Source organism: Lathyrus oleraceus, chromosome 7 (assembly GCF_024323335.1).
Source record: "Lathyrus oleraceus cultivar Zhongwan6 chromosome 7, CAAS_Psat_ZW6_1.0, whole genome shotgun sequence".
NCBI lineage: Eukaryota > Viridiplantae > Streptophyta > Magnoliopsida > Fabales > Fabaceae > Lathyrus > Lathyrus oleraceus.
Window position 1 is genome coordinate 454,450,066 of NC_066585.1, and position 72,089 is coordinate 454,522,154.

The 72,089-nt window shown below is 36.5% G+C and overlaps 1 protein-coding gene across 1 annotated transcript; it reads right to left on the reverse strand.

Annotated features, from left to right (window-relative positions):
* Positions 1-18,644: 18,644 nt before the first annotated feature.
* On the reverse strand, positions 18,645-20,544 carry LOC127101259 (allene oxide synthase 3). The gene has a single exon (XM_051038625.1). The coding sequence runs from the start codon at positions 20,309-20,311 to the stop codon at positions 18,866-18,868; it is 1,446 nt and encodes a 481-aa protein (XP_050894582.1). The 5' UTR covers positions 20,312-20,544; the 3' UTR covers positions 18,645-18,865.
* Between the last annotated feature and the right edge of the window lie 51,545 nt (positions 20,545-72,089).

Below are 72,089 nucleotides of genomic sequence, written 5' to 3' on the forward strand. Positions count from 1 at the left end.
GGTTTCAAACAACGCCCCAAGCCTGAAATATGTAGCTTGCACCAAAGCGGTTATTGGTAGGTTACGAATTCCTTTGAAGACAGAGTTCATTGATTCCACAAGATTTGTTGTCATGTGGCCCCAACGTTGTCCGCCGTCGTATGCCCTAGTCCACTTCTCCAACGGAATACTATCGATCCACCGAACCGCATCTTCGTTCGACAATCTTATTTCCTCGCGGTAGTGTTTGAAAGAAGGTTCTGTCAATGCGTAACCTGCATTGACAACCTTCTTACGCAACGTCTTATCTTTGATTTCTCGCATGAAATTCTGAGCAATATGTCTAATACAAAACACATGCGTCGAATGAGGATTTTGCCAGCCATTGTCAATGTTATTATATGCACTGATGATTGAGGGGTGTCTATCAGAGATCAAACACAAGTTAGGTTGAGGTGCTACGTGCAATCGGAGATTTCTTAGGAAAAAACTCCATCCCTCAGCTGTCTCCCCTTCAACTAAGGCAAAGGCGATCGGAAAAATATTGTTGTTCCCATCTTGTGCCACTGCCATCAGTAACGTTCCTTTGTATTTTCCATACAACCATGTACCATCAATTTGTATAATTGGTTTACAAAAAGAAAAACCTGTGATACACGGTTGATACGCCCAAAATAGACGGTGAAATATTCTATTTCCAACAGCACATGTACCATTTGGTGTATATGCGGGCAATGTTTCCATCTTGAAAATTGTACCGGGAGCATAGTGTTTTAGAGCGAACATGTATTTTGGAAGTTGTTTGTAAGATTCCTCCCAATTGCCAAACACTTTTTCAACAGCTTTTGTTCTAGCTATCCATGCCTTCCTATATGATGGTGTGTAGTTGTACTCTGCCCTAATATGCGAGATTATTGTACTCACCTTTAAAGACGGATTATCGGCAATGACAGACAATATTTCATCGCATATTAGTTGGGAGCTTAATTTACGATGATCCTGCATTGGGTTGGTCAGGATGCATGTGTGATCTGGACCCATTGATCCAATCTCCCAAGACTCCTTCCTCTTCCTGTACGAAGCTGACAACTTAAAAAGGCAGTGCTCATTCGGACAATAAACTTTATACCTCAATGCGTCAGTTCTGTCAACTCTGAAATCTGTTGATAGTTCCATGTGGAATTTTTTGATGGCTTTTACACATTCCTCTTTTGTGCGAAATGTGTCTCCTTGTTTCAGAGATCCTTGCATTTGCACGTAAGGATTGTACCATACATCTCCCGAAGGTTCATCCGAACCCAAATTTAACCTTGTCATGTGTTGGGGTGGGCAATATACATGACCTGCTGGTATTGGCTCCTCTTCCTTTTCAGCGTTCACCATCGAATCAACGATGATCTCAGGTTCCTCTTCTTCATCGTCTGGAACATTCACCTCAACTTGTTCGTCATCAGTCTCACAAAACACTTGTGACTAATTAATGTACTGGGACTCCTGTTGTTGATGTGGTAATATATACAACTCGATATCGTTGTAACGGATTGTTCGTGACTGCCAAACATATGTTGAACATCATCATCATCTCGAATCTTCTTCTGATAAAATTTTACCTGGTTTTCTGCAAAACAAACTGGATTTTTATAGATGATCTGACCGACATTATTGGACTGCAACTTCTTTTCTATTCTTTGTTTTAGGTGTGAAAAATTTGATCACCGATTTATTGTAAAACGAGTCACCCATGTGTCTCGAAAACAAAAACCGAACAACTGATGATCAAATATTTCACCGTCAACATGTGCACTGATCATATATTATTGTGTGGAAGACATTGTGTTGAATGGAATTGAACTAAATGATTTGTAAATCTTGTTCAACCGCACAACATAAATAGTTGGCCAATGCTTTAATAAATTCATAATAGTCTGTACAGACTTGACTATACTTGCACGCAGAGGAAAGAGTGAAAACAGACTTGACTATACTTGCACGCAGAGGGAAGAGTGAAAAGATTACACAGATGGAAGAGTGAAAAGAATACTCAATACAGAGGGAATCAAGAATCTCTGATTTCTCTGTGCCCTAATGTACCCTGCCCTAAGATTAAACATAGGCGCCCATTCCCTTGGCACCATAAAGTAACATAGGCGCCAAAGGGTTGGGCGCCTCTTCCTTAAATTTAACATAGGCGCCACTAGGAAGGGCGCCTCTTCCTAATGCCTTACACTAAGGCGCCAAAAGGAAGGGCGCCTTTTCCTTGCATGTGAAAAATCACATGTAGGCGCCAAAGGTAATGGCTCCTCTTCCTATTGCATGTGATTTCTTCACATGCGCCTACTAGATTCCCTTCCATGCTATGCTACTTTTGTTATTCACTTTGTGTCATTCATTTGTCTTTCAATTTTGTCATTCACTTGTTTTTTAACCTCATGTGCCTTTGGATGCAACCAATCATAATTCTTTATGGTTTCTAAACCTACTCACTTATTCATCTATAAATACCCTCCCATATCAACATTATCAAACCATCTTCATCACACTCTTTCCTTCTACCACATTTCTTTCATCTAACAAACTTAAGCTTTGCAAAATCGAATCATGTCTTTGTTAACTATGGGCGATGAACACAGAGGCACAATCGAGAATATCTCGGCATTTGTATGTTATCTCTATCTTTTAGTTACTATTTATGGATTACTTGTAATACATATGTTCTTTGTGTTATACCTTTCAAATCTCTTTCTTTTTAGTTTCTATTTCTGCATTACATCTAATACATATTTCTTGAGAATGTATTTCTTCTTCTAATTGTATTTTTGTTTTTTTGTTATTAGGATCCGAAGCGGTTTAGATGTCGTGTACATGAATATGTACCCCACGATCATTTAATAGAACCATATATTAGAGGATGTGGATTTGGAAATCTCCTAAACATTGTTTCGTACTCGGTGGACTACAAGTTCATCCTGGCTTTATTGGAGAGGTGGAGACCCGAGACCCACACATTTCACCTTCCGATTGGTGAGTGTACCGTCACACTTGAGGACGTGTACATGCTGTTGGGTCTTCGTATAGATGGAAAGGCAGTGAATGGGAAAGTTAACCAAGACAACAACATATGCAATGAATTACTGGGTGCCCCTTTGTTAGACGACGAAACTGAGGGAGACACATCCAGTCAAGCAAGGGGGCAAGGTATAAATTTAAACTATCTTAGACAATATTATAACAGTATAGTACTGTTTGAAGATTCAACCGAGTATGAGAAAATAATAAAAGCTCGGTGTTATATTATAATTTTATTTGGTAACTTTTTGTTTCTAGAAAGTACAGGTAATTCTGTGAATATAATGTATTTACCTTTATTATGCAACATCAATAAGGTAAACACTTATAGTTGGGGTTCAGCTGTGTTGGCCCATTTATATAGTGCATTGTGTAAAAATGCAAAAAAGAATACCTGTATTTTTTTTTCATGTGCTTATTTGCTTCAAGCTTGGGGATGGTCTAGGATGCCGTCGCTCGCCCCAGAAAATGAGCGTCCATTCGTGTTCCCCTTTGCAACCAAGTAAGTCTACCACTTTACCATTCACCATTTAGTTAATTATATCTATTATTTAAATTAACAGTAAATAATATTTTTCACTTCTTTTTATTATCTTAGGTGGTCAGTAAGGGGAATGAACTACAATAGGTGTCCGAAACACGCTATTGTAGTCTATCGAAATCTATTGGATCACATTGGACATGATGATGTAATACTCCTACCAAACTATAGTTAACCTTAAAATAATTCTCAAATTATTTTCCATCTAACGATTTGGTATTTTTTTCCAGTTTGTATGGAGGCCATATCTGGGTCTAGATCATGATGTGAACCATGACGATGCTGCGGTTTGGACAGCGAAGATGTAACACCCCAATTAAAATAAGATAATTATTTAATTTAAATTAATATTTTATTTATTAATTTAATTGAATAATTGGAAGTTGGATTATCATTATTATTTTGGAATAATCATTATTGGATTATTATTTTATTGGAATAAAATAAGTTGGAATAATAAAAAGTCTCATTTGTGGTAAAAAGGGTTTTCACGTGAAAAGGAACAGAGAAACGGCTGAAAGTGGAAAAGGCAAAGAGGCAGAGCAAAAGAAGAGGAAAAGCTTGAAGCTAACGGAAGTGCCGGATTAACTCAGGTAAGGGGGGTTTATCATCGATTAACGGGTATTATGGGATAGTATGTGATGGGTAGTGAGAAACCATTGAAATTGCCTCTGATTGAATGATATATGTGATGAACTTGTGACTTATTGATGATCGAATTTGGGTGATGATTGATGAGAAATTCGTAGGAATTAGAGGTAGAAAGGTTAACAATTTGTGAAATCGAGAATGTATGATTCGTGTTAGATGTTATGTGTAATATTGTGTGAAATTTGGACTGTGGAAGGGTAAATTGGATAGATCTCATAGCAGAGAAAGCCATTGCAGATCTGAGAGTTCTGGTTTCTGGTCATACGCGTATGGCACTAGGCAATACGCGTATGAGATGGCTGGTACGCGTATGGCACTAGGCAATACGCGTATGGATGAGGAAGATGATGTTTTGAACGTGTTTTGGTCTCTGTTGGTACGCGTATGGGAATGTGATACGCGTAGCATACGCGTATGGGCGTGGGCATTACGCGTATGGATTTGGTCAGGCGTGGGCAATACGCGTATGGGCATAGGCAATACGCGTATGGGCAGAATTGTGATTTTCTGTGCTGTTGTTGTGCAGTTTTTGGTTGTTTAGGCTGAGTGATGTACTTAGCTGATGTATGATGTAGCAGGGATCATTTCCCGTTGTTTTGAGTAGTATAGGTATTAGTAGAATGTGCTAATACTGTATTTGATTATGTGGCATGATGTGATATGCTTTTGTGATAAAATGTATTAATGATGTGTGATGATAAGCATGATGCTGTGAATGTATCAGTTATGTATGCATTTGTGAATAGACTGTTTTATGGCTTAGAGTGTGAGCTTATGTCTATTCTTGAATTGTTGCTGTTGTTGTTGCATTGCTAGGTGATTAGCATGCTTATTCTAGCCTTTGGGGCTGTAGCTAATTCCCATGGTGAGGAATTAGTGAGTGAACCATGGTGGGTTTGTTGTGATGTTTGCATGCTAGATGATTAGTGTGCATAGTCTAGCCTTCGGGGCTGTAGCTAATTCCCATGGTGAGGAATTGGTGAGTGAGTCATTAGATCTCAAATGAGTGGGACTAGTGAGCTTAGTAGCCGTATCTGGATTTGATCGGTGAGCTTGAACTGTATGTTCAAGAATAGTCGGTACCGCATGTGTGGAGTCTCATTTCATGATGAATGTATGGCATATAATATGAATGGATGTATTCCAGTATTATATGTGTGTTATGTGTTGTGTTGTTGATGTTGAGTATGGTTGAGATTATACATATGCTATATATTACTGTTGAATATGATGTTTGAACGGATATTGCCGTTGCTGAGTGCGTAGTCCGATTAGGGTGAATTGATGTGTTATTTACTTAGCATTACATGTTGTTCTATAATTCTTATTATATTGATTGAGGAACTCACCCTTACATCTATTTTTCAGGTAACGAGCAGTGAGTTGAGTAGAAGCTAGTGCTATGGAGTCTAGTGTCGTCCTTAGTGGGGCATGCTCTGGTAGATGTAACATCGGGAGGGAATGTTTGACTATGTTTTAATTTAGTTGTTGATTCAACTTTACATGTAATGTAGTACATGATTTGAATGTCGATGTTTTGTACCCGCTGCGAATTATGCAAAAGAGACTTATTTTGATTTAATAAATGAGCATGACAGGATATTTTGATAATTGTTGTGAAATGATTGTGTGACACCCTTCGGGGCATAATTACTCTGATTGATATGTTATTATTTTAATTAAATATTTTGGGGTATTTAGAAGGGTGTTACATTAGTGGTATCAGAGCATAGTCGGTCGAGTCGAGTCGTAATTATTCTGTTTCCCCTGTACGGTATAGGTGTTGTGTAACCTATCAGTACTCATTGTTTTAGTTTGTTTGGGTTTTCAGAATAGAGATGGCTGGAAGAGGTAGAGATGATGCTGCAATTGCTGAGGCTCTGGGTATGCTAGCTGGAGTACTTGGAGGAAATCCGAAGGTTGTGGGAATGGGAGCTGCTCGTCAACTGAGTGAGTTCCAGAAGAACAATCCTCCAATGGTTAAGGGAGCATACGATCCAGATGGCGCTCAGAAGTGGTTGAAGGAGATCGAGAGAATCTTCCGAGTAACTGAGTGTGCCGATAACCAGAAGGTCAGGTTCGGTACGCATATGCTGTCAGAGGAAGCTGATGATTGGTGGGTTGCTACCCGCACTGAGTTGGAATCTGCCGGAAATGCTGAGATCACTTGGGCTGTGTTCAGAGAGAGATTTCTGAGGAAGTACTTTCCAGAGGATGTCAGAGGAAAGAAAGAAATAGAATTCTTGGAATTGAAGCAGGGTAACCGGTCTGTTACTGAGTATGCTGCTAAGTTCACAGAGCTGTCAAAGTATTATACTCCCTATAGTGAGGCTACTGGGGAATTTTCCAAATGTGTGAAGTTTGAGAACGGGTTGCGTCCCGAGATCAAGCAGGCGATCGGATATCAGCGGATCAGAGTGTTTTCTGATTTGGTTGACTGTTGCAGGATTTTCGAACAGGATTCCAAGGCTAGAGCAGAGAGCTATCAGCAAAGGGTTGATAGGAAAGGTAAGAATCAGATTGATCGTGGAAAACCGTATGCAGCTGGCAAAGGTTTCCAGCGGCAGAGTGGGATGAAGAGGCCTAGTGGGGGAGACTCTAGTGCTCCTGTTAAGTGTTACAGATGTGGTCGGGATGGACATCGTGTTCATGAGTGTACCAGTGCTGAGATGAAGTGTTTCAAGTGTGGAAAAGGTGGTCATTTGGCTGCAGAGTGTCGGTTGAAGACTGTGACTTGTTTCAACTGTGGAGAGGTGGGTCATATCAGTCCACAGTGTCCTAAGCCGAAGAAAGAGAATCAGTCAGGAGGCAAGGTCTTTGCTTTATCGGGTTCTGAGACTTCTGCAGATGATCGTTTGATCAGAGGTACGTGTTATATTAATGGCTTTCCTCTTGTAGCTATTATTGACACCGGTGCTACTCATTCCTTTATATCTTTGGATTGTGCTGTGAAACTTAAGTTAGAGATATCTGAGATGTATGGTAGTATGGTGATTGATACTCCTGCGAAGGGTTCAGTGACTACTACTTCAGTTTGCTTGAGTTGTCCTTTGAGTATTTTTGGTAGAGACTTTGGGATAGACCTTGTGTGTCTTCCACTAGTGCAGATTGATGTTATCTTGGGAATGAACTGGTTGGTGTTTAACCGGGTTTCCATCAACTATTTTGATAAGACTGTAATATTTCCTGAGGTTGAGGCAGGAGAGAGTGTGGTTCTATCAGCGAGGCAGGTGAATGAGGAAGTAGCAGATGGGGCAGAGTTGTTTATGCTGTTAGCGACTTTAGAGGCTAAAGATAAACTAGCAATTTGTGATCTAGCCGTGGTGTGTGATTTTCCTGATGTGTTTCCTGAAGAAGTGAATGAATTGCCGCCAGAGCGTGAAGTTGAGTTCTCGATTGATTTGGTACCTGGTACTAGACCGATATCGATGGCTCCGTACCGTATGTCTGCTGTTGAGTTAGCTGAATTGAAGAGTCAGCTGGAAGATCTGTTGGATAAGAAATTTATTCGTCCGAGTGTGTCACCGTGGGGTGCACCAGTGTTGTTGGTTAAGAAGAAAGAAGGTACTATGAGGTTGTGTGTGGACTACAGGCAACTGAATAAAGTGACGATCAAGAATCGGTATCCTTTGCCGAGGATTGATGATTTGATGGATCAATTGGTTGGTGCGAGTGTGTTCAGCAAAATAGATTTGAGATCTGGGTATCATCAGATACGTGTGAAAACTGAAGATATTCAGAAGACCGCTTTCAGAACAAGGTATGGACATTATGAGTATTCTGTAATGCCTTTTGGTGTGACTAATGCGCCTGGAGTATTTATGGAGTATATGAATAGGATTTTCCATCCGTACCTAGACAAGTTTGTGGTAGTGTTTATTGATGACATTTTGGTGTATTCGAAATCTGAAGAAGAGCATGCTGAGCATTTGAGAGTGGTTTTGGGAATTCTACGAGAAAAGAAGTTATTTGCTAAACTGTCTAAATGTGAATTTTGGTTAGAAGAGGTTAGTTTTCTTGGTCATGTGATTTCAAGAGGTGGTGTTGCTGTTGATCCTTCTAAGATAGAAGCGGTGTCTAAGTGGGAAGCTCCGAAGTCAGTTTCTGAGATAAGAAGTTTTCTTGGACTTGCAGGTTATTATAGGAAGTTCATTGAGGGATTTTCTAAGTTGGCGTTACCGTTGACAATGTTGACTAGAAAGGGGCAAGCGTTTGTTTGGGATTCAAAATGTGAAGAAGGTTTCCAAGAGTTAAAGAAAAGGTTGACTACTGCTCCTATCCTGATATTACCGAGTTCGTCGGAACTATTCGAGGTTTATTGTGATGCTTCATTGTTGGGTTTAGGTGGTGTGTTGATGCAGAATAAGCAGGTTATAGCTTATGCTTCGAGACAGCTAAGGGTTCATGAGAGGAACTATCCGACGCACGATTTAGAGTTGGCAGCTGTGGTGTTTGTTCTGAAGTTGAGGAGGCACTATTTGTATGGGTCAAGATTTGAGGTTTTCAGTGACCATAAGAGTTTAAAGTATTTGTTTGATCAGAAAGAGCTGAATATGAGACAGAGGAGATGGTTAGAATTTCTGAAGGATTATGACTTTGGTTTGAATTACCATCCGGGTAAAGCAAATGTAGTGGCTGATGCATTGAGTAGGAAATCATTGCATATGTCTATGTTAATGGTTAGGGAATTGGATTTGATTGAGCAGTTTAGAGACTTGAGTTTGGTGTGTGAGAGTACTCACAATAGTGTTAAATTGGGGATGTTGAAGTTAACGAATGGTATTTTGGATGAGATCAGAGAGGGTCAGAAATCCGATATGCTTTTGGTTGATAAGCTGACTCTAGTGAATCAAGGTCAAGGTGGTGAATTCAGAGTTGATGAGAATGGTGTTTTGAGATTTGGTAATCGGGTGTGTATTCCGGATGTTACTGAGCTTAAGAAGAGCATTCTTGAAGAAGGACATCGTAGTGGTTTGAGTATTCATCCTGGAGCTACGAAGATGTATCATGATTTGAAAAAGTTATTTTGGTGGCCGGGAATGAAGAAAGAAATTGCGAGTTTTGTTTATTCCTGTTTGACTTGTCAGAAGTCAAAGATTGAGCATCAGAAGCCGTCTGGGATAATGCAACCGTTGGCTATTCCAGAGTGGAAGTGGGATAGTATCAGTATGGATTTTGTTTCTGGTTTGCCGAGGACAAGTAAGAATTTTGAGGCTATATGGATAATTGTTGATAGATTGACGAAGTCGGCTCATTTCATTCCGATCAGAACGGATTATCCGTTAGAGAGATTAGTCGAGTTGTATATTGAGAAGATTGTAAGTTTGCATGGTATTCCGTCGAGTATTGTTTCGGACAGAGATCCTAGATTTACATCGAAGTTTTGGGAAGGTTTGCAGAGAGCTTTGGGAACTAAGCTGAGATTGAGTTCTGCATATCATCCGCAGACTGATGGTCAGACTGAGAGGACGATTCAGTCATTAGAGGATCTTTTGAGAGCTTGTGTTTTGGAAAAGGGAGGTGCTTGGGATTGTTATTTACCTTTGATTGAGTTTACCTACAACAATAGTTTTCATTCGAGCATTGGTATGGCACCGTTTGAAGCTTTGTATGGTAGGAGATGTCGGACACCGTTATGTTGGTATGAGGCCGGTGAGAGTGTTGTGGTTGGACCGGAGATTGTTCAACAGACTACAGAAAAGATTAAGATGATTCAGGAGAAGATGAGAATTGCTCAGAGTCGTCAGAAGAGTTATCATGATAAGAGGAGGAAGTCACTTGAGTTCCAAGAGGGAGATCATGTGTTTCTTCATGTTACTCCGATAACTGGTGTTGGTCGAGCTTTGAAGTCGAAGAAGTTGACACCTCGATTTATTGGTCCTTATCAGATTTTGGAGAGGATAGGAGAGGTAGCCTATCGTATCGCTTTACCGCCATCGCTTGCGAATTTGCATGAGGTTTTTCATGTGTCTCAGTTGAGGAGGTACATTCATGATCCGTCGCATGTAGTCCAAGTAGATGATGTACAGGTGAGAGATAACCTGACTGTTGAAACATCACCTATGAAGATCGAGGATCGAGAGTTGAAGCAGTTGCGGGGTAAAGAGATTGCCTTGGTGAAGGTAGCTTGGGGAGGACCAGCAGGTGGCAATGTGACTTGGGAACTTGAGAGCCAGATGAAGGAGTCTTATCCGGAGTTGTTCGCTTGAGGTATGTTTTCGAGGACGAAAACTCTTTTAGTGGGGGAGAGTTGTAACACCCCAATTAAAATAAGATAATTATTTAATTTAAATTAATATTTTATTTATTAATTTAATTGAATAATTGGAAGTTGGATTATCATTATTATTTTGGAATAATCATTATTGGATTATTATTTTATTGGAATAAAATAAGTTGGAATAATAAAAAGTCCCATTTGTGGTAAAAAGGGTTTTCACGTGAAAAGGAACAGAGAAACGGCTGAAAGTGGAAAAGGCAAAGAGGCAGAGCAAAAGAAGAGGAAAAGCTTGAAGCTAACGGAAGTGCCGGATTAACTCAGGTAAGGGGGGTTTATCATCGATTAACGGGTATTATGGGATAGTATGTGATGGGTAGTGAGAAACCATTGAAATTGCCTCTGATTGAATGATATATGTGATGAACTTGTGACTTATTGATGAACGAATTTGGGTGATGATTGATGAGAAATTCGTAGGAATTAGAGGTAGAAAGGTTAACAATTTGTGAAATCGAGAATGTATGATTCGTGTTAGATGTTATGTGTAATATTGTGTGAAATTTGGACTGTGGAAGGGTAAATTGGATAGATCTCGTAGCAGAGAAAGCCATTGCAGATCTGAGAGTTCTGGTTTCTGGTCATACGCGTATGGCACTAGGCAATACGCGTATGAGATGGCTGGTACGCGTATGGCACTAGGCAATACGCGTATGGATGAGGAAGATGATGTTTTGAACGTGTTTTGGTCTCTGTTGGTACGCGTATGGGAATGTGATACGCGTAGCATACGCGTATGGGCGTGGGCATTACGCGTATGGATTTGGTCAGGCGTGGGCAATACGCGTATGGGCATAGGCAATACGCGTATGGGCAGAATTGTGATTTTCTGTGCTGTTGTTGTGCAGTTTTTGGTTGTTTAGGCTGAGTGATGTACTTAGCTGATGTATGATGTAGCAGGGATCATTTCCCGTTGTTTTGAGTAGTATAGGTATTAGTAGAATGTGCTAATACTGTATTTGATTATGTGGCATGATGTGATATGCTTTTGTGATAAAATGTATTAATGATGTGTGATGATAAGCATGATGCTGTGAATGTATCAGTTATGTATGCATTTGTGAATAGACTGTTTTATGGCTTAGAGTGTGAGCTTATGTCTATTCTTGAATTGTTGTTGTTGTTGTTGCATTGCTAGGTGATTAGCATGCTTATTCTAGCCTTTGGGGCTGTAGCTAATTCCCATGGTGAGGAATTAGTGAGTGAACCATGGTGGGTTTGTTGTGATGTTTGCATGCTAGATGATTAGTGTGCATAGTCTAGCCTTCGGGGCTGTAGCTAATTCCCATGGTGAGGAATTGGTGAGTGAGTCATTAGATCTCAAATGAGTGGGACTAGTGAGCTTAGTAGCCGTATCTGGATTTGATCGGTGAGCTTGAACTGTATGTTCAAGAATAGTCGGTACCGCATGTGTGGAGTCTCATTTCATGATGAATGTATGGCATATAATATCAATGGATGTATTCCAGTATTATATGTGTGTTATGTGTTGTGTTGTTGATGTTGAGTATGGTTGAGATTATACATATGTTATATATTACTGTTGAATATGATGTTTGAACGGATATTGCCGTTGCTGAGTGCGTAGTCCGATTAGGGTGAATTGATGTGTTATTTACTTAGCATTACATGTTGTTCTATAATGCTTATTATATTGATTGAGGAACTCACCCTTACATCTATTTTTCAGGTAACGAGCAGTGAGTTGAGTAGAAGCTAGTGCTATGGAGTCTAGTGTCGTCCTTAGTGGGTCATGCTCTGGTAGATGTAACATCGGGAGGGAATGTTTGACTATGTTTTAATTTAGTTGTTGATTCAACTTTACATGTAATGTAGTACATGATTTGAATGTCGATGTTTTGTACCCGCTGCGAATTATGCAAAAGAGACTTATTTTGATTTAATAAATGAGCATGACAGGATATTTTGATAATTGTTGTGAAATGATTGTGTGACACCCTTCGGGGCATAATTACTCTGATTGATATGTTATTATTTTAATTAAATATTTTGGGGTATTTAGAAGGGTGTTACAGAAGACACCAATTATCCGATTCACTACAGTTTAAATGCACCAAAGTGACCGGGTCAAACTGCAATTCGGAATGCTACAACATATTCCATAGTCTCCCACGTGTTTGGGGAATTGGCATCAAAAAAGGGTCGATGCACAGTGGGATTATTCTGACTGGAGAGACTTTGCAAAAGACATGTGTCGTCAATGGAGAAATCGATGACAACACATCCTGATGGAACCAGTCATCCAAGGTGTAAGACCGACTCAACAATATATGGCATGGTTTAGGTCTGTAACAACTCAGCAATTCGTATCTGAGCCGCGGTATTTGATGGATCCGCGCCAACTTGCTTCGTCATCGTATGTCCCACATCAATTCACCACCCAACACCAATGTGAACCCACTCAAACCCAACAACCAACCACACAACATCAACTGACCACATACTCAAACCAACCAAACACCCAACATCGCAACCCGTTCATGCTAACCACCCAACAACGAACCATCCAACGTCGCAATCCCTTCATACCACCCACCCAAACACAAAACCAAGAACCAAACCCCGCAACCAAAACCGTCTATAGCACCTATGATTCATATGGGTCACGTCATCGTAGCCCCCCACCATTTAACACCTAACCACTGTTTAACTATAGTACGCCCCAAGAACCATTGCTTCGTTTTCAAAACGACTCAATGACCCAATTTGGGCAACTATACCATCCCCAATTCACCCAATTCACCCAACCCCAACGCCCTAACTATGATGACATGGGCACCGAACTCCATTACGGAAGCGCCGTTGGCCACAACCCCTCAGAATATTGGGAGCAAATGATGACACATCTGTCGAATACCGCCGGAACCTCTGCCGGACCTTCCAACCAGCCATCGCTCGATCAGGTCAGCAACCAAAGACCACAAACACCTCAAGAAAATCGTGGGAGACCTCGGAGACAACCTAACGCACCGGGATGTGGAACCGGGGGACGTTATAATCGGGCGGGTCATTAGGGTTTTGGTCATTCTAATGTAATCAATTATTATATATTTAATGAAGTCATTTTATTTTTATTTTTATTTATTACGTATTAAATAATTAATATGAAATATTAAAAACAAAAAATATTATAAAGAATTATAATTAAAAAAAAAAAAGACACAGGCGCCAACCCTAAGGGCGCCTCCCTTAGTGAGGAGGCTAAGGCGCCAACCCCATGGGCGCCTCCCTTAGGGGATTCACTAGGGCGCCAACCCCATGGGCGCCTCCCTTAGGGGTATATGCAGGCGCCAATTTCATTGGCTCCTCCTTTAGGAGCCCAATGCAATTGGCGCCAATACGTCTGGCGCCTGCCCTAAAATTTTAAGGGATGCGCCAACTCCCCCGGCGCATCCTCTTCCAAACATGGTTATTTTGGAAATTTTTCTGAAAACTTGGTTATTTTCGTATTTAATTTCAAAAAGATGGTTATTTAAAAAAAAAATCTAAACAAGTCATTCCTAGTACTGTTAGTTGTTTTTTATTGAATTCTTATTACATCTAACAATCTGGCATCAGAGTGTGACTTGAGAAAGATGGGTTCAGAAGCAAACTTTGTTTCAGCATCCATTCCAAAGTTTGACGGTGACTACGATCATTGGAGCATCGTCATGGAGAATCTTCTTCGATCCAAGGAGTACTAGGTTGTTGTCGAATCGGGCTACAACCAGCCTACGAGTATGGATAGGATGACACCGACGCAAAAACAGAACCTAGAGGAGATGAAGTTGAAGGATTTAAAAGCTAAGAATTACTTGTTTCAGTCACTTGACAAGTCAATTCCGAAGACGATTATGCAGAAGGAGACATCCAAACAGCTGTGGGATTCCATGAAGATGAAGTGTCAAGGTAATGTTCGAGTGAAAAGAGCTCAGCTCAATCGTCTACGTCGAGACTTTGAGTTTCTGGAAATGAAGCAGGGAGAATCATAAATGATTACTTTGGTCGAGTAATGACGGTTGCAAATGACGTGAGGAATTATGGGGAAGATGTGAGTGATGTCAAGATCGTTGAGAAGATTTTGAGAACATTTACTGATAAATGGAACTACATTGTTTGTTCCATTGAGGAAGCTAAGGACATATATCAACTCTCTGTGGATGCCTTGCAAAGTTCTCTGCTCATTCATGAGCAAAAATTCAAAGGAGATGGAGGAGAATAACATGCCTTGAAAGTAACTCATGAAGGCTATGGTGGAAGAGGACGAGGAAAAGATGCTTTCAGAGGAGGCCGAGGATAAGGTAGAGGCAGGGGTCGCCTAAACTGGAGCAAAGATACGGTTGAGTGTTATAAATGTCATAAGCTTGGACACTTTCAGTATGAGTATCAAGCAAATTATGCAAATTTGGATGAATCGGAAGAGATGGTGCTAATGGCATATACTGATACGCTTGGAGGTGATCGAGATGACATATGGTTTATTGACTCTGGATGTAGCAATCACATGTGTGGTGATTCATCTCTCTTCTGTGATTTAGAAAAGGGGTTCAATAAGGTGGTAAGATTGGGGAATTATGCAAGCATGAATGTTGTTGGAAAGGGAAGTGTTCGATTAACCGTAAAAGGAGTGAATCACCTTGTACGGGATGTGTATTATGTACCGGGGTTGAAGAATAATATTCTCAGTGTTAGGCAGCTGCAAGAAAGGGGTTTGGCTGTACTGGTGCAGTCAAATATGTGCCGAATTTATCACCGCACAAAGGGATTGATTTTCAAAACCACCATCGTTGCCAATCGAATGTTTGTGTTACTATCGAACACTCGATCAGTCAAACAGGAAAGAGATGAAGAGTGTCTCCAAGTAATCACTCAAGACGTGGCTCATTTATGGCATCGAAGATTCGGTCATCTCAACTACAAAGGATTGAAGACTTTGCGAATAAAGGGCATGGTGAGAGGCTTGCAAGGTTTTTCCGAGGGTGAGATTACGTGCAGCGATTGTTTGAAAGAGAAACAACATAGAGATGTAATCCCAAAGAAAAGTACATGGAGAGAATCATCAAAGTTGGAGCTCGTTCACGCTGATATTTGCGGCCCAATATCTCCAGCTTCAGAGGGAAGCAAGAGGTATTTTATTTGCTTCATTGATGACTATAGTAGGAAGGCGTGGGTGTATTTTCTTGCTTTTAAGTCTGATGCATTCACTTACTTTAAGTTATTTAAAGCTCTTGTCGAAAAAGAAACTGGTTTGCCCATTAAATGTCTCAGAACAGATCGTGGGGGTGAATTCATATCAAATGAGTTCAAAGAATATTGTGAAACGAATGGGATCAAAAGGCAATTAATTGTTGCATATACACCGCAGCAGAATGGATTTGTTGAGCGGAAAAATAGAACCGTGATGAATATGGTGAGGAGCTTATTGGTTGAGAAGAATGTTTCAAGAAAACTCTGGGCAGAAGCAGTGAATTAGGCATTTTATGTTCTTCATAGATGCCAGACATCATCGGTGAAAGAAATGATGCCAGAAGAAGTTTGGTGTGGGGTGAAACCTTCAGTCGAGCACTTGAGAGTCTTTGGTTGCATAGCACATGCTCATGTACCGGATGCTCGGAGAACAAAGCTTGAAGATAAGAGCCATTTTTGTGTTCTTTTAGGGGTAAGCGAAGAATCAAAGGCATGCCAGCTATATAGTCCTATCTCTAAGAGGATTATAATTAGTCGGGATGTCATCTTCGAAGAAGAAGAACAATGGAACTGGGAAAGGAGCTTTAAAGATGACAGAAGGTTTGATCTGGAATGGGAAGATGGCAACGGTGAAGAGGTGGAGGATTCCGACGATAGTAGTGAAGAAGAAAACGTAGCTTCTCCGATGAGGGACGAATCCAATGATGGCAATGAAGAAGATTAATCGGCTCCTCCGATGACACCCAGAGTTAGAAGAGCACCAACATATTTGAATGATTTTGTCTCTGGTGATGGTCTTTCAGATGAAAGGGAAGACGTACAAACTCACTTAGCCTTGTTTGCTAGTGTTGTCCATTCTGATCCAATTTCGTTTGACGAAGCAGTAAAGGAGGAGAAATAGAGAACAATCATGGATGCCAAAATGAGATCAATTGGGAAGAATGAAACATGGGATCTTATTGAGCTGCCTAAATGAGCTAAAAGAATAGGAGTCAAATGGGTGTACAAAACAAAATTGAATGAGCTCGGAGATGTGGATAAACACAAGGCTCTCTTGGTCGCAAAAGGGTATGCTCAGGAATACGGAGTTGATTATGAAGAAGTATATGCTCCCGTAGCTCGCATGGACACAATTCAAATTATTTTAGCACTTGCAGCACAAAGAAGATGGTGTGTGTCTCAGCTGGACGTGAAATCAACTTTCCTTCACGGGAAGTTAATTGAGAATGTGTACGTGGAGCAGCCAAGAGGTTATGAAATAAAGAATGAGGAACATAAGGTATACAAGCTCAACAAAGCTTTGTACGGACTCAAGCAGGAACCACGAGCATGGTTCAGCCAGATTGAATCATATTTCGAAAAGGAAGGTTTTGGGAAGGAGGATAGCGAGCAAACTTTGTTTACCAAAGTCAACAAACAAGGTAAATATTTAATCATTAGCTTGTATGTTGATGATTTAATTTATACCGGAGATGATAAGAATATGATGGTTGAATTCAAAGAGTCCATGATGAAGGAATTTTATATGACGGACTTGGGTAAGATGAAGTATTTTCTTGGTATTGAGGTAGTTCACCAGTCAGATGAAGTACGTGATGGAAGTGTTGAGGCGTTTTGGAATAGAGCATAATAATTCCGTTGAAAATCCAATGGTTTCAGGAGTCAAAATCTCCAAAGATGAAAATGGTATTGAGATGGATGGTTCATTCTTCAAGCAGCTGATTGGGAGCATGATGTACTTGACCGCTACGAGACCGAATATAATGTATGCAGTAAGCTTATTAAGCAGGTATATGTCAAGGCCTACATAAGTTCATCATGCGGCAGCCAAGAGAATTCTATGTTACTTGCAAGGTACAACAACGTTTGGCATTCTTTTTAGAAGGGGAGGAAGTCATGAGTTGATTGGTTTTACTGACAGCGATTATGTCAGATCAGTGGAAGATAGAAGAAGCACCTCAGGTTATGTTTTTATGCTAAGTGGAGCAGTTGTGACTTGGTCTTCTTGAAAGCAACCGAAGCTGAATTCATTACAGCTGCAGGAAGTAGTTGTCAAGCAATATGGATGCAACAGGTGCTAAAGAAGATTGGCTACATGGGCAGTGAGAGTACTATCATCTTTTGTGACAATAGCTCAACAATTAAGTTGGCGAGGAATCCGATGATGCACGGCAGGAGCAAGCACATTGATGTGCACTACCATTTCTTACGAGAGCTAGTGAATGATGGAGTTATGCAGCTTCAGTTTTGTAGTACAACGCAGCATATAGCCGACATTTTCACCAAATCGCTCAAATTGGAGCTATTTCGGGAGTTAAGAAGGAGGCTTGGAGTGTGTGAACTACCACATGTTAACTAGCTGCAAATGCAGTCTAGTTCAAGGGAAGGAATGATAAATCTTTAATCAAATAAGAGTCCTAGTTTTTAGGATAGTTTGTTGAATTAATCTAGTCAAATTTGTTTCCTTATTTCTAGCTAGAAGGGGCACGTTCATTTTGTTCCCTATTTATTTAACAGCATTTCACAGGAATAAACAAGTCATTCCACAGGAATAAACAAGTTATTCCCTGTTAATTCATTTCTATTGAATTCTTATTGCATCTAACAATATGTTTATATTTATAAAATATAAAAAGTAATTTTTTAATTTAAAAAAATTATATAAAATTTATTTTTAAAAATATAAAAAATCTATTTTTTTAAGGTAAAACAAATAGGTCTAGGATAATTTCTGAAAATTGTTAGTCCAATCAATTTAATTGTTATGATCCTAGTCTCGAAAGGAAAAACGACTTGGTTTTCCTATAGCTCTGCACATAGTACAATAATTACATAAACGTTGGATCATATCATAATATATACTAGTACATATTTAAACATATCTCTTTGCAAAATAATACTGGTAGTAGGTAAACATTAAATATTAATATACACACAAGGCAATAAATAAATTAAACACGATCAACAATCCTTAATGCTTCTTTCCAAATCCATCATTACAGTTCCCACCCAGAAGCTACGGTTTCAATAATAGCAATAAAGAAAGAACTTTATTTCATCATACATAATCAACATTGAAATTAAAATTAACAAAAAGAAAAAAAAACTCAAACGCATGAAAAAGCGCGTAGATTCAGTGAGGATCAATGATCAATGATCAATGATCAGACGGTGGAGGAAGCCTTGGTGAGTGACTTGATGGTAATACTTGGACCCAAAACCGAGGGTTTAAAATCAAAGGTAAAAGTATCATAACGCAAGAAGAATTCCACCAAATACACCCTACACAAGAGCTCCACCAGATCCTTAGCCGGACACATTTTATTATCAGGTGTAGGCTCATCAGTCTCACGTCCATTGGACCAGAACACGTGTTTCAACATCTTCTCTCCATCACCAACAAACCTATCCGCAACAAAATCTTCAGGATTCTCAAAGATCTTAGGATCTTTAGTAGCGAACGGTTGATATCCAAAGATCATCTCCCCTTTCTTGATCTCGAAAGACGCATCGTGACTCTGCACCACCAGATCCTCCCTCGCTTTCGCGTATTGATACGGTACAGCAGGTTCAATCCTCATCGTTTCGTAGACCACTGATTTAGTCAAAGTCAACCTATCCAACGATCTGAAATTGATACCGTTTTCTTCTTTAACAACGGTTCTGATTTCGTCGGAAAGTTTCTTGTGTAAACTCACACCACCTAACCCGACCCATTTTAACAGGATCGGAAACTGGTTCGTTAAACCACCGAAAGCGTTGAAACCTAAAGTGAAAACAAGGTTGTGACAAGCTTCTTCTCTTTCTATTCCCATCTTTTCAGCTTCGTCTAAAACGGATGTTCCTGCTTCCATTATACCTTCGTAAAGCTTGTTGTAACTGGACTTCACAGTCCAAGCCGGGATCGGAAGGGTTCTGATGAGAACATCTTCGATGTAGTTGAATATTTTTGGCAGACCAGCTGTGGCTAACGGTGCAAGCTGTGCTGCGAGCCATACTTGGACAAGCGTTGGTCCGGAGTCACCGATTTTTGTTTCGGTTGGGTTTTTGTCAGTGATGAATTTGAAGAGGAAGTTGAAACAGGTAACTCCGACGGAGGAGTTGAAGTTTGCTTTGCTGTGTTTGGAGAGTTCTTTCTCGAGATCGGTGAAATGTTCAGAGAGGTTTGTGATAAAGAGAGGTAAAAAGGTATCGTGTTTTGAGGATAGGATAAAGAAGATTAACCGTTTGAGGAGACTATGGGAAGGTTCTGCGGTGTCTTGAAAGGCGCAGGTGCGGTAACCACCGAAGAAGTTGGTAGAAGGCATGAAAGTGCCGTCGAGGACGTCACGTTTTTCGACTTTCGCGTTGTCGAAGAGTATAGGGAAGGAAACACCGTCGAGGAGAGCGATGACTTTAGGGTCAGGTGCGATGAAACCACCTGGTGGCATGTTGACTCTGATGACAGTGGAGTTGTATTTCTCGACTCTTGACTTGAAGTATTGGTCGCGTCCTTGGTTGTAAAAGTAGTCGTGTCTGTCGTGCATGGGTCCGATGATGGGAAGACCGTAGCTTCCTGGGATTGGTTTCAAAGGGAGGTTTTGGGAAGATGTTTCTGATGATGAGGCCATTGGTATCGTAGGTTGTTTATTGTCGGAGTGTTTTGTGTTTGGCCAAAAGATGGTAGAAAGAGGTTGTGTTGAAGGACGAGAAGAACGCTTGATTGGGTCGGAATTTAAAGGTGATAAATAAATTATTTAGTGATGAAGTATTGTTTGTAACGTGGCTAGGGCATGCAATGGGAGAACATGTAAATATAGTATAATAATCAATGGCGGGCTCCATGAGTGATGGATGTTAGTTCGTGTTTCACATGGATTATTTTTTTCACATAAAGAAGGTTGTTATTATAGTTTTAAAAAATGAAAAAGATGGGGATTTGTGACACCTGTACCGTATCATATACAACACGACAAATTAAGATAGTACTAGTACTCATTTTGTGTCTTTAATATAAGACAAACAAAAACAAATCACGCAATTATCCTTTTTAGTGACAAAATCAATTTTCATAAAGATTAAACCCTCCGATTATTATTATAAATAAATTAAAATTAAAATTTATTGAATAAATAATATATATGATTATTATTATGAATCAGATATATCAATTATTCAATAATTTAGAAAAAAATATATAATTGTAATAATGATCCGAGGATCTATATCTATTAACTTAGGAGATACAATATTGTGTTGAATTTATGAACAATAATAATGATTATAAGTGTTTTCCAAAATGATAAGAAGAGTGGAAGTGAGTAAATATCAATAAATACTTGGAAAATTGTCCCACATAGCAAGTGACACTCACATTAAAAGCATAGCCTAGTTATGTTCATTAACTCGACAAAAGGACAAAAGAGGATGAAATGACAGGACAAATGTGATGGCCTCAAATATTATGTCACTTGTCTCCTCCATACACCCTCACGCAGGTGTCGCCACCGACGACACCAGGACCGGGTCCGAGGGCGTGGGTGTAGAGGTGCTAGTGACGACTTGTAGGCGACACTTAAATAAGTTATTCCGAATTCAGAAATTACATCACAAAGCACATATCCTCTTTAGAAATTTCAAATTTTCTTCCCTACATTTAAGTTTTCATCCGTCTTGTACAAACTCGAGTATAAGCTAAATTATCCGGAGTATTCCTGCATAAAAACTCTAAGACATTCGAGACTCCTTGAAATACTATAAGGAAAGTGTTTTGTACATGATTCCAGACTGGATCCATTTAATCTAGAAGCATTATCTAATAGTCTTATAGTATCTCAAATCATGGTCACCGACGCTTCAGTTTCAAACATCAAAGTGATGAACCAGGACCTTATCAAGTTGGATCGTTTTGATGGAACAAATTCCACTCGTTGGCAAGACAAGATGACATTTCTATTGACTGCCTTGAAGATTCACTATGTCTTAGATCTTGACTTAATACCAATTCCATAACCAATCGGAGATGATACCGATGAAGTCAAGAAGGAACGAAAGAAACGAAAGAAAGATGAATTGTTATGCTATGGACATATTCTGAACACATTATCTGACCGTCTCTATGATCTCTACACGGATACCCAATCTGCAACAGAGATTCGGAAGGCACTCGAATTCAAATTTGTAGGAAAAGGATATTTTACTGAGGGAATGATCAAACTTTGTACTACCGATAACATTGTTAATGAAATTTCTAATTTTTCTTATATGCTTGAATCTATTTCTTTATGGAATTCTAGATTAGCACATATTGGTATTAGTACTATGAATAGACTAATTAAATATGGTTTGATCTCATGCAATATTCATGATTTCGAAAAATGTGAAATATGTGTCAAATCAAAAATGATCAAGAAACCTTTCAAAAATGTTGAAAGAAATCAAATTTTCTTGATCTGGTGCACTCTGATTTGTGTGAATTTAATTGCATGCTAACCCGTGGGAGAAACCAGTATTTCATAACCTTTATTGATGATTGCTCTAGGTTCAAACATGTATATCTTTTAAAGCTTACATATGATGCTTTTAATGTCTTTACAATTTATAAAGCGGAAGTAGAAAATCAATTAAGTAGAAGTATCAAAGTCCTTGGAAGTGATAGGGATGATGGATACTTTTCTATGGAATTTAATGCATATTGTGAAGAATATGGCATTATACATGAATGTTTCGCGCCTGGTACACCACAAAAAAAAGGTCTATCCAAGAGAAATAATCGAACATATCAAGAAATGATAAATGCTATGTTAATGCATTCTAAATCGTCATTTAATTTGTGGGGTGAAGCATTACTATTTTAGAGTGTGAGTGTGCGTGACATATTACAAGAATATGAATCCTAAAATAACCAAATTGGATCCTCAAGGGATTAAATGTGCTTTCATAGGATATGCATCCAACAGCAAAGCATATAGACTTTTAAATCTGGAGTGTTACATAATTGTTGAATCCCGAGATATGGAGTTTTTTGAAAACCTTATCACGAAGGATAAGGAATCTGAGATTCCCACGAATGAAGAATCTCGTGATGAAGACTCTCCACGAATTATTCAAGTACAACCCGAAAGCATCTCACAAATTGTTGAAACACAATCTGAGCCTAGGATAAGCAAAAGAGTCTAAAAAGCTAAAGTTCTAGGACCAAATGAAATTGATTCTCAACTCATTTCCTTTTATCTAGTTAAAGGAAATTGCAAGAATGATGTTCATAAGATCCCTATTATTCTCTGATTAGAAGGTGATCCTAAAATCTATAAAGAAGTAGTGGCTTCAAAGGACTCTTCCTTTTGGAAAGATGATATCCAAGACGAAATGGATTCGATCATCTCAAACCACACTTAGGAACTTATCGATCTTCCAAAGGGTTCAAGGCTCATTGGATGTAAATGGGTGTTTAGAAAGAAATATCATAGTGATGGTACATTAAACACCTACAAGGCTAGATTAGTAGCAAAGTGGTTCAGGAAAAAGGAAGGTGTTGATTATTTAGATACATATTATCAGCAACAAGGACGACGACAATACGAGTATTGTTTACATTAGCTTGTCTGAATGACCTTAGTGTTCATAAAATGGATGTTAAAACAACATTCTTAAATGGAGATCTCAATGAAGAGTTCTACATGGAACAACCAGAAGCTTATGTTCTTCCTGGAAATGAATAAAAGGTATGCAAACTTGTCAAATCCTTATATGTTTAAAATAGGCACCAAAAAATGGCATCAAAAGTTTTACTTTGTCATACTTTCAAATGAATTTACTCCAAACTCTTGTGAAAAATGTTAGTACACAAATGTGCATGGAAATATTATAACATTTTTGTGTCTATATGTTGATGATATGTTGATCATTAGCAATGGGATGAATGGAATTTTAGAAACAAAGAGATTTCTAACTTGTACATTCAAGATGAAAGACCTTGGACTAGTTGACACCATTTTAGGGATCAAAGTAAAACGAAATAGTGGGGTTTATGAACTTAGTCAAACACCTTATATTTTAGAAAATGTTGGATAAGTTCAAACAACTACACTTTTAGGAAGTAAACACTCCATTTGATCCTAGTGTCAAACTTCAAAAGAACAATGGAAGAACTATGACCCAATTGGAATATGCAAGTGCAGTTGGATTTCTAATGTATTTAAAGTAATGTACTAGACTTGACATAGAATTTGCAGTTAGGAAGATGAGTAGATTTACTATCAATCCAAATGGTGAACATTGGAAGGCCATAACTAGGATTTTTGGTTACCTCTTAATAATTAAATATCTTGGTCTTCATTATGGTAAGTTTCCTGCCATACTAGAAGGATATACCGATGTGAGTTGGATATCAAATGTTGGAGATCATGAATCTACAATAGGGTGGATGTTTACATTGGTTGGAGGTGTGATTTCTTGGAAGAGAAAGAAACAAACATGCATTACTCTTTCGACCATGGAATCAAAGTTTGTAGTTCTTTCTTTCATTGGTCAAGATGTATAATGGTTAAGGGACCTTCTATTGGAAGTTCAATTGGCTAAAGATAATGTTTCGAAAGTGTTTGTACATTGTGATAGCCAAGCCATCGTAGCAAGAGCATTCAGTGAAGTATATAATGGAAAGTCTAGGCACATAGGTCTTAGACATTCTTTCGTGAGAAAACTACTTAAGGATGGAATCATTTCACTGGCATATATACGAACAAGCTATAATTTAGTTGATCCATTTCTTAAGCCACTGGCCAAAGACTTAGTAAAGACTACCTCGAGAGGTGTGGGATTAACCTTGAATGAAGGTTCTGACAATGGTAGCAACCCAATCTGAAGTTAATAAATCTTAATCTAAGATTCAATGGGTAATAATAATTTGTTAGCTTGGATGTTCATGCAACATCTTGTGACAATGTTGACTATTACATATTAAGGGTTGAGTTTTTCAAACTCTTAGTGAAGTTATATATTGAGGATATGTATCTTAAGAAATAGATAAAAAATAAACTTCACCTATATGTATTTCGAGATGGTATCGTCTCAAAGTGAGAGTTGGAGTTTCTCTCATGAAACATTCATGAAAAAAGGAAAAACACATGGCCATAAGTAGTGCTAGGCGAGAGAAGTGGGCGAAGAACCATTAAAGAGTCTGTGTAAGGTAACACCAGTATAATCACAAGGGATAACAGTTTAAAGCATTGCTACCTAACATTCTAATTAGACTTTGCGTTATCCATACTAAGGTTAAGTTCAAATTGAAAGATACTTAACTCTATTAACATTCTTTGTTTCTCTTTTATGGAATTGGTCTTATCATAATTAGAACAAATGGGGGATCGTTGAATTTATAAACAATAAATGTCCATGGGTGTGTTCCAAAATGATAAGAAAAATGGAAGTAAGTAAATGTCAATAAATGCTTGGGAAATAGTCCCACATAGAAAGTAACACTCACATTAAAAGCTTTTATAAAAAGTTATGTTCATTAACTCAACAAAAGGACAAAATATGATAAAGTGTCATATGGACAAGTGTCATGGTCCCAAGCATTATGCCACTTGTCTCCTCCATACACCCCTTTGTCGGTGTCTCCACCAGCTCCAACTCCGGCTCCGGGTCTGAGGGCGTGGGCACAGAGGCGCTAGTGGAGGCTTGTAGGCGGCACTTGAGCCCTTAAGCACAATGCATCAGAGTAATTGGGCTACTCGCGATGTTATACGACGGCGTCGGTGGCGCTCCGACGGGCGGCCTTCAGCGGCATATGGTAAATGGATGTTGATCTTGTTTTGATCGTTGCTTGAGTTTGATTTTTGAATTCAAAAATATGCAACACTTCGTGAAGTGTTGCTGAATGAAAATATGAAACTATTGGAAAAATGTTGCTATATGCGAAACAACACAACTATTGGTAAAAGGGTTGCTGAAAAGATGTTGTTTCATCAAGGGTCGCAACCTTGTGAAACAACACAAATGTGGCCTATAAATAAGTTATTCCGAATTTAGAAATTACACCATAAAACACACGTCCTCTTCAGAAAATTCCAGATTCTCTTCCCTACATTCAAGTTTTCATCTATCTTGTGCAAACTCGAGTATAAGCTCAATTATTCAGAGTATTCCGCAATAGAAACTCTAAGACATTCGAGACTTCTTGAGATACTATAAGGAAAGTTTTTCATACATGATTCCATCCTAGAACCATTCAATCTATAAGCATTATCTAACACATTACAATGCATAAGTCTTTGGGTTCTAGAGATCTATTAGCCATCGAAGAGGGTCGTCGTGGTTGTCCCTTCTTCCTCTCATCATTTCTACTTTTACCTCCCTCATATCAGAGACATGAGGTTCTTCTCTATTTTTCTCCTTTCTCTATCGAGGTCCTCAGAGTCCTCAATGTTGCGCCTTTTCAATTAATCCCTAACAACTCGGGCTTTGTTAGAGATTTTGAGATGGTGTGCGAAAGTTTGGTAGTTTCCCCAACTATGGGGATATTTTTATCGTTCTACGCTATCAGGCCTCCAAAAAAGGGTTGGGTAACCTTAGGAAGTCTGTAGAGAAAAACCCCCTTCAAGCCCCACTCAAATCACTATAAGATTTGGAAGGATAAATTCGTCTGCGTGAGAGGGCGAAAAGGCTCTTGTGTAGTTGTAGGAGCTGACGAAGCTCTTATCTTCCCTTTAGCTTAATAGTTAAACTCGTGGCGATCATGGGATATGACAATAAATTTTTTACTCCCAAGGAGGCGATGATAGTTAGCCTCCTGGAAAAGTTTGAGGTTATGGATTCTCACACAATGATTGAGCTATGGCTAGAGAGAGGTAGCTCCCTTCATGAATATCGGAGTAAGCTTTACGTAACTTGGTATTTTTCATAGGTATCCCTTGGATAATATGTGACATTTTTGTTTTGTCTCGCAAATCAAGCGACGAGGATTAACCTTGAGGAGCGAAAAAAGAGATGGGATAAAATCCAATATGGTGAGGAGAAACTGGTAGCCCTCAAAGTCACCTTGAGTGCTTTACTGTCAAAAGCAAAAAAAGGAAAAATGAAGGACCACATCCCGACTCCCCTAGTGTTAAGGTTCTAAGACAAGAAGAGATCCTTTCATAAGTTATTGGGGACAAAACCTTTCTGCTCACTCAAGATGAGGAGAGTTCTCAAAGGCCGATGGATAGACTCCACCCTCATCCCAATTTATGAAGTAATGCTGGTTTTAAAGTCGTTCGTCTTACCAGCACTCACATCCCATTTTCGGAGAAGTTCCTTGGTGACTATAAGGTTTTTAATTTAAACTGCCATACGCGTTTATTGACATTAAGGAGAATATCCTACTAAGGGTGCTAATGCTAGAAAGCATTGACTGAGAGAGGAAAGACTAGACTGGGAAGGAGTTAAGAGTGAAACTCAAGAAGTATAAAGATGGCTACACCCAAATCTAGAAGGTGTTTGAGGCCTTGCAAAAGGACAAGGACTCGTGGGAGAATAAGCTAGATGCAAAGACTAAAGCCAAGGAAATCACTACTAAAGAATAGTCTCTAAAGAAATATTTAGAGGACGCCATTTGCTCCAAGCATGCATTAAAGGGTAAGGTGTCAGACCTTAAAAATGATTTGATATTGATTTCTGGCACCTATTTTGGTTGTGTGAAGGAATAAGTGCCCTTCTTATACCCTCAACTAGACACGGGCATGCTGGATGTTTTTAATGTCATGTGATGGTAAGTTGGTGGACGATGAAGAGGAACTTTCTACAAAGCACATGGGATCTCCCTAGGAGGTAGAAGCTCAATAGGGTCCCGATGATAAAGTAGCGATGGGAGGTGGTGATCTTGTGGTTTTTCGTCAAGAGAAGGCACCCTGAGAAGATGTCTCATAATTAGGTTTCTTGTTTTATGTTTCTTGGGCCCTTCCTGGATTTTGTTATGTTATTGCATTTTCATGGGCTTTTTATAAAAACCTAGACAATTGCATCCTTTAGGCGCTATTATATTAACTATATCATTTTTGTTAATTGTTTTTTTTTTGTATAGTTGTGTATGAGCCCATTCTGGGCTATTTGTCAGTATCGCCCCTTGAGGCAACGATCCTCTTGTATAAATGGGGAGTGCCTATAGCCTAAGGGGAATGTCCATCGTTACTTTGTGGGGACTTAAGGTCTTTTCCCCTAAAAAAGGGTGACATGGGTCCTTTCTAGGGGCATAGCACGTTATATCCCCCTCTTAAGGCGGCATAAGGTCCTTCCTAGTGTTTCAACACTTTGATTGACTCTAAGAGCGACAAGGACCCCTCATGAGGATCCAATATTTATTATCGCCTCTAAGGGAGACAAGGATCCCTCTTAAGGATCCATCGTTAGTCATCTCGTATAAGGGTGGTAAGGATCCGTCTTGAGGATCCAATGTTTGTCATCACCTCTAACTCGCCAAGGATTCATCTTAAGCTTCTAACATTTTGTTTGCCTCTAAGGGAGGTGAGGACTCCTCTTAAGGATCCAGTATTTGTCTCGTCTCTAACAACGACAAAGATCCCTCTTGAGGATCAGACATTTGTAATCGCCTCTAAGGGTGGTAACGATCCCTCTTAAGGATCCAACGTTTGTCATCACCTCTAAGGGAGACAATGATCCCTCTTAAGGATCCAGTGTTTTTATCACCTTATTGGGTGACAAGGATCCCTCTTGAGGATCCAGCGTTTTGATTCCCTCTAAGGGAGGGAAAGATCCGTCTTGGGGATTTATTGTTTTCATCGCCTCTAAGGGCGACAAAGATCCAACATTTTGACCACCCTTTTTGTCTATCCTAGATGGATATGGCTTGAATCATTCATGAACCGAAAAAGTAAACTTGCTGCAAAAATGACATTAGGTCTTGTACTACAAGGTAAAATAAATTACCAACTAGACTTCTATAGTTACTAGCATCAACCTTCTTTCCACCATCTTCTTTCTTCAATTTTCATTCACAACTAAAGGTGTATCCGTTGGATTGCAGCCAAACATTCCAAAAAATTTCAATATTTTCTCATCATATTTATTTTGAGAAATGAAGACTCTAATATTCTCTTGGTACCAGGGCTTCAGATCCTTCATAAAAAAAATAGAAGAGTGACAGGAGCTTGAAGGTGAAGAGTCGTGGCTTTATTAAGTAATGTCTCGACAAGCATCACTCTGCCTATATCAATGTCCAAGTTCCTTTATTTGAAGGAGAAAATTATGATTTTTGGGCAGTAAAAATGGAGACTTTGTTCACATCTTTAGATGTCTTGGAGTTTTTCAAACAAGGGTATGACGAACCGACAACTGCAATAGAATGCACAACAACACAAAGAGAAGAATTAAAGAAGAAGAAAAATCACAAATTCTGGAGTTCTTGAGATGATTCTAGTAGGAGCTTCAAATACCATTTTCCAAGAATTATGAGAGAAAAAACAACCAAAGAAACATGGGAAACTCTTCAACAAGAGTTTGAAGGAGATTCAAAGGTGAGAACATTCAAACTTATGTCTTTAAAAACAGGTTTTGAGAATGAAAAGATGAAAGACAATGAAAGTTTGAGTGAGTACTTTAACAGACTAACTGATTTGCTGAATCAAATGAAGTCTCATGGAGATTCAATTGAAGATTGGAGAATAATGGATAAAATTGTAATTAACTTGATTGAGAAATTTAATCCTATGATGGTTGTTATAGAAGAAACTAATGATTTGTCAACCATGTATATCTAAGGGTTGATGGGGTCGCTTAAATGCTGTGAGCAAAGGTTGTCATGATGCAATGAAAATTTCATTGAAAGTGTGTTTCAATCTAAGCTCACCATTCAACCAAATAATGAGAAATTGGTAATTTAAAATAATTGTGAAACTTCTAGAGGTGACAAATTTGCCAGAGGTTGAGGAAGGTGCGAAAACTCTCATGGAAGAGGAAGAGGCACCTATGGAGGAAGAGGAAATTTGAAGGTTCAAATAAATGGTGTGACATCTACAAGAAAAACACTCATGAAGAGAAAGATTGTTGAAACAAAGGCAAACCATAATGACATAATTAAAAAAGGTTCAGGCACGTGTAGAAAAATTTTCGCTTACAAAATCAACAACATGTATATTTTTCAAAAGCAAAAAATAGTGAATCCAACTTTTTCTTTGCTTGCCATAAAGCAACTCAAGAGTATAAAAATGCACGGTACCTGAAAAATTGGTGTAGCCATCATATGATAGGAGATAAAGACGCTTTCATTGACATTGATCTCTCATTTGGCTCCAATGTTAAATTGGATAATGGAGAATATGTTGAAGTTGAAGACAATGAAAGAATTGAAGTTGCAACAAAGCAATGAGGTAAGGTAATTTATGATACTCTTTATGTTCCTAAGTTAGATGAAAGTTTATTGAGCATTGGGCAACTATTGGAGCTCTGATATCACTTTGTTGGTTTTATTCTAGAGGTGATTGAAAAATGGTTTTTGGTTTTCTTTTTTCTTCTTGTTTTTTCTTACACTTGTTTGGCTTATAAATGATAACACCTCTCTAGTTATAGGATTTAATGGAGAGTTCTACACACTTCTCTCTTACATTTATTATCACGACTCCACTAATTTATGTCAACGTTTCTCTAGAACTCAATAACTATTTGATACATGAAGTCACATTAGTCTAGGTACATGCTTCTATAATACTCTAGGTAGATGTATCTTATACAAGCATTTAATGATAACACATTACTCAACAGATGGAGAGATGTCAAACAACTAAAGGAAGAGAAAGACCTAGAAAGACTATAAGAGAAGATATTAAGAAAGGTCTCGAGATTAATAATTTGGATAGAAGCATGATCCTTAATACAACATTATGATGAAAGTTGGTCAATCTAACTGACTTTACTTAATGAGATAAAGCTTTGTTGTTATTGTCGTAATTAGGGGTGGACAAGACCAGTTGAACCGAACTAAATTGATTAAACCGTGCAAGTTTTTTGTTTTTTAAACGGGTGCATATGGGTTCTGGATTGAAACCAACCAAAACACAAATTATTATGAGTTCAATTGAGCGGTCCAGTTTGTGAAATTACACCCAGCAGAGTAACCGAACCCGCCCAGTTCAGTCTCTTCATATTCCACTTAATTTTTTTTTATATTATACTCCTTCGATCTCACACCGAATAATCCAATTGATTATTTCATATATATTAAGAAAAATAAATAAATGAAAAAGAAAGAGTTTTATTTTTAATATATCCATTATCAAACATTAAAAAAAGTGAAAGTAGTAATAATTAAAAGGTGAAATTGAAAAAAAATTAATTTACATTATAAATCGAAATGAATAATTTATTTTAGAAAAAAAATATTTCAAATAAATCGAGAATATATTAAATATAGATTTAGTGTGTTTGTTTGTGTACCTCACTTTAAACTTATTTCTGTGCTACTATGCTATGAATGTACTTCTTGTCTCAGACTTTATCTATCCTTTAAAAAGTTTATAACTAGCTTTTCACTAGATATATATTATGAGACAATTATTTATTATAATAATAAATAATCATAACATACTATAACTTCAACCTTATTTTTTTTATTATATTGTTTTTCTTTAGTTCATTCTTTTTAATATATTTAATTTTTTCTTTACAATTTAATTTCTTTAGTTCGGATAAGAACTAATACTTTTTAGTTTCTTTCACCCATCAACTATATACAATCTATAATGCTTAAGTTTATCTCTATTTTCAATTTCATATTAAATGTTGAATGCTCATTTTTTTTTCTTTCCTCTAACAATAAAACTCATAATAAATTATTGCCATCCCTTTCAACTATGTTCGATATATGCACAAATCCAACAAAATGAAAGTTTTTTTTTTCCAGCAGATATATGTGAAAAAAAGATGAAAGACAACCATTTCTACTTCTTCGTCACCATATTCTTCTTTTTTTTTCTAATCTCTGGTTGAAACTGTTTTTTTAATCAAAGCTTCTATAAAAAATTTATGATTGTTTTAGATGATACCCATTCAAACCGATCCGCAAACCCGCAACCCGAGCAACACATAACTCGTCAATCTGTAGGTGTAAAATGGGCATTATATTCAAGAGAAATGCTAGCATGACCCCAAAATATAACACAACACCATATTTATATACAGTTGGATGTAGCTTTATCTTTTTAATAATATTTTTCTTGCTTTGGTTTATGTGCCACGGTTTAAATGCTCTGGAAAAATTTACGGTACGGTGTAAATTAATTTAGTATCAATATAGTACATCTCTATATACAATCAGTAGTTTAGATTGAAAATTTTACTCCACAATTCTACGGTTATAACAATCTCTATATTTTTTTAAGAATAATCAATTTTATTTTTGTTTGTTTTTAATTAATTTATCATTTTATTTTTAATTATATAATTGAGACTTTCGAAAATTGTACTATTTATCTTTGTATCAGAACATATTAGAAAAGATTTCTGATATATTTTTTTCTAAATTGGGACACTTTGTGGAAGACATCCGGTTTAATGCATAACGTGCTCCAGAACACTAACCTGAAGAGTTTCAGTTCAGTTTTAAAAAAAGAACGTTCCGGAACACTTATCATATGTGTTCCGGTCAACAGACTAACATATACCGGAAATCTTTCCGAAAGACTTCCGATGTGGTATTCCTATGATCCAGAACTCTTCTTTGTAGTATTTCGATTTGCATTGTTAATTTTTTTTTTGACATTTTTTTATTGTGCAGGTATGGAAATTCTTCCCCAAATATGTGTAGATATTCCTGGTGCGTTTTTAACTACTAAAAAATTTGGTACACGAGAAGAAGTGATCAGGTGGATTAAAGAAGTTGGAATCCATAATAAAGTAACTGTTATTATCACTCATTCAGATACTGAAACATGCAAGAGAGAGAAGTAACAAATTAATATTTGGTTGTGATAAAGGTGGGAAATACAAGGATACTGATAGTGGAACCCAAAGTGCATCCAAAAAATATGGATACCCATTTAAAATCAGGTATCTGGCAAAAGGTGGGTCTGATTGGAAGATTAATGTAAAATGTGGGGTCCATAACCATGATTTACCTAATAGATTATAATGTCATTCCTTTGTTGGTAGGTTGACCACAGATGAGAAGCAACATGTCGTTGATTTGACAAAGAGATATATACCACCTAGACACATATTACTTTCCTTGCAAGACCGAGATCTAGAGAATGTCACTCGGATCACGCAAATAAGAGTATGATAGAAAAAGAGATAAGAGGTCCTAGAAGTGAGATACAACATTTGTTTAAGCTTATTGAGGATGCAAGCTATGTGTATTAGAGTAGAAAAATGTTTGACTCAGAAGTTGTGAAAAATATATTTTGGACCCATCCGGATTTAGTTAAGTTGTTGAATATTTTTCCTATTATGTTAGTTATGCATAACACCTACAAGACAAACAAATATAGATAACCTTTGTTTGAAATTATTGGCATGACATCAATCGAGTTGAATTTTGCTGTCGCAATTGCGTATATGGAGTCTGAGCAGACATGAAATTTTTGTTGGGTATTGGAGAAACTTAAAGAATTGTCTGTGAAGAAAGATTCGTGTCCACAAGTGATTTTGACAAATAGAGATCTTGATTTGATGAAAGCAATTGAAATTGTGTTTCCTAGGTCGATTAATTTGCTATGTAGATTTTATATTAACAAAAATGTTGGTGCAAAATGCAAGTAATATGTGGTGAATGACATGCAAAAGAAGATAGACACATTATGGATGAAGGTTATTTGGGCTAGTGATGAGGTTGAGTATAATCAACAGTTGCATCAACTTGAGCAGGCATGTGTTGATTTTAGTGGATTTATTAACTATGTGAAAGACACGTGATTGACTCCACATAAATGGAGATTTGTTGGAGCATGGATTAATCGAGTGCTACATTTGGGTAACACGACGACTAATCGGTATGTGTTATATTTTTTACTATGTATTTTTTATATGTGATATTTTTAATATTTTTAATATGTATTATTTTTAGGGTTGAATCTGCTCATTGGAAGTTAAATAAGATGTTGGGAAACAGTTTAGTGACATGGTCAAATGTTGGGAAGCTATGAATAACAACTTGCGGTTACAACTGTGTAACATTAGAGCTTCTTTTCAAAAAAGTTTTTACGAAGTTGAGCACGCGCACATAAGTCCATTTATGGTAATCTGCGTGGTTCAGTGTCTCGAGATGCTTTGAGACGTATTGCTGAAGAGTTATTGAGAGTTGATTATATTGGAACTAACATGCAAATATGTGGTTATACTCTTAGAACATCTTATGGGCTACCTTGTGCTTGTGATTTAGGAAGATACACACTTGGTGGTATACCGATACCAATAGATGATGTTCATATTCATTGGAGGATACTAACTATGGAAGTTGAGTTAGAGGTAGATGCAGATGATGGATCAGAGGTGTATATGAGTTATGCAATAGATGAATTGTGGAAACGGTTTAGGTCATTAGATGTTGTTGGAAAAATGACATTAAAAAGTAAGGTTTATGAACTTGCCTACCCCACGATGACTTTGTTGTGTCCACCACCTAAGAAATTAAAAATTAAAGGAGGAGTGAAGAAGAAAGGAAAAAAACCAGTAGGATATGATGTTTATAGGGACCCTTCGTATCATGAGTATGTTGATCAGGCATCTCAATCTTCACAGAGGCAATCTCAACCATCACAGACTTCGAAGAAGTTGAAATTATCAAACAATCAAACATAATCAAAGAAACATTTCACTCTTCAATTTCCTAATCATATTAGGTCATACATTGAAGATGTAGTTAATGTTGTATCAGATGGTAATTGTGAATTTAGAGTCATTGCATCATTGCATGAATATGGTGAGGATGGTTGGTCAATGGTTCCTCGAGACTTGGAGTTGGAAATAATAGACAAGGAAAGATCAAGTTTGTATGATAGGTTATTTTGTAATCGGTTAGTAGAAGTGATAGAATCCTTTGGTCCACAGCCACCATAAAAATTATTGACTCTACCAGATATGGGTTACTTGATAGCGAATCGCTATAATGTTGTACTTGTCTGTTTAGGCAATCCGTGCATGACTTTCTTTTCTATGACAAGTTCACATTCACCAAATATCTCCATTTATTGCATTGGTTTTGTTAACCAAAATCATTGGGTTCATGTACATATTTTATTTTATATGACTTATTGTTTTAATTATTTTTCTTAGTTCACTTTATTAAATATATGTTTTAATTATTGTTATCAGGTAAACATGAAAGAGGGTTTTCCGTTGCCACCAGTCACATAAGATTGGAAGAAGTTTCGTTGTCTAGCAGCAACATCTTGGATGTTAGGATTTGCAGGACGTCTACAATATTGGCAATTACTTATGCCTATATTAGCATGAATATGTAATAAAAACATGAATATTATATTATGTCATTCAATTTTAATATATTCAGTTCTAAAAGTTAATACATAAATCAATGTGAACGAGAAATATGCAAAGCTTAAAGCAAATCAACAAATTGCAGGTCATCCTCTTCAACATTAACTTGTCTGAGATAACGATGAATCAATATAGAAATACGAGCCCAATTAGGATCAGATGGTCTTGCTTCGTAAACAGGAACTGACACCTCTCTTGGCTCATCATGATGGGGCGGGACCAAACAAGGATGCGAAACACAATAATATCACTCTAGGTATCAATCATCTATATCAGATGGAGTGGTGGCCAATATTGTCGGACGAATCACAACAAGAACGCTCTGATGGTAACCAATCCAATCAACATTAATATCATTAGCCATCATACAATCAAGAGGTGGGGGTGGAACATATTGCATGTATTCGAACTGACGTATACATCTATCAGGCAAGTATGGAACAACTATGTCACCCCACTTAAAACACCCCATGTACAGACATAACTCATCAAACTGACGCCATACTCTATGATCCTCGAATAGACGCCATATGACGCCGGTAGGTGTCCATTCGTCCAAAATAGGTCGCAAGTCGTCCACCTTCAGGACTCTTTTCTTATAGGACCATTTCATTGCTCTAGGAAGACCAAAATTATCAGCTGGTTTCCAATTCTCTCCTATTTTTCCAACTGTTGGAAAGTAATCATGAATCCAACACTGTTACAATATAAAAATATAATAAACAAAATAAATTAAATTAACATACTTCATAAAATTAATTCACATATAATAAGCAAAATTAAATTAAATACATGTAGGAGAGTAGGATATCCACCGAGCTGCTTGCAACTGAACATGGACGCATCTCCGAGGTATCTGTAAAGGGTAACCAATGCAGCTGCTCCCCAACTGTATCCAGAACATCTCTCTAAGTCCGTAAGTAATAAGAGGTATCGTGTCTCGACAAGCATAAAGGTCTTGTCAGCAAAAATTATGGAACCCACCAACATCAACAAATATGCTCTAGTCGTATATGCCCAACTAGAAACATCTCTATGTTGTACGAATAAATCGTATAACCACTCCAATTTATAATAATACCCCCCTCCCCCACAGCTACGAACATGTGTCTGTGCCTCACTCTATGACACTCCTAAGTAGTCAACAACAAGTTCAACAATAACCTCTTCAATGACATCTTGAGGACTCTAGAACACATCCCTGATGGGCAAGTGAAGCAGACAAGAGACGTCATCTAAAGTAATGTTCATCTCACCAAAAGACATGTGAAATGAAGATGTCTCTAGATGTTATCTCTCCACAAATGCGGGTATTAGGTTTGTGTCTATCTTCGCTAAACTAGTTTTCTGAAGTGAAGATAACCTAGACATAGAAACTCAACTCTCCATCTGTTGCGGAAGAGCTTGTGGAACCTTCGATGTTTGCTTAAGTCCGTGTCCAGCAACCTTCAACTCTTTGTTCAGACCTCTCTCCTAAAAACAATTAAAACGCATATTATAAAACACAATATAAAATATTCAAACATGATTCAATATCAAATATACGTCGTTTATTTACCCCACTAAATTATAAATGTCGAGCAATATGATGCTCGTACTTTACCAAAAGAGACGTACCGTACGACCCTCCTGTTGGTGTAAGCCCTAGAGGCCAATACTTTTGGTACTTGTATCGAATTATTTATTAATAATAAAAGGATTTTTCTTTATTACGTTTGTTTAATAAAGTCCCTAGAATAGCTAGTCCGTTTAATGTATCAAGTGTGACTTGATCATGAGATCACATTAAACATAAGGACACTATTCTTAAAGTATCCGTATTCGAGCTTTATTGTGAAGTGGGATAACATTAAAGCATTAAGACTATTATGTATATAGACTGATGATCACATCTCATGCATCATGGATAAGGAGTTATCAAGTCTTAAACATAGGTATGAATATTAAGAGTAATATTTATACCGGATTGACCCGCTATGAGAATAATATATAGAATGTTATGCAAAGTGTCATAATGTAATATCCCATATTCCCTTAAATGCTCAATTAGTTGTCAGTTGAGACCAATTGAATTCCTGTGTACTATATCTTTTGTTAGTTGTAACAATTGGAGCTCCTATGTGCTCTAATGTTGTCAATTGGGACCAATAGAGTAACCAGTAAACTCTAAAGAGATTAATTATTAATAAAAGAGACAGACCAATATTAATAATTACAAGAGAGGACATTTTTGGTAACATTAATAATTGGTCAATTGGTGCTGGAAGATAAAATATCAATTGAGATATTTTATGATACTACTTAATATTATGTATTATATATATGTAATGTATTATGTGTGGTGGAAAAGAAAAGAAGAAAAGAAGAAAAGGATAAGAAGTAGTAGGAAGAGATAATAAGAAAGGGAGAGTTATCAGAAAGGGAAGAGAAGAGAAAGAGGAAAAGAGGAAACGAAGGAAGAGAAAGAGGAAGAAGAGGAGAAGAAGAAAACTCATGGGAGAAGAAGAGGAAGGAAGCCATGGAAGCACCATCATCTCATCTTCATCATCACCAGCTTCATCTTCTTCTATTAGGTGAGTTCTTAGATAGTTTTAGCATTTGGGGGAAAATAATCTATATTTGTGGGGTTAGGGTTTGTGTAAAGTGTGATGAACCTGTTGTGTTCATACTCCCTATCCATGCTATGTGTTGATATCATGTTGGTTGTTGTTGAAAAATCATGTTATGTGAAAATGGTAGATGGAAAGGAAAATAAAATAGGAGTTATTTAAGGAAAAAAAGTGGAGTTATTTAAGGAAAGAAGTTACTGAGAATTAATGGAAATTGGATTTTTTTCCCTTTTTTACAAGCCTTACCACTAGGCTAGAGAGGTTGTTGTTGAATGCTTATGCAATGAATAAATATTAATCTAAATCTTGATTAAGATAGATTAATGAATTAATTGAGTGGTATATCTCCGTTTTGGACACGGACGGATGCGTTAGAAAGATAAAGTAAAGGCCTATTATTATTATTATTATTCCATGTTATAAAATATTATGTGATTTATAAATGCCATGAATTTTATCATGATGAAAATTAAATATTGTTGTTATGTGAAAGGTGAAGTAACATGATTAAAACTTTACAAAGATGAGTGAGGAAACTTAGGAGAATAACGTGATTAATAACTTAGAAATATGATCTAGGTTATGGAACATATGTGATATATGTATGAGAATACGGTATTCATTCGTACGACGCTTATGTGAGGTCGTGGACGAATTGTTGCCATGATTGAGAATGAGACGCATTGTATGGAACATGCCATGTTATTATTTGTGTATTGTGGTGAATGAAGTCACCTATGATTGATGAATTTGTTATGGTTCGTGGAACCGATCATGTATTCAGAATGTGTGTGTTTTTCTGTGGTGGTACACATCTCTTGTGGTATGCTTAGATGAGTAAGCATTGGGATGTGGGACCAATGATTCGAGCCTCAATTGGGTTTGAGCCCCAACCATGGCGGACATGGGGGAAAGGTGGACACCTATGTGGGTTAGAGTCCCATACGGTGAAAGATACCCTAGGTGGGTTAGAGTCCCATACGGGTGACGGTCGCTTGAACTGGGGATTAAGCCTCATAGAGGACCCGATATCCACCGTGAAAGTCGAATCATACGAGCATGCATGAACCGGGCCTGGCTTAGACGTAAGTCCGTTCGGGAATTGATGTGTCGTGATCTGAATAATGATCGTGGTTGAGTTATGAGAACTCAGATGCATGTTGCCATACAATTGCGAGATAGTTTCCCCATCGCTCAAGTCTTCGTCCCCTTGTTGACTTGAGTTGGTTATGAGTCGAATATTGATTAGAAATCCTGTAGAGCCGAGTGGACCCATAGGATAGGAGAACTCACTGAGATTATTATCTCATCCCATTATTGTTGTTATTTTTCAGGTATTCTTTATAGGTTGAATCTAAGAGCAACTGTTATGGATGTTTCAAGGGTTGCTGTTCATTATGATCTTCCGCTGTAGAGTTGTGTGCAATGAAGATATTGTACATAGTTCTTAGATTTTTTTATTGTTTAGGCGTTATTGTATAACATGTTCCATTGATGTTTTTAGTTTGGACATGTACATATATTTTGATGCCATTAGACACTTATGTTGTGACAGTACCAAAATTTAACACTTGTATGATATTATTCTAGATATATATTATACGGGTTGTTAAACATAAGTTATTCTCATGGTGATAATGGTGTATACCACCCTTCGACCTGAAACCACTATGGACCCTAGATGTAGAGTCGAGTGCTTTATTGCTGATTAAACGTTGTCCGCAACTGGATAACCATAAAGACAGTTGATGGGTACTCCATGAAGCATGCTGAGGGACATGAGTGACCTAGATGGAATTTTCCCATCCGGCATAACAGGATAAATGTCTATGGGCCCAATATTGAACTGGACAAGGATGACACGATCTATGCCTTGTGTTCAATATAGACATAAGGGAAAAAGGATAATTATACACATAAGTATTATCACAGAAGGTTTTGTCAGATCACATGACATTTTCGTGTCTTGGGTAGCAGTGATGTGTTGCTAGATACCGCTCACTATTTATTATGTTAAATACGTGATTTAATATAATTGCCAATGCCGCGAAAACCTACAGGGTCACACACAAAGGACGGATTGATGAGAGATAGAGTAACTAAGGAATACCGTAAGGTACGATGCACTTAAATGAATTGTAGAACATCGTAAGGTACGGTGTACTTAAGTAGAATACGAAATATGGTAAGGTACCATGGACTTAAGTGATTTTGGGCATATTATAAGATATGTGCCAAAATACACTTAAGTGAGCTTTTTAGCTTGAAGCCCACATAAGTGGTTCTAAAAATAGAACCCTTGTGCAGAAGCATTCATTGCGGTTGCATTTTTTTTTCTCTCTCTCTCTCTCTCTCTCTCTCTCTCTCTCTCTCTCTCTCACACTCAAAGCCTTCATTCATAGCAGCTAGCACTGAGATTGAAGGAATCCGTTCGTGTGGACTGAGTAGAGGCGTTGTCATCGTTCAACGTTCGTGATCGCTCCGTAGATCTGCATCAAAGGTTTCAATCGTCATAAGAGATCTGCATCAAAGGTTTCAACCGTCACAACAGGTAAATATTCTATCACTGATCATGCCCATTCGTAAGGATCTCTAAAGGAGAAAATTTTAATTTCCGTTGCGTTTTGGATCGCAATTCTCCTTCACCTCCTAGATAGCCAACCGGCTCTACTGCAGATGTAGATATGTCATATCCTAAACTATGATCTAGAATCCTACCGTCGGCACCTCGTCTTTGAACCATTATAAAAAAAAATTATAAAAAAAAATAAAAAAATGCACCAGGACACTTCTAAAAAGAGTTCCGGTGTGAAAAAAATGAAGTTTGAACACCATAACACTTTTCAATAAGACTTCCGGTGAATTAAATGAAAGTCGGAAGTCTTTTAAGAAGAGTTCCGGTAAACAGTTTGAAAACTGGAAGTCTTTTAAGAAAACTTCCGTTAAACAATTTGAAAACCGAAAGTCTTTTAGCAAGGGTTCCGGTTCAACGTCTCAAATCTGGAGCGAACCGAAAGTCTTGTACAAAGAGTTTCGGTATGTTTATTGTGAACTGGAAGACTTACTCTATGCGTTCCGGTTTACAATGGCAAAAGTGATGTTCCAAAAGTCTTGAAGCGAAATTGAAATAAAAACGAAAATTTCATAAATATAATCTATTCATATGAGGAAATTTTGGTACAAAAAATTATAACGTAGAAATATAGGTATAATTGATGGGGTATGAAGAAAAATTTTCTTTTAGATAGGATGACTCTTTTAAATCCAAATCTTCCTAATTGTACTCCCTCCTTTTAAGAATGAATAATTTGAATGACCATTTCACATAAATTTAGAAAGAAAAAAAATATCTTTTATTAAAATATCTTCTATCAAATATTAAGAATAATAAAAATAATATTAATTAAAAAATGAAATTAAAAAGAATACATTAAAAATAATCATTCATTTTACAGTACTTTTTTATTTCAAATAATGGAGGGGATAATAACTAGAGATGATAGTGTTTAATATATTTCCCTTATTTTAAAATTGATGCATCATTAGGCTAAAAACTTCAAAGTCAACTATTACAAAGTGGACTATTAGCTGCTCTAGAATTTTAAAAAAATAAAACAAACAGAATTTGGATATTATTCTTTAGCATTTGGACGGTGCATTGGCATTTTTTTTTTTTAAATATTGTATTTAGATCTAAGAATTCTACTTCTACATGTGTGCATCTTAGATAATTAATCCTAAACACAAATTAGCATTATCTATAAAAAGTAAATATCATCACAACTCTTCCAAGAGTTCAATCAACGTGTAACCTTAAAGTAGTTCCGTGCAGTGGTCACTTGCTTTCTGCGATAAAAAGTAAACGTACACGGTACACTATCAAACAGACTTGAAACATTAATCGACGATGAGTACGAAACAGACACAAAGGAAGGGACGCATAGTAAATATCTACTGTTTCCACAACCACAATCATATTTGGTGTGGTTCACGTGGATCAATTATTTGTTAGTAATAGTAGATTGTATGGGAAGGACTTAGAGCATCTCAATTGATTGCTCGATTTATTTGTCTGATACCAAATTTTCACATTGTATTTAAACACATCTAAACAATTTATACTAATTTTATTCTAATAGTAATTTAAATAATCAGTTTATATTAAATGACTCCATCAATTATCAAAACTAATATTATTTAATCTAAACAACATGATTTTTAGATTGCTTCATCAAATAACTTATATAAATATTAAAACAACCAGAACGTTCTTCTTTAAACAAAAAGAAATTTGATTTCCTTGTTCTATTTTAATGAGAGCTTAAAATAAATAGTTGGAGTGTCGGTTATGTTAGATTTTTCATGTCTTATCCCCTTTATCTTTAGAATATCCTCATATTTATAGATCTCCTTCTTCCTTTGTCCGACTCTCCAGATCCTTCATCAGTTCTCGTGTTAATAACGCTTGTCACCCCTTAAATTGTCCTTTAATGACCTCCTCTTCAATAAATTATAATTCCTTATCATAATGTATTATATTATAACCACTCTCTTATGTCTCTTTAGATGGTATTCTAACTTTGTCATCGGATCCGATTTGTACTAATTGGACCATCATCGACTTATGGGAAGTCAGTTCTGCCCTGCTTACTTGGATAGTCTAACCGAATTTCGATTAGTAGATGATATCCCGACTATCTGATCTATTAATACTCGACTATCATACCAACCCGGTCTCAAAGAACTCACATGCTCAAGATAGGCTTCGCCGATCTCACACCTTGATTGGTTAACTAATTTTTCGGAATATACATAAGCCCCCGAGCACTAGGTCTGAAAGATCGAAGTTATTACAACTTTTGAGATTGTTTATGACACGATAGACATAGTGTCGACATTAGGTATACTCTTCTGGTTCTTTGAGTTAAGGGGTGCAGAGAAAAGAGGTTGGGTTTCCCTTAACGGAATTCCGGGAAAGAGTTTTTTGCAAGCTTATACTACTAACTATAAAGGTTTTAAAGATAAATTCCTTCAAGTTAAAAGTGGGACGAGATGTCCCCAGGTTATATATGATTTAGAAGGGAACCACCATTTTCCGATCTACTAGTTGGACAACCCTTTACTTGTTTCTGGTTTTGACTACGACAAATGAAATGATTTGGTAATTCGATCTTTGGTCGTCTTAGATGCTTTTTGGGTAGTGAAAGTTAAAGATCTTTTACAAATGATTGATGAACCCGAACAAATTTCTAATTTTTGGGTAATCGTCCATATGTTATTTATTATTCTAATATAATGTCATTTAATAATCCTTTTTACTGATTCTGACTTTTATTTAAGCCCAAATGACAAACCCTCAAACTCTATAAATAGAAGAAAATAATGGTCGAGGCAAGAGCAATGCTTGGGGATCAATCCACTTCCAAGAGTGACCTTACGAGCATTCAGACTCAGGCTCTCAAACGAAAGAAGATGGACATTGCTAAAATGACTTTCATCATGTCGGACCCCTAGTTAATACCTATCCCTGCTTCCGAGGAACTAATACCCACCTCCCCAAGAAAATGAAAACCTTGATGAGTGACGATGTTAGTCAACCAGACTTGATGATTACCACTCTTATGCATGATTTATGTAGTAGTCATCAAGCCAAACCCTTTTCTGAGTATAAGTTTTTGTCCAACAACTTTGACAGGTTGCGGTTGAAAGAGAATGGCGATCCAAAACGCAGCGGAATTTAAAATTTCTCCTTTAATGATCCTTACGAATGGGCATGATCAGTGATAGAATCTTTACCTCTTGTGGCGATCACGAACGTCGAACGATGACAACGCCTCTACTCAGTCCACACGAACGGATTCCTTCAATCTCAGTGCTAGCTGCTACAAATGAAGGCTTTGAGTGAGAGAGAGAGAAACAAAATTGCAAGTGTGACAATGCTTCTACAAAAGGGTTCTATTTATATAACCACTTGTGTGGGCTGCAAGCTAAAAAGCCCACTCAAGTGTATATGGCCCATATCTTATAATATGCCAAAATCACTTAAGCGCGTGATACCTTACCATATTTCGCATTCTACTTAAGTACACTGTACCTTACGATGTTCTATAATTCACTTAAGGGCACCGTACATTACGATATTCCTTAATTACTCTATCTCTCATCAATCCGTCCTTTGTGTGTGACCCTATAGGTTTTCGCGACATTGACAATTATATTAAATCACGTATTTAACATAATAAACAGTGAGCGGTATCTAGCAACACGTCACTGCTACCCAAGACACGAAAATGTCATGTGATCTGACAAATCCTTCTGTGATAATAATTATGTGTATAATTACCCTTTTGCCCTTATGTCTATATTGAACACAAGGCATAGACCGTGTCATCCTTGTCCAGTTGAATATTGGGCCCATAGACATTTATCCTATTACGCAGGATGGGCAAATTCCATCTAGGTCACTCATGTCCCTTAGCATGCTTCGTGGAGTACCCATCAACTGTCTTTATGGTCATCCAATTATGGACAATGTTTGATCAACAATAAGGCACTCGACTCTTTATCTAGGGTCCATAGTGGTTTCAGGTCGAAGGGTGGTATACACCATTATCACCATGAGAATAACTTATGACACTTTGCATAACATTCTATATAGTATTCTCATAGCGGGTCAATCCAGTATAAATATTACTCTTAATATTCATACCTATGTTTAAGACTTGATAACTCTTTATCCATGATCCATGAGATGTGATCATCAGTCTATAAACATAATAGTCTTCATGCTTTAATGTTATCCCACTTCACAATAAAGCTTGACTACGGATACTTTAAGAATAGTGTCCTTATGTTTAATGTGATCTCATGATTAAGTCATACTTGATGCATTAAACGGACTAGATATTCTAGGGACTTTATTAAACAAACATAATAAAGAAAAAGCCTTTTATTATTAATAAATATTTGATACAAGTACCAAAAGTATTGGCCTCTAGGGCTTACACCAACAACGGTTCCTCTATGATCATCTAAACGCATATGAGGATTTGGAAAAGGTAAAGTCTATTGGTGCCTAACAGTTGAACAAAAACCTCAGGGGCTACTTGATGAGGTGTGTTGTTATGACTAGGGGTTTATTTGAAGTGGTTAATGCATATGAACATAATGAGATTCATCTTAACAAAGAGTTGACTCAGATAAGGGATGACTTGAAAACCCATACCGCTCAATTGGAGGATTTGGCCAAACAACTTTCTGAGATGAAGAAACAGAAGGAGTTGTTAACATCTCAATTATTGGAAATGACTACGAAGAATGAAACCATGGTAACTAGGTGCTCGGAACTGGAAGCGGTTATCACCAACCTAACTCAAGAAGTAGAGCAATCTCGAAGTATCAACGAGACTTTGAAGAAATCCTTTCAAGATGCACAGATGGACTTGATTTTTGTCGGCGATGAAGCTTTTGAGAGGGCGAAAGCCCAAGCTCTATGCATTGCATCAGACTTAGACATGTCGAACATGGATTTCTTTAAGAACGTGGTGGACGGGAAACTAATCGACATGGATGATGCTTCGCTCGGAGCAGAAGGCTAGAGAGGCTTGACAAATGACAACCCAACATCAAAAGCTTAGGAGAACAAGCATGAAGTTTGAGTTTATTTTTAAGCTTTTTGTTAGCCATCAATGGTGATGTGCCCCTTGTATTTTCTCTGAACAATATTTTGCTTCCCTGCTGAACAATTAAGCCTTTTAAAGGCTTTGCAACAATGTTTATTTTATTGCTTTTATGTGTATTCCATTTGAATTTACTTATTATTACTTGAGTTATGAATTTGGGCCGACCTTGTAGGCCAGCGCAATTATCTTATCCCTGTCCACAGGATCTGAGAGGTTAAGATAAGTCAGATGATTTGTCTGTGGTAAATCGATTACACATTACACTTCATAGGTGTGCTGACATTCAGAGCCCTACGGTTTTGACATATAAATGTTCTTACTAAACATGACCCAGTTGTAACCGATGTGTCGGACACCCCGAGTTAGTTGGATTCTTCTTAGGCCATAGGCTTTGTTCTTACATATCCCGGCCAAAGCCGATTATTCCAGAGGCTTCAAGTGCGCTTGGACTTTAGTTATGCCAGAGGTTTCATTAAAAGTTACCTGGCCGAAGCCAATTATTTCAGAGGCTTCAAGTGTGCTTGGACTTTAGTTAGGTCAGAGGTTTAATTAAATGCTACCAAATCGAAGTCGATTATGCCTGAGGCTTTAAGTGGGATTGGACTTTAGTTAGGCCAGAGGTTTTCATTAAATGTTACTCGACCGAATCCGATTATGCTAGAGGCTTCAAGTGTGCTTAGAATTTAGTTAGGCCATAGGTTTCATTAAATGTTATCCATCTGAAGCCGATTATGCCAGAGGCTTCAAGTGCACTTAGACTTTAGTTATGCCAGAGACTTCAACTACTTTTTACTAAGCCGATGATATTTTATTTTTTATTTCAACCTAAACATTGTACTTATGATTATAATCCAATTAATATCCATTCTTTAATGTCCTTTCTCTAAAATACATGTTTCATTATCAACAAAACAGTAAAGAGTATTAATGCTCTTTTGTTGGTGTGTTGCTATATGCTCCAAAATATTTTATATCATATCTTCATCAATCATGTTTATCCACTTATATAAGATATTGGTGCAGTGAATTGACTTATATGTTTGTACATGTATACTGCAGTGATGCATTCACTGTGTCAAAATATCAGCTTATGGTTTCTTTTTGTTAATCTAATGAGATAAAAGTCTTATACCTACTTAATACTTATGAGACCTATTATCACTTTCTTTTCTCAATTTTTTTCATTCTTACTATTTATGATCTTGAATTATTAGATTCATTTGATAAACCATGAAGGTTTGTACACCCTCACAAAGTAGAAATTCTCCTATCCTATCACTTTCAATTTATGTCGGTTACTTTTTCCTTTATTCTTAAACACAAAATTAGACCAATAAATATTATATACTATACTCTAGAATTTAAAAATAAAATAAATCTATTAATTAAGAGATATAGAGAATCACAATATTTAAGTTAGGTCCAAGAAGTTTATATAAAATAAGCTAAAATAGATTTGGAATAGAGTTGAGTACAAGAGATATAGAGAAACACTATGTTTAAGCTAGGTCCAAGAAGCTTATATAGAGAAACACTTTGTTTAAGCTAGGTCCAAGAGATATAGAGAAACACTATAGAGAAGCACTAATTTTTGCTTTCATTGTGTTGTTTATTTTTATATCCATGCATCTTGTGTAATGCTTATGTTTGCACATGTGTGATTCATATGACTAAAATATTAGACAAAAACATCGGTAACAAGAAACATACATGTAAATTACAGAATACATAAAATGAAATTTTTGATTTGAGATTATCATAATTAATGGAAATGAAAATTTTGCTATTGTAAATAGAAAATGAGAGTAATTTTATATGTTAAATTTTCTTTTACCTATCCTGCTAAGAGGGAAAATCAGATAAATTCATGATTACGGATCTCTGCAGGTGTTAAATACACAACAATGGCATATGCCTTTTCCCTTTAGTTAATATTGGATACATTGATCAAATACAGATATAGTATCTTACTGTAATATATTAATTAATTGTTTATCTTTGATTATGTTTTATGTTCCTCATGGTATTAGATATTAAATTTGACATTCTGGTACTATGCTATAGTTTTGGTTTTGGACCTTTTCCATTTTTGAAGTTTATTTTAAGAATACATGTCGTGAAATATGTCTATTGTGTTTTGGTGCCATTGATATTTTTACCATGATCCCCTACTGTCAATTTTTCCTGAATTTGGTACATTTGTGGCCATTGGATTAAGATAAGACATTGTGAATTTTAAGTTGTATATTTTTTTAAAATGTTAAAATTTTATTTATATTAATCAAATGAACACGAATCAACCAAATGAATGAAAAGTTTGACAAATGGGAATCCTTGGGGATGTTTCGGCCTTCTGCCAATCTCCTGTGTAGTGCTAATTAGTTACTGTTAAAACTGTGACACTTTGAAGATGTTAGTTTTTTTTGTCTTTATGTTTGTTTGGTGGTTTTCAAGCCATGTTATGTAGCATTTACAAAGAAAAGATATCTTGATTAACATAGTGAAAATGATATCATAATAACCCAATGTTGTCAAATGGTTGCGGCTATAGCCTATAACGCATAATAACATTATAACATATTAGAATATAAACAAATTGATATAGTTATTGGATATATTCTTTAGTACAAAATGTTATCAAATATGAATTATAGCAGTCATATAGCATTGCAACATTGTAGCATAGTAGAATTTAAACAAGTTACTCTTTTCTGTGATTGACAACACTTTAACTATTAAACTTTATTGACTCACACCTCTGTTTATGTAGTTTTGTTTCTTGTGTGGTGGTGTTTTTGTTTGAGGATATTGGTTGAGCTAGTTGAATTCTTTTAGCTATCAAAAGTTTAGTGTGATATACATTGATTGTGTAGTCCTGCTATTTTATGCAGGCTTTGTAACTTGTCGTATCTATAAGGTAATCTATTATACAATAAATTTAGGATATTATGTTTTATGAATAAGTTTAGGATATAATGACATGATTGGTTAATTGGGGCTGGTGTTGTGTGTTCTACTACTACTATAATAGTTGTACTATGACTCCTTTTATTAATTAATTTAGATGCTAAAAAAATAAATCAATGAATTGTTCTTTAATTATATTAGACTAAGTAAGCACCACTACTTACTATTTGTGTATGTATATTTTTCAGAAGTAGTTATGGACCGTAGTTGGAGGAATTCTAGCCGTTTGAGTGAAGAGTATAATAAAGGAGTGGGCGAGTTCATACAATTTTCTTTTGAAAAAATTCCTAACAATAACGGAAAGTGAGAAAAGAAGCTTTTGTGAGTGTCTACGGGGCATAAAAGTTCCTCAAGACTACTCTTCAAATGTCAAGAGTCTTGTCTCCATGAAGGACTTGAAATTAGTTGGATTGAAGTCTCATGATTGTCACATATTGATGCAACAATTACTACCAGTGGCAATTCGTGGCATATTGCCTAAAAAGTTAGAGATGTCTTAACTAGGTTATCCTTATTCTTCAATGCTACTTGTAGCAAAGTCATTGATCCTAATAAATTAGATGAGTTGGAAAATGAGGCTGCAATTATATTATGCCAGCTAGAGATGTATTTTCCTCCTTCTTTTTTTGACATAATGGTTCACTTAATTGTTCATTTAGTGAAGGAGATTAGGTTGTGTGGTCCTGTTTATTTGAGGTGGATGTACGCAGTTGAACGATACATGAATATTTTAAAAGGGTATGTGAAGAATCTACGCTGTCCCGAAGCATCTATTGTTGAAAGATATATCGCAGAAGAAACTATTGAGTTTTGTTCTGACTATATGTCAGAAGCAGAAACAATAGGAATTCCTAAGTCTCGTCATGAGGGAAGATGTGTAGGTAAGGGTACACGAGGTTTAAAACTTAAGACCATGGGACGTGCAAAAGTACTTCAAGCACAATTGTATATATTAAATAACACTGACGAGGTCTAACCTTACCTTTACGCTCATAGAGTCATTGTCAAGGGAAAAAATTCTAGAGTGAATGAGAAATGGTTGATGCATGAGCATAACAAGACTTTTTAAAAGTGGTTTAAAGAAACCATTTTAAATGAAAATTCTGCTTCTGTTACACTAAAATGGCTATCAAGAGAGCCTAAATTTGATGTCATAATTTGGTCTGGTTATGATATCAATAATTTTTCATTTTATACAAAGACTCTGGATGACAAAAAGTACCGTACAAAACAGTGGGGTTATGGTCGTAGCCGAGTCCATGCACTTTTCTAGTTCAAAAGATAAAAATCCAGTTGTGGCATCCATACCTTATTTTGGAATCATTGAAGAGATTTGAGAAGTTGATTTCATTAAATTTAAAGTGCCTGTTTTTAAATGTAAATGGATTGACATAAACGATGGTGTCAAAACTAATGAATTTGGTTTTACATTGGAGGACCTTGAAAAGGCATCTTATACGGACGAGCCCTTCATTATGGCATCTCAAGCAAAACAAGTGTTTTATGTTTGTGATCCTTCTAACAAAAAGTGGTCAGTAGTTCTTCAAGGTAAGAATATGCATGAGCCTAATGCAAATCTCAATTCAACCCTAGAAATTTTGGAGAGTCCTTCATCTCCAAGGATACCTACTTCCATTGAGGAAACTATAGCGGAGGACGTGTATGCCACTCGTGATGATCATGAAAAAGGGATATGGGAAAATATCTAATCATGAAAATCTTTGAAAATAGTTTATATCCATATATGGTACATTTTAGTTTACCAAGAATTTTTACTTTGATTCTTAACTTTAGTTTTAATGCATATATGAAAATTTATTCATTATTAATATGTTTTTCTTAATGCAGACACATGGATGATCCAACATCTCTTTCACCAAGCGAGAATGATACCCGACCTACCAAAAAGAGGGGTAGACATGGCACATGAATGAAACATTTATATTTACCTTTAGGGGATAACATAAAAAGTTCAAGAGTCATGTGGGTTCCATCGCTCGAAACAAAGTCAGCATTTTGGAGGAATATTGGGATAATGTAGATTCAAAAGTGAAGGATCAAATTTGGGAAGATATCATGGTATAATATTAATAATGATTGCCAAATTTCTTACTTAAATGTATTATTTTCATACACTAACTATTTTATTTGTTGTGTGATGTAGGAACAATGGGAAATCTGTGATACTGATATTGGTGTAATGAAATACAAATGGATTTCCTATGCGGGTGACCGTTGGAGGGCATTTAAAACGGACCTAACAAGGCGATATTTGAATGATGGAGAATTGAGTGACATATCTCCACTTGAAAAGTATCCTTTTCTTGATGAGGAAACATGGCAGAAGTTTATTAAGATGAGAGAGGATCCTTCCTTTTTGGTTAGTTGAACTTGAGATTCAGTTTATCAATCAAGTTTATTTTTAGTATTTCCTTTAATTGGTGTGTTATTTATAATAGGAGAAAAGAAAAGGGGGAAAATGGTCCAGGCTTGTAATAAATACCCCCACATCATGTCTCGTGGGGGATATGAGTTGATTGAAGAAAAAATGATTCAAGAGAAAATAAAACAAAGACAAGAGTCAGTTGGAGATTCCCTACCTACACCTCTATCTCCACCAAAACGCCATGAGAAATGGATAAGAGGTCGGAAAAAACCATCAGGAGAGTACACATCAGAAGAAACATGACTTGTTACCGTAAAATTGTAAGTAAATGCATACCATATTTTTTTGTTAGGTATATATCGTAATACTTTTTTTCAATGAAATGAATTTGCCTAGACCTTTTTTTGTTGCATTTAGCCCTGTTAAAATAAAATCTACATTATTTCCTATTATAGTGTGTATACTATCAATTCTTTAAATGTGACATGTTAAAATAAAATCTCCTTGGACAAAAAATAGAAAGTTTAAGCTTACCTACTCTTTAAAACTTGACACTTGAAATGAAGATATGAGTGCGTGGTTAATTACTCTATTAACATCATCGATAAATAGAATGGTTTGTAGTTTCTATAATTGTAGGAATGTGTTATGTTTGTTTAGTCATATAAAATAAATGTAACTAGAGGACTATTATAATAAGTAACCATGGAATTACTGCATGTTGTGCTTGGGTTTGTTGTACTTGAATAAAACTAAATAAGAGTGTGGGTTTAATTTTTTTTTTAATCTCGGTATTTATATTGTTCCATTTTTTTATAAGTGGAAATCATACTAATTAAGATACAATTTCAAATAGAAATTTGTTTTTGCTCAAGGTATTCTATAAGATTATAGACTTGTCTAAAGTATTCTTAAAATATTTGATTATTACTACACTGTAGAATTTATTAGAATGCTTGGTTAAACTATGATATTATTTTGTAGGATTCTCTAGTTCAAAAAGCATCTGAAGGAAGCTTTGTTCCTCAAGGACGTTAAGATATCTTGACTGAAGCGATTGGGCAACCTGAACACCCTGGACGTGTTCGTGGTGTTGGTCGAGGTCTGGGAATTCAAGATAATTTTGGTCCACATCCTCGTGATGTTGGCTCTACCTCACTTGTTTTCAATAGCCCACAAATAGAGGCCATAAAATTAGAGCTTACAAAGGAGATTAGAGAACAAGTTATGTGGGACATATCGTCAATGCCGACTTTCTCTCAACAACATCCAAATTTCCCAGTTGGTTCACCTAATACCACTAAACGTGCGAGCAAGAATGGTAGGTGTTCAACAATGCCACATATACAAGAGGATGAGGAAGATATCCCTGAAGAGTGTGAATTATATGTTGATAAGAAACATCATGTAGTGGCATATGGGAATGTGTATAAGTTGGGGCCCACCATACATAATCAATTGTTGGATAATGATATGGCAAGGTTGGTGGTAACCAAGGTGCTAGATTCAAATGCTCAAGTTCCTATGCCCACATATGAAGTGACAAAGGTTGGTGAGGCCCTCAACAATTTCATTCAATGGCCGAAAAGACTTTTATGTCTTGTTACTAATAAGGTATTCAATATTTGTGTCCATTTTTTTCAATATAAAATGACTATCTTATGATGTCTAATATTTTATCTTAATTGTTTAGGATGTTAAAGGAAATAAAGAAGATGTCCTTCCATCTAAAAGGTCAGAACCTAAACATAGAGGCGCTGCAAAATTGATGTTAAAGATAATGTCACGGAAAGATGCTTTGAAGTTCAAGTTGGAAGGGGATACATTTGTTTATCTCCCGATCAAAGATCTTATGGAGTTGTGTATGAAGACACAAGATTTACGCATCTCTATTTTGCGTATATGGATGGTGTAAGTACATTTCTATATCATTTTTACTGTTGCATTTTTCATATATTGGTACCACAATGACTGTTTTACTCGATAAAAATTATTGTTGGGATTTTTGTGATTTTTCAGATTCTACTCTCTCTCGGGTTTTTTCTGATTGTTACAAGGTTGTTTGTTAGTTGTTTATTGCATATATTTCGAGTTGCTTAAGGCTTCTGTATTCTTTTTGAAAATTTGAATTTTGGTTTGATCCATTAAGGATCCATTAAATAGTGTAGACAATCATCATCAACATCATAGTTTTCTGCTTAAGTTGTCTAAAAAAAACATGGATTCAGTTTTCTGCATGTTTTGGTTTTGTATGTCTATTGTTCAATCAACATTATTGTGTTTTTGTTTGATAACTGTAGTTGGATTAGAATTATGTGTTTTTTTAAGACTCTTGAACTGCTTGTTCCATATTGAAATTCTAGTTAACAGACTTTCGATGTCACACGGGATGTTATGACATCCAATTCTGCGCAGACAAGTATTATGCAGAACTTAAAAAGTAAGTGCAGTAAATAACACAAGGAATCATTTACCCAGTTCGGTGTCACACACACCTACGTCTGGGGGCTACCAAGCCAGGGAGGAAATCCACTATTAGTAGTATTAATTCAGACCTTAAACCAACTGTTTAATCCTATCACTTAATACCTACCTAATGCAATTTCAATCTTACACTAAGATCAGAGTTCCTACACACTCCCCCTCAACCACCTCAGTGATTACAACCTTTAATTAGATTAAAGTTAATGGTGAAGTCACACTTCAAACAACTCTTGATTGTGCTTAACAGCTTTAATCAAGATACACATCACTCACGCTTAAAAGCTTAGAGTGACACAACCCTTACAACTCAATGAACACCCTAGTCCAATGCAATCATCTAGGTGATAATTACTTGGCTCACAAGATACACCTAATACAAGACACATACAAAAATACAGCAATGAAGTAGGATGGAACAATAAAATCTTCACGCCTAAAACCCACAAGTTCTGAAAGAAGGATTGCCATCCTTTTATATTGCAGCACTTGGGCCTTGTACTTGTATTTCCTAAAATTAAGGTTAAGCAAGTTAACCTAATTTCCACATATTAGGGTACTAACAAATAGGCTATTTGTTAGGTTCATTAATTGTAGCTTAGTTGTTAGTTTTCTGGATTTTAGCTCAGCTGTTGGACTCCTGAAGAATAGCCTGAGAAAAATGCTGAAACAGAAAAACTAACCATCCTACACTTTAGCATATGCTGTCAGGAATGAATGTCACAACATTCAGTTTGACGACCAGAACATATACCATATGCTAAGTCTGTTATTTTTCCTGAAAACAAACTGTGCTAAATGTTGTACTGTAGCAGACCAACCAGTCTATACTTCAATATCATCTTACAGTAATATATGTCAAAACATCCAGTTTGACATTTACACAATGGCCTTATGCCAGGTCTGTTATTCCCTTGATAAACAGACTGAGATACATACTGAACTGAAGCAGAAACACCAACCTGCCTATTATTCAGTATATGCTGTCACTGATGAATGTCATAACATCCAGTTTGACATTCAGACAATAGGCCTTATGCCTGGTCTGTTATTCTCCTGAATAAATAGACTGAGATAAATACTGAGTTATAACAGACAATCAACTATTCTAAACCTCAGTATCTGCTGATAGGGATGAATGTCATAACATCTAGTTTGACATTCAGTAAATCCTGTATTAGCTAAACCTGCAGCATACTACTTAAGTATGTCATGACATCAGTCAAGACATCATAGTACAGTTAGATATTTTAACACAAAATGCAGCCAATCAAACATCTACACATATTATTTTTAGGATCTTTTACTAGTAAAACTTGTAACAATGTTGATGTGAGATTGCTAAAAGCTGCAAACCCTCATTTTATGCAGATTTGGATGTTTGTGTGACTTTCTACTTTGAATTGTCTAGAAAATAATTTCAATATACACTTTAAAACCAAAAGGAACTAACAATAAATACATATCTCTAAAATCAATGTGACCAATTTATTTATCTATGATTCTGATTGATGTATAACATGAGACAAACTTATAGATCATGAAGATATTTATAAAATCTTTGCATCATCTTTGCTACAGAACAAAAAGAAAAAAGACATTATGGTAATGATGATTCTAAGCTCTATTATCAGAAAAGAAAATGTGAAGATTACAACCCATATATATACCTTCCTAGGAGTTAAGACAACGTTTTGTGATGATGCTTTTTAGTAGTTTCTAGTTTATGATATAACTTATCTCCCATGTATACAATATATACCAAGAAACATGCATTTAATAAATAATTTTTCTAAAATAAAAATAAATTATTCATGTTTCTTGACATGCATATTAAATAGTTACTCACAATACTTGTTTCTTATGCAAATATCTAAGAGATGATAAGAAAGTTTTGCAGTAAAAGAAGAGCTGAAGTTACAAGCAATTGAATCTTTTTAGTATCCATTATCAATATAAATCTTCAAAGGATTTCAAAATTCTTAAAAATCATACTATGTATAAATCTTCATGGTCTATAAGCGTGTCTCATATTATACAACAATCAGAATTATAGATAAATAAATCAGTGACATTGATTTTAGAGATATGTATTTAATGTTAGTTCCTTTTGGTTTTAAAGTGTATATTGAAATGATTTTCTAGACATAAGGCTGTGTACCTCCTTACACTTTATTAAAGAGGAGTACAAATTAGATATTAATGCATAACTTGACTTCCTGAATTTGATTGTTGACCGCTTTTTTATATTGTGCTTTTATTTCATGTTGATATGTTATTGATCCAAATTTAGTGCTTGACTTTAGGTATATAAAACACCTTTGTACTCAGTTGGACAAGAGTATTATGTATGATTTCATTGATCCAAATTTCATTCCACCATAAAATGACCGACCTAGTTCTTAGTGTCACATAATTGAAAAGCTGCTTGAGAATGACAAAGACTGTATTTTTGTACCATACCTCAACAAGTAAGTGTATTTGATCTTCATAGTATATTTTTACTAAATTAGTTTTTGTTAGGTAATCACATATATTAAAATAATGGAAGTTTCCAAAATTAATATTTGTTTCTCATGAAATATAGTCATCATTGGCAATTTCTCATTATTGAGGCAAAAATACAAAATATAGTCTTCTTATGTTCGATGGGATTGAAACCAGATAAAAACATTGTTCTCATTGTTGATTCGTAAGTATTATTTATTTACCTTACATGTAATTTATGATTTTTTAGAAGACTAATTTAATGAAAATGTTTTATTACTGTAGAGCCATAAATGGATATAATAGGTCGAAAGGTTCGAGAAAACAGAGAAAGCCAACATGGAACATTTCTCTCAAAGTAAGTTCACAATTTCATAAATAATTTAAAGTTAGTTAGGAATTTTTTTTATATTTACTATTTACTTACTATAATTTATGGTAATTGTAGTGCCAAAGACAATCTTTCAATTATGAGTATGGCTATTATGTTATGATTCATATGTTGAACATTGTATCTGCTGGGATTGTTAATTCATGGAATGAGGTATGTAACAAAAAAATTCAATTATATGTGTTAATTATTTTCTTTAATGTTAATACAATACTCTAATATTATTCAATATTTATTCAGATATTTGGAGACTCAACACCATTTCACGAGGATGACGTTACAAATGTTCAAGAACGCTGTGCAAATTTTATTCTAGAATCCATTTGAACTAATTTGATTAGGTAAAAAATGGCAATCATAAGTTGGTGCCATTTGTTTTTGGGCTTTTGTTGCAGGCCTCATAGTTTGTTTAACTTTGCTTAGACTAATTAGTATTTTGATAGTACCATAGTTTGGTTTTGACAAGAGGTACCTAGTTCCATGGTACTATTTGTAACATAGTTTCATGAATATTTTAAAATTGATCGAATTTATTTAAAAATTTGTTCTATGACATTTTGTATTAATGGTTGTGTATGAAGTATTTGATTAGTGTTTGGTTATGATGAAATTTTTTATTATTTATAATTTTTGTACAATATTGTGGAAGAAACAAGAATTAAAAAAATGATAATTATTTTCAAAAAATGACACTGTGCTTTTAAATCAGATAAAGCGATTTAAAATAACATTACTAAATCAAGTTAACCGATTTAAATTTGAGATTTTAAATCAGATCATATAGATTTAAAAACTTTCCTTACTTTTTGAACATTTTTTAAATGTGTCAAACCGATTTAAATAAATGTTTTTAAATCAAACTAACCGATTTAATAAAACATTTTAAATCGGATCAAACCTAATTTAACAACCAAAAAACTTTCTAAATCGATCGAAATTAAATTGGACCACCAACCGATTTGAAAAGTCATTTTTAACCGATTTAAAAAGTGTTTTTTGTACTAGTGCCAAGAAGAAATAAGAAATAATCAGAGGAACACTACTGCTTCTATAAAAAATCTTGAAGTTCAAATGGGCCAGATAGCACAACAACTCACAAATCAAGCTCAAGGCACCCTTCTGAGTGCAATAATACAAAATCCGAGACATCATGAGAATGTTAATGCTGTCACAATAAGAAGTTAGAAAGTTTCTAAAGATGAAGAAGAGAAGGCAATAAAGGATGACCATGTCATAGAGGTAGATCTGGAAGTGAGGGGAAATAAGAAAGAAGAAGAAGAAGTTATACCATCAGTAAGCCAACTGAAGAGGAAAAAAAAGGCTAAACCAGTGATTAAGCTACCTTACCCTCAGAGAGTGATAAAGAAGGATCGAAAAGAGAAATACTTTGAGAAATTCATCATAATGTTCAAAAAGTTAGAGGTCAATATGTCTTTCTTTGAAGCACTCGAGAAAATTCCGATGTATCAAAAATTCATGAAAAAGGTAATCTCTAGAAAGAAACCAATAGGAGATGGGTCGGTAACCTTTAATGAAAAACGTAGTGCAATATCACCGAGTAGGAAAATCCCCATCAAGCAGAAGGATCCTGGATCTGTCACGGTCCTATGCACTATAAAAGACAAAACTTTCAAGAAGGTACTTATTGATTCAGGAGCTAGTGTGAGTCTGATGCCATTGTCAATCTATCAAAGGCTTGGTATTAGAAGAGTCAACGATACAAGGAAAAATCTGAAATTTGCATATCACTCCATAAAGAATGCATATGGGATAGTGGAAGACATACTAGTGACAATAGAGAAATTTAGCTTTCCTTTTGATTTTGTGATCATGGACATACTTGAGGATGAAGAGACACCTATCATTATAGGTTGACCATTCATACAAACAAGTCGATGCAATTTCGATATAGAACACGATACACTAACTTTAAAAGTTTATGATGATGAAATAACCTTGAATGTGCTTGAAAACAGGAAGCTAGAGGTAGAAAAATAAAATCACTATCAAGTAGGCATGATCAGGAAAAATGTAAAATGCCAAAGTAACATGTCAACATCAGAAAAAGTCCCAAGAAGGCCATCTCAACTAGTATCACCTCTATTAGCAACCCCGAGCGAAAACACTTCTATTTCAATTCCAAAAGCCACGAGAAAGAAGAGAAAGCAATATTGAGGTAAGGGTATGGAAGTTGGAAGTGACTTGTGGCACAAAGTAGCCCATATCTCTAAAAAAGATGGTCTCTTAGTTTTGGAAAAGACAAGCAAGAAGGTGTGGAAGCTGAAGTACCCCCCATAACAGGGGGAAAGAGGCGTCAAGTTAATGATGATAAATGAGCGCTGCTTGGGAGGCAACCCAAGGAAAGTATTCGTAATTTTTATTTTATAATTTCAATTTTATATTAATTTGTGAGTTTTGTTTGCTTTAAGTTGGTTTATTTTAGGTTGTTTACTTTCATCTAGTAATATGATAATGGTAGCTTTAGTGGTTGTGTGAGAAACACCCAAACGGAAGGCATGTGTGAACTCTGTGCATGTTAACTCGCCAAAATATTTTTTTATATATACTTCTAAATGATCTGATTGGATTAATTGAGTTGGACTGAAAGTTGAGCAGGTTTACCACAACTGATTGACAAGCTACATCGAGTAAGAGGTAATGTGGAGGTTGTCAGCTCTACCTAACATGGTGAGAGAAGAAAAATCCAAACATAATGTACATCATAAGAGAGCATTCAGGTATGTCTTTATCATTCAGAACTTGTGTACGTTCTTTTCTGATTTCGGTTGCATAATTACACACACTGAGACACGTTCTTTTTACCCGTGAGCCTTTCTAGCCAACCTTTTTATTATTATCCATTGTTAACCCCATTTGAGCCTTTACCCATTTGTTGTTTTAAAAACCACATCATGTTAGCCCATGGCCCAAACACCCCCCACCATGTTCATAGTATTTATGTGAGTTATCAGATATATGTTCATTCTAAGTTTGGGGTTGTTGTTGGGATAACAACCTTTAAGTTTGGGGTATTTGTGCAGTATTAGTACAAATGAGGGCACCTGATGATTGAAGAAAAAAGAGAAGAGAAGAAAAATAAAAGATGAAAATTTGAAAAATCAAATTGAAAAAAAGTAAAAGAAAAATAATCATCAGGGCACTCGAAAGAAGGAGAAGTCAGCAGATACTGAAAATAAAGACAAATCGAATAGTTGAATCCTCGATAACAATTGATCCTAAAGGATGAGTGCAAGAAAGAATTCCAGCACTGATCCGTTAGAATGAGCATAGTAAGATAACAATCATATTGACTCTGAACCTTAGCCTACTTTTCCAAAACTATCCCACCTTAACCTTATCCCCGTTACAACCATAAAGACCTCAAAAAGTGTGTGTATCGTGCATCTTGACACCAAAAAGAGTATTTATTCAAGCCTATGGTATGGTATTGCATACTATGAGTTTTGAGTGTAAAACGCATTAACACCTGAGAGATTTGGTGAGAGTGTGAATTGAGCTGACAGGTGAAGCAGTACTTTCAAGTGAAGGTGTGGCCAATCGACTGACCTCGGTAATCCAACAAAAACTGAAGGTAGCAACAAATGAGAGCCATGGAAGATCTTAGAGTTGCTTGAGGACATGCAACAAGCTAATTTTGGGGTTTTGATCAATCACCATTTGTGCTATAGTTATTATCATTTTAACATGTGAAAGTAAGCGAGTTATTTGCATTTTTCATATAGTTTGAGTGATTTATATGTCAGTTTCTTTAGTTTTATATTTATTTATGTTTTAATCATTCCTGATATTTTTGATATTTTTGGGAAGGTTAATGTGTTTTGTAGGTCGGAGGAAGTCAATGATATGTTCGAAAAAGGAACATGGAGAATTTTCAGAAAAAATCGAAAAGTCTATTTTTTAGCATGTTTTACAGCATGATAGACGTGTGGTATTTTGATCATAACGAGAGTGTCGTAACTCGGAATGATATGGGACCGGCGGAAAATGAAAGCTAACATCCAGAGATACAACTTTCATTATTACAACAAAGGTTAATTCGTAATTGTCTGCCCTTATGCATAATGATAAGACATTATGCATATTGCCTCATCCCCGTACGCGTATGATACGAGTTCCAACATAAGGGAGGAAAAATGAGCTTCTGCCCTTACGCGTAACAGGGAAGACATTATGCGAAATGACATGCCTGGAACGCCTCCAAGAGGAAATGAATAGGGAATTACGCGTAACAAGGAAGGCATTACACGGAATGACATGCTTGGAACGCCTGCAAGAGGCAATGAACAGGGCATTACGCGTAACAGGGAAGTCATTACGCGTAATGAGGCCCCAAAACTTAGGAAGCCCAAAACGTGTCTATTTAACCTGAAAACACGATTTCTCAAAGGGTGGACGATTTTTGACGGTAAAAACACGCTTTGAAGGATGGAGAACTCATATTTTCAAGGCGAATTCATATTTTCAGGTGCGTTTTGCGATTGAAGATCAATTCATCTAAAATTTCTGTAATGGAAACATTCTTTATCATGTCTTGTTTTATTTTTATGAGTAGCTAAACCCCCGAATGCTAGGGGGTGTCCCTGATTTGAATATGTAATGACTCTGATATTATTATTGCAATGACAATCTCTTTTCCATAATTAATTTATTCTCTTTTTGTTCTTAATGCTTTTGTCTGTCGGACAAACGGTTTGACTTATGGTTAACGATTAGGTTGGACAGCCGTTGTTAATGCCTTGCTTGAGATTATTATATAGTAGATACCACCTAGGACTAGGGATACCCTATAGAAACCATAATATTCTTGATAATTGAATGCTTAATTTCATCTGTAATTCTCTATGGACATAGGAATTAGGATGGATGATTAAATATTTTCTCACTAAGGACTTAGGAGTAAACACCCTAAAGAACCGGTAATTATTTAGTTAAAATAAGATGTTGCAGTGTTAATTCAGAGTTGTCACTGAATCAGATCATACACCTTCTCTAGTGTAAACTACTCATATCTATTTTAATCGTTCACGTACTTTATTTATTTTATTTTGTAATTGATTTCATAATTTCACCAAATTATCCCAAAACCCCCAAGCTTTTTTTTAGTTGAAATTAATCCAGAACTCTATATCGTTAAGTAGTCCTTGAGATTGATAATGGGGATTTCCCCTCTTATTACTACATTGGCAGATTAGTACACCTGCTAATTTACCGATCATTGAGCAGCTCAAACATGCGAAATGGATCTGAAATCATGTGAATTAGGGTTGAATTTTCTCAATTTTGCACCCGTGTGAAGTGAATGATAAAAAATGTGAGTTAGTCATGGAACAAGGTCGTCTGAGGCTTGTTTGCATGCATTTTGGAGTCACAAAAGGTTTGCACATGTGCAGGTGGTCCCATATTGCAAAAAGAGTTGTAATTGCAACTTCTGGGCATCAGGAAAAACAAAGTTCAACAAGCCATGTTTGAATCTAGGTCAAATGGAATCCACTCGTGCATTTTATGAGTTTCTTTGTGCTAAATGTTCATCTTATTGCAAAGGATTGAATGCAAAAAGAACCAAATTAAAAAGAGGCTTGAGATGAAATGGCAAGTGTTGAAAGTTGAGGTCGTGACATGCTTACTAGGTAAGGCATTTGGTCAAGCAATATTGGTACACTTTGGGCATCTTGAGGCCCCAAGTTCATGACACCATAACTTTGGATTCCCTTGTGCATTTTGAGCCAAACTTGGGCCAAATGATCTTTGACATAAGCTTAACAAGATGAAAAAGGAATGAGATCAAAATGATACTTGAGCTGAAAATGGCTTGGCTGACAAGTGGGGGTCTTGACAAAATTTTGACCTAGTTTGGCAACTTATCCCTTTCCAAAATTCAGGTCTTTAGAGGTTGAATTGATTCTAGAGCCTTGAGGAAAAGTTGTAGAGGAACTCCTTAGGAACATTTGGCTCAAAGAAGCTTGTCAATTGGTTGAATATTGAAGAAGTTGTGGGCTTTAGACCAAAAGTGAGCCATACTTGCAAATTAGGTCAACTAAACTTGTGCCAACTTGTGCAAACTTGAAGTTTCCTTGCATCCCATACCAAAATCATGATAGAATAAGCGTCCCTTCGTGAAAACTTGATTAAAGCTTAAATGATCTTGAGGATGGCTTGATGAATCGATGAAATGGCATGAAAATAAACACATGAACCATCCTTGAATCAATGAGCCACAACTTTCATCTTCCTTGACCAATGTGACCTTTGTTTTGTATTGATTTTAGGAATGATCACCTACATGAACAAGGGAATAAACAAGTACTATCTATTATGATGTTTTGGTTAGTTGAAAAGTAAACAAAGTGAAAAACCCAATGTTAAGATCAAACCAAGAATGTGGCCATGCTTGTGCATCCATGACCAAATGCAATGGTCATGCTAATGACATGATAACGCATGATATGATTTTATGTATGCAAATGAGGCAAAACAAATGGTAAGAAAAGATAGGGTAAATTTTTGGGTATTACATTTTCCTCTATTTTAATCATCTTAAACCTGAAGGTGCGAATTGCGTTAGCTTTTCGGGTGTTCAAGGTAGAAGAGGATTAAATACAAAAATATCCGAACATTTTCCCGATGAAAAGGAGTTATGTTGAAAGATATGGTAGGTAAACTTGCTGGTTTGATCTGCTGAAGGTTGACTGAAATATTTCGCTGGGGTGATAGATCAGCAGCAAAAAGATATGCTTGATATGCATGATATATGTAATGTATGATTGTTTGTTCATGATGCATATGCAATGTGAATTATTGGGTAGTAAGGTGAGATTTTTCTCTGGGGAAAGGTAGACTTCGACTCGTCGGTACCCACACCAGAGATCCTACAAGGAAAAGCTTCATGTTATTACTGCTACTGTGGAATTCTAATTGGCTGAGGACTTCCATCTGACTTTGCTTGGGTAAAAAGATACTTGATCTAACCGAGCAGTTGTGTTCGTGCAGCAAATGCTTATTGTGGGCTATCGATCATCTAGTGGGGAGCTTTCAATAATCAAAGCAATGCATATAGTGTTTCCCTTGATTTAACTTTTATTATTCTCAAAGTTTTATAGCATTATGTAATCAAGATCGGCAGTTATTTTGAAAAAAAATGCAGGAAAACAAAAAGAAGTAACTGAATAACGACTGAATTTCATTGATTGTGAAAATTTTGAACATATGAGGCGTGTACAAGGATGCAAAAATCCTTAAAGAAGAGATTGCAAAAATTGAAAAAAGAAGTAAATAGCAATGGGAAATTTGTTTGTTTTTCCACTGATTACAATATTGGTTATTATTCACTGTAGCACTGGGCTCTAATACTTTGCTTCGGTTGATGATGATTGAATTGATCAGATACTGTCTGAGATCAAGATGATGGTGAGTGTAGCGGTAAATTCATGATCATCAAGCTATGGATAAGTAAGACATCAAATAACAAGAGTCGCCACCACACTTTTATTGTTTCCAAGGGAAAAGGGAAAAAGTACGAACAAAATCCAAAAGTAAGAAGTTTCAAATCAAAACTAATAAAATGTCAGAGATTACAGGTAAAGGGGTTGGTTACACAGAGGGAAGGCGTTAGCACCCAAAGTGTCCTAAGTACTCCTAGAGAGCCCTTTTTGTGTGCATATGTATTTTGTACAAAATAATGTTTACAAACAAATAGAATGGGGGGATGAGAAAAGAATTCATTAATTATATTTTTGTGTTTGACAAGTCCTTCGGACTTGTGCCTACGTACCAACATAAAAATGAGGGATCAAAACCTCGTAGTTCGTGATACAAATTTCAAAGTGGATGCATTGCTTTTAAAAAAATTAAGTTTGAAAGGCACAAAGGCCCAAAAATGGTTTGAATGAGTTAGTTATTTTTGGCTTTATGAAAGTTTAGGTTAAGTATAGTTAAGTTTATTTACAAGTTAGATTTAAGAAAAGAGAAGTTTGAAAATGCAATGGCATAAGGCCAAAGTTTCTATCTTTTTGCAAAGTGGTCAAAGTTTAGAACAAAATAAGTCCAATCAAAGAAGATTTTGAAAAGGGGGGGGGGGGAGAGATTTTGAAATTAAATAAATGGGAAGAAGATGGAGAGACTAATCCTATGCACAAAATTAAAATTTAAGAGTTGAAAAGATCTGACCAAATGGGTAGCAATCCAATAGACAAGAATGTCAATAGAAACCCAGAATTCCCTTGGACATTTAGAATCAAGCAATACACAAATGCACAATTATATTATCTTGAAGAGCAAAGGCATCAAATAAAGATAGCTACATCCAAGCTTTAGCCAACCCATGATCTTCTTCAAATTAGCCCATGTAATAGATGAATTCCACAAGTCACATATTCATAATAAGAGTTTCACAATGATCATGTTGCAGATGAACTCAGAGGGATCTTGAATGATGTATCAGATGAAGTTTCAAATTGCAAGCACTTGGTTTCTCAATAAGTTGGCATTGGCCAAGTCCTTTAGCATAGGAATGTTGCCTAAGTTCTAAGTCCATTTGTCCAAGATCAAGCCAACAGTCCACACAAAAGTTTTTTAGGGTTTTTGTTGTTATTATGTACATTAATGGTCAAAGACCATACAAACAAGCGAAGTATATACAAACAAGAAATATCACACAATATGGTCCAAGTGGACAAAGTGAAAATTGCATTAACATAAACAATTAGAATGATATGAACAATGGCAAATGAATAAAGGCTAGAATTAAACGACATTAAAGTAAATGACTTGAAATTAAAGTTAGTTGTTAATGGATTAGAAGTTAGTATTATTTTGCTTTTGCTTTTCAGTTTTTAGACATTCTTTGGAGAACACTCAACCCACTTATCACAAGCATGGATCCTTGAGCCAAGACATCTTCCAAAGGAAGGAAAAAAGATCAAGTTTCCACACAATACCATGAAAGAGGGGAGACTTACAATCTCACTAACTAGAATGCTATGCCTTTTATGTCACAAATTTAGCACTATGTTAAGCAATCATAATTGGACTTATGTAGAAGTCATAACTATTTGAGGTCGGGAAATAGAATTTTGGTGTTAATGCATGTTTGAGACATAGTATAATGGACTATGCTCATGAAACATACCACACACAAAAAGAATATGCAAAAGAGGTTACCTAATCTCATCCATACTCATGTTAATTTTTCAGTCAACTAGCTTTAGGACTTTGAGATATCATATGCCAAATGAGATGAATGCATAAAGAAGGGGAATGAGATGAAGAGGGAGGTGAATAGATCAAAACTCAAATTGGTCAAAGGATGACTTTTACCAAATTAATATCATCCATTCATTTTGGGAGATGGAATGTACATTCCATCAATCCCCTAAATCCAATGATATTAACTTGACTAAGTCAAATCAACCTTGACCAAGGCCCAACAACAAGAGTTAAACTCAAACAAGTCATCACAATTGGTCAACAAAATTATTTGGCATTTATTCAAATTAAAAATATAAAATAAGGCATTTAAATTAAATATGGTTTGTCAAATTCCTAAGACCTCATCAAAACACCAAATAAATGGCCATGAGATTTATCATAGGTCAAACAAGGTCAAAGGACCTTGGAGAAAAAATTTAAGAATTTTTAAAGAATTAAAGGTATTTTTAAACAATTAAAAACAAATGCAAAATCAATTAAATCATGAAAAATATTAATAATGATCCAAAAAATAATTTTAATTCAGAATATGAAAGAGGAAATTATTTGAATTTTTTTGGTGAAACTCTCATATTTTTTGGATCAATATTAAAATTAATATTAATTAATGAAAATCAAAGGAATAAAAATTAAAATCGAAAAATCAAAAAAACGTGGACCACTTGATCTGCCTCATTAATTGAGGTGGCAGATCAAGTGGTTGAGCGCGCGCGTTCCATGATGCGCCTGAGTCAAACATCCACACACTTGGTAATCAATATGTACTCTAATGATTAAAACATTTTGAATTCATCTAATGGCTCTGAACTGTGCCACATCATTGCCGGAGCAAAGCGCCGATCGTCTTCTCAGGCGACCTTGGCCGGACTGGTCCATTCATCACCATATCATAAATGAAAAAGGAGGACATGATCTGAAAGAAAAAACGGCGTAGAGCACGAATCTGACCTCAATTTTAACTAACTCCACATATATAGAAAGATATGAGGAGTTGAATTTTGAGGTGTGTCAACTGAGTTGCTTCAATTTGACCTCTAAGCAACTCAATCTTCTTGCCTACATTGGTAGGGCTTCAGACAACCAAAGATCCAAGAGAATTGAGTGAAATTGAGAGAGAATCGAAGAGATGAAATTTTCTGGAAAATACCTTCAATGCAGGTATGGATTCACTTGTTCTTGCTTTGGCTCATGCTTGATCTTGCTCAGGATGCTTGCTGAAGTAGATTAGAATGCATAAAAGGTCTTGGATCCCTGGAGTTTTGAATCTCAAAACAGTGAGATTCCAACTCAATTTCCAAAGGAAATTCTCAAGATTATCCTCTCAAATGGAAGGGTTTGGTGTTTGGGATCAAAGCTAACGCGAAGGGGTCCTCAATTTTGAGCATATGGAGCTCTATTTATAGCTGAATCATGTGATATTTGCACCTTCCAAATGAGTTTCTAAAATTGGCAATGAGTGATGCATGTGTGAATGGGCGTGTACAGGCCCATGAGATCATTTCATTTGATCCATAATTGAGTGTGAACAAGTCTGAAATCAAATTGTAGTGCTAGGCAATTGTACATGGAAGCTTGAAGTTTGATTCTTCCCAAATGATGATGCAATGTTCCAGCCATGTGCAGCCCTAACAAATCTTATCTAAAATGGATGAAATTGGACTTTTTGGAAAGGTTAGATCAAGAGGAAAAACTTTCATGTTCAACACTTTTACATTTGGAGCTTGGAACATGAAGAATTTTGAAGTGGAAGTTTGGAAATTTCAACATGTTGGAAATTTTTCTAAGTGTCAAGCCATATATCTCAATATTCCACCTTGCTTAACTTTTTATGTGAGCTTCAAATGAGAAAAGTGTATTCATAAAAGTTATAGATATTTCAAAGACCTTAAAAATGGTCACCAATTTCATGTCAATTGGATTTGGAATGATAGAGTTATGCATTTTTGAAGTTTGGAAAAATCATTTGTTTAATGGTATAGGTCAAAAGTGACCTATAATGTAACCTCATATCACATGCTAAAAACAGTTGAATTAGCTCTCACTCCAAAAATAAAAGTTTAAGTATACACCTTGAATTTGATTATGAAACTTGGAAATCTTTCATCTCATAAAAATTGAGCAAGTTATGTCCTTGGGAAGTTGACTTTCAAATTAGGGTTTAAACAAAATGACCTATAATGTTTCAACATAGAAACTTATTTTCCAAGAAAAAATAGCTCTAGGTATCAACATGAAAGTTGTTTGGAATGTCATTTGGAGTAACGTTTCTCTTGGAATCATTTTCATATAGTGAAAATTATAGGAGATAGGGTCTAGGGAGACCTAGTTTTGATCAGATGAATTAATCTGGTCAACCACCATCAACCAACTTGCTAACCTTCAATTATTTGGACTTTCTTGGCTCATGGTAGATCATATATGGATAAGATGATAAATTTTGTAGTGTCCCTTAAGAAATTTGATCAAATGGCAAGATAGCTTGTTGGAGAAGTTACTCAAGGCAAATCACCCTCAAACTCTTGAAGAAAACTTGATCAATATAACATGTAGAGATCAATGGGAATCATATATGATGCTCATAACCATTCTTGTATCATTTCACGGTTGTTCTCTTTGTCATGAGGGTCTTAAACCCTAGATGTGAACTTGATAGATCAGTGGTGATCATGCCCTACCTACAAAAGAGTTAAGCAAATGCAAAGACATACTTTTGTATTTTGGTTAGTAAAATAATAATATACAAGTATGATACAATGAAAAAGTGCTTGGTGATCTCTCCCAAAACAAACCCAATGAAGAGGGGTGAGGAGGATGCCAAGGTATGATCCCAATGCTAATGCTTATGATGAAATTGCATGAGGGATCTTAGGGTCAAAATTGGGGTCTTACAACTGCCCTTATTTAAGGACATTCTAATTGAGGAGGAGAAGGTTAAATTCTTCATGTCGACTCAGTAGAATGGGCTTAGATAATAACATATAGAAACAAATTTTGGTCCCTAAGAGACCTCATGATGCATATGATATGAATGCAAAAGTTAATGCTCTGTAGGGAAATATTACCACAAAGGAAAAGAAATCAGAGAGACCGAAAGTCCGCAGGAGTATAATGTATTCCATAAGGAAAACTCACTGGGGAGACAAAGACTATGGGGAAAAAAGGAGTTATGCGTAGGCCAGGCTATGACTTAAAACTACTGGGGGACTCAAGGAATTCCATACAAAATGGAAAGACTCAGCCGAGTAAACAACAACATCTGCAGGGGATACGAGTAAGTCAGGATAAAACTGAAGTACTTGAATCATGCAGGACAAGCGATTTCACTAAGGTAATGCACACTCAACTCGACTGGGGAAGAAATAAACTTTAACACAGGAGGAGCAGAAATCCATTATCTACTACCTGTTACTGGGTAAGGAGATAATAAAGATCTGGCAGAGAGAAACATCCGTAATCGGTTAGGATGAACATATCAAGGATGACTCGCTGGGCACCAACAGAAGGGAATATTCATTACCGGTTACTGGGTAAGAATAGCCTTGATGGGGAAAACTGCAGAAAAATAGGATTTACAACTACCAGTTACTGGGTAGAAGACCAAAGGTAAGAGTATCTGTCCTCGGTTAGGATGAACATATCAAGGATAAACTCAACAGGGAAGAAAATCCGTCATCGGTTAAGATGAGCATATCAAGGATAGACTTGCCTGGGAAATGTCAAGGAGGATATCCGTCATCGATTAAGATGAACATATCAAGGCTAAACCAACTAAACAAAAAGTAGGAATTACATCTATCGAATGCTGGATAGAAGATCAACAAAGAGAAAATCCGTCACCGGATAAGATGAACATATCAAGGATAGACTCTGAGAAGGGAGAAAATATGAATTACATCTATCAGTTACTGGATAGAATACCAAGAGAGAGAATCCGTCTCTGGTTAAAGTGAACATATCAAGGATAAACTCTGCGGAGGAAACAAAAGCAGGATTTACAACTACCGGTTACTGGGTAGAAAACCGCAAAGAGAAGGAAACCCGTCATCGGTTAGGATGAACATATCAAGGATTAACTCTCTGGGGAACAAGAATAGGGATTGCAACAACCTTTTTACTGGGTAGAATACCAAAGGTGAGAATATCCGTCATCGGTTAGGATGAACATATCAAGGATAAACTCAGGCAGAGGAGAGAAAGATGTCCGTCACCGGTTAGGGTGAACAAATCAAGGATATACTTCATGGGGAATCAGATCCACTAGGGACTCTACTGAGGGGAAAAATAAGGGTACTTTTGCCTGGTATTGGGCAAGAAGTAACAAACTGCAAATTAAGAAGAATATTACCAGTTACTGGGCAATAAACTCTTAGGAGACTCGAAGCATCTGTCTAGGTAAAAGCTAGACAGAAACATTCAATCAAGACTCAACCTAATGAGGATATAACTCAAGGGGAGTGATTCCATCCATATAAACAACTGGCAAGGAAACTGAAGTAATAATCATCCACAAGGACACAAACTCAGTGAGGAAGAGGAGAAAGGTTAAAGTCTTTCTGCCTAAGAGGCTGACGCTCTACAATTGAGGGAGGACAGACACTGAAGTTTGTATGGGGATAAATTCCTGCCATACAGAGAATGAGAATCTCAAATCGACAAATCAATCAAATATGATGGTGCCAATATGCAATTATGAAATTATATGAATGTATATGTATATGATGATTATGCTGACAAAACGATCACAAAGGATACAAAGGTGTCGCAAAGAATTTGAATCATCGGTACAATCCTCGGTCAATCCACAAAAGAGGGAGACAACTGCTGGAGAACAGAGAAATCAACAAACCACAGGCCCAAACTAGCCGAGGGAGGAGATCTGCTGAGGATAGGAGAAGTTATCGAGTCTGTAGGGAATTTTAGGTCTACGCCATATCAAATGGGAGACAACCATGCAGAAGATAAACACAAAATAGATGCTCAGAAACTAGGAGGGAACTCTGACTAGGAGCGAGTTGGATGGCGACTGGTGGGGAAACCAATGCGATCTACTAGGGAAAGATCTTACTCTGCTGAAGATCAACCCTGTTGGGGAATACAAAAACACTGTCGGGGAAATAACACGCCGCAAGGTACTGAATCAACCAACTTAGCTGGGAAAAAGTATTGGAAATCCGCTAGGGAACAAACACTCTGCAGGGGGTGTCGCATTACGCGAAAAACCGGCGGGAAAACGAAACAACAGAGCCGCCACCATGCGTTATTTATCCCAAAGGAGGGAAAGGAAACGCTCGAAGTAAACCTGTAAAAGACATGGTCTCACGACCAGAGAAAGATGGGATCGGGAGTCGGTTATGCGAAGGGAAGGTATTAGCACCCCTACGCATCCGTCGTACTCGACGGGATCCACGCTCAAAAGAAAGGATAAGGTTGCTAAACACTGCTCAAACAAACTGCACACAAGGCTGGAAGGAACACACAGAAAACAAGAGAAACAGGGCTCGACAGGATATCGCATCCTGGGCCTACGTAGTCTGTCAAGCACGGACATCAGAGTCGACGTAGTTCGGGACAGTGGGAAACGTGCTCGCTAGGATGTCGCATCCTATGCATACGTATCTTCGCCGACTAGAGAAGAATCAGAGCATTCGTAGCTCGGCTAACGCACGCCAAACAAAACCACACAGGAAATCGACTGCCAATCGCTGGACTTACGTCAAACTCCACACAAACAGGCATACATGGAAACCGAATGCCAACCGCTGGACTTACATCAGACTCCGAACCAACAAACACACACGGGAAACCGACTGCCAATCGCTGGACTTATGTCAGACTCCAACAAGCAAACAAGACACAGGAAACTGACTGCCAATCGCTGGACTTATGTCGGACTCCAAACACACACAAATGGGTTGAAAACAAAAGGGCGCCCGGAGAGATCAACTCATCTTCTGCCTACGTACCTCATCTGGTATGAGGATCAGAGCGACGTAGTTCCCCTACGCAGGGAAAGAACTTCTAACCTAACCAGAGACTGGGAAATGACAAACTAGAAGGGAGACTGACTCGAGCCTAATAGTTATCATGTAAATTCACCATGGTCCTAGGTTAAGGTTTCTACCTAACTTGCACAGGGAGCAAGCTATCTTAAACAGCACAGGCAAACAACACAAGCACAATAAACAATCACACACACTATATGCAATCAATTGGGCTCATACAAGGTTAGGCTGTGAAACACAAGCCAACTGGAATCGGGTGTAATTAGCTCTTAACCCTGACATTGAGAGTTAGGGTGAAGCAGATGAAATGGAAAGTGAGGGTAAGACCTCACAGCTCTTATCCCTGGCCTGGGAGAGCTTCAGACAAATGAAAGTGTGAGAGTTCAGAAAGTTGGAACTCTTCTCCATAGATGACTGACACAACAAAGATCTTGGGCTATTATCCACATTGCATCAACACAAGGTGTGTGAGCAAAGTGAATGACACACTGAATAGCAGGAGATGGATCACACATCTATTGTATCTGCCAATTGCCTCATAAGAGGTCTTTTCCTGCTTGGCACAAAAGTAAACAAACACAAGCATTGCCTCTTAAGGAGGGCTTCAGACAGGTGCCTGCCCACATAACAGGACAGGTCTTCCAGACTACATGAAGTCAGTGAGTTATACCTCAGTGGTTAAGCAACCAAGAAAAAG

Bases quoted from the DNA above. Each gene is read 5' to 3' on its own strand.
- LOC127101259 (XM_051038625.1), bottom strand. From the start codon at position 20,311: ATGGCCTCATCATCAGAAACATCTTCCCAAAACCTCCCTTTGAAACCA.